We start from the raw sequence: 72,089 nt of genomic DNA on the forward strand, positions 1-72,089 counted from the left end.
AATAAAATCAGTTTTTGGAACTTGGGATGTCTGAATTTGGTGTTATGCTGTTTACTGTCACAATAACTTCCAACAGTAGTGCTGTTTTAGGTTATGCAATAAGTTCAGCCATTTGTTTAGTGGACATGAGGCTTAAACATCGATTCTGGCAGAGAGGAAATGAATTCACAAAAAGAAGAAAAACCTTTCAAGGCTTGAGAATAAAGAAAGGAAGGAACACAGCATCAATACACAAACATAGAAGTGAGTGGAAGTGACCCCCACCCCCCCCCACGTCACGCCGCACAGGAACAGATCAAAGCTGACTCCTCTCTGTGTGGAAATGTGCTGCTCTGCTCCAGTCAGACCTGTTTTTCCACCTGCTTGGGTCTTATTACCCGGAAGTCAGCTGCTGCCTTTATTACCGACTCCACAGGTGAGACATTAGCTGCTAGAAACTACAGCAGAAAAAAACAAAACAGCCAAACCGAGTTATTTATTACAAGTCCGGATTATTTCTGGGAACTTTTTTCTTTTCTTTCTTTTTTTTTTTAGCAGAAACACCGGAGAGGGTCGAGTTTGTTTGTCGGAGGACAGAAATATGAGGCTCCTAGTTTCGCTGCTTTTGTTCCTGAGCACCGCGACAGGTGAGTTGTTTTAAGCCGTTTCTATCAAAGTTAAAGTAAATAAGAAGTATTTGATCTATTAGAGTTAATTAACTCCATCGATTCTATCTGCGGTAGTTTGGTAAATGTAAGCAAGTGTGACATAAACCGCAATAAACAGGTGTGGCCTACCTTCAGCTTTCCCTAAACTGCTTCACTTTAGTATTTTTTTTATTTTAAAAGTTAAATCGAGATTTAGTTTCCCGATTCTGGTCATTTTATAATAACTTTGAGTGTTTTATGTTGAATAATTTTGGGAAAGTTTCCAACCAACGCCCTAAAAAAGGTGTCTGCGCGAAACCAAACACCCAGCCAGCTACTCAGCGTGAGATCACTTATTTATTTCTGTTCCAGAAATGTATTAATCACTTTATGACTGATTATATGTCAAATGAGCTCAGTCTTAGTTTGGGGTATTAATAGCTGAAAATAAAAATGAGTCAAAGATTGGATTTAAATGATAATTTTAAAGAAGAAGTTCTCAAAAATAAAAATAAAAAGTAGAAAAAAAAATTAAGAATCTGATCAATCAAAAATGAGTAAAATAAAAATGTTAAAAGTCAGAAAACAATAAAGAACATAATAATACATTTTAACTTTAAATAATTGTAAGAAAAACATTTTTATTTGAGTTTTAGGTTGTATTTGCCATTAGATGTCTTAAGTACAAAATTCACAGCCAAATTTAGGAAAAATATTGTTATTAAAGATGACTGACGAAATTATTATTTTCAAAATAAATTGGTAAGTTTATACATTTTTTTAATAAGATAATATATTTATAAAAAATATGAAATGACATTTAGAATAACAAAGAAAATGGTGTTAAAGTTAAATGAGAAGAATATGAAAATAATATATTAAAGGTGATGACAGAAGTTTAACTAACACTAAAATGACATAATAGATAAATATCTGATTATCTCATATATTGAATGATTTACACAGCTCAGAGTTTGGTCTCAAATGTTTAAATGTGTATAGCCTAAGCTCAATGAAAACTTATACTTAGAGAAATATTAATAGAACTTTGATAATACCATTTATGATGAAAATGATCAGCTGTATTGTCTGCATTAGGGCTAAGAACTAAGAATATTTTGCAGCTCGATTAATCTGTTGATTATTTTTAGCCAAAGGTTCCCTCAAGAAGAGGTTTTTACAAAAAAAGACTAGGGGAAACCAAAACTTTTCCACTTGAGGAGTTCTGGACAGACCAGATTGACAAAGTATTTTTTTTTTTATCTTTTTATGCAAAATGTTTCTATATATTTTTACAATGTTGATATAATTACTGCTCTAAGTGGGTCACTCTGTCAGCTAAAGACATATTTTAGTGTCTCTATATTCCAGCTAATGATTAATTGATTACTAAATTAGTTAACGACTGATTCAATAATCGATTAATCACGATTAATCCCATTAGTTGTTTCAGCCCTATTCTGCATCATAGCTTTCTATAAGGGAAAGCTGAGTGTTTAATAAAAAACAAGCAGATTTTTTTTATATCTTTTATTCTTTCCACCACCTCTTCCCAGATTTGGGGTTAAAACCTCACCTGGATTAGATTAGATTGACAGATATGGCAGGAGACATCATACAAATGTGAGACTTGAATTAACTCAAATCACAACATTGTAAGATCAAAAGAACATCAACAATGTTATAGGGAAAAAAAGTCAACAAAAAAACCCTAATCTAATCTGCATCCCAAAAAATAGAAACTGTGCTGAAAAGATAAAGCAAAAATGCTGGTCAATAGTTTCATAAACTGATTATTGGGGATAAATAGGATGGAATCTGACACCTATGAAGAGGAATGTTTTACATAATTTAAAAGCGTGCCTCAATTAAAGAAACAAAAAAAGTAGGATAAAGCCTTTTCTATTTGATCTCACTCTTCTACTCATATTTTAATCTCTTTCAATGTCATGATTTTTGTCCATTTTAGAATAAAATGCTCAGATATTCATTACACTGATGCTAAAATTTCTTCTCAGAGATCTGTTAACAGTAATGTAGATCATTCTGGAATCAAACTGATTTAATGTTCTCATCAAACTGCCCTGGTACTGAAATCCTGCCATTATTATTAAACCTGACTGGGTGGATTTATTGTTGCTACACTAACAAATATCCTGTTGATTCATATTTAATTAAGTATGTGTCAACTTTAAACACATGGTCTGGATTTCACACTTTTGAAGGATTAAATTCTAGTTATTAAATGGGTTTCCCCTTCCCTGGCTTCTCGTTTCGCTCTGCTTTTAGTTTAGTTGGAAACACATCTAGTCTACAGTGAAACTGACAATCTAAACAAGGAAGCTGCTGCTATCTGTCCCACATGGAGGCTCATCTCACTAAACCAAAACCAGCTTCTGTTATTTCAGGGTAGCCTTCCTTTGAGGAATGCCTCTGGGCTTCAAAGATGGCTGCCATTGAAATGCGATTGATGGCAAATCCTTAATTGAACTTCCACAATACTACTAGGGAAATGAGGAATGTTTTGTAGTTATTTTTGTCTTTAGAAGAGAACAGAAAGAGTTTTGCACCTGGTTAATGATTAAATGCCTACAGCAGCGCTCTGCTGCTGCTCAGGCTGTCATTTGCAGTAAAAGATAACAGTGACTGCTCAACATCTGCAAAGTAATAGTATTTGTGTTTTAAAAGGAGATTGAAGCTTCCAAACTGAGTCGGTTTCATTCATGTGATGGTTTCACCGAAATCCTCTTGCTCAGCAGAAAGGAATGAGTCATGCTTTCGTCCTCTCCCCGTGGACTCTGACAGTGCGGAGCGTGCCGCGAATGTTTGATTGTGGGCGTGGCCTTTAATCCTCTTCAGTTGTTTTCTAACATGTAACCTTTTAATGCAGCGATCTGTAAACTTTACAATTCAAAGAGCACTTTCTTTCCTCAGTGCAGCTCAGTTAACTCCTTTAGGGCCACAATTCAATAGTCTATTAGAAATAAGACAGCCCCTATTTTTGAAAAATACCCACTACAGGATTTTTTTCTTTTTAAAACAAGCATTTCTTTCAATTCTTTAGTTTGAAAATTAAAAATAAATAATTAAACTAAGATGGGTAAAAAAAAAAAAAAATTAACCTAATTAGAAAACTTGATTAGAACGTATATTATTGATGCATTTGACATCATTCTGTTGTGGAAGTTAAATGAGTCTTTCCAAGAAAATAGCCACAAAGTTGCTAAGATATATATTTACATTTATTTTTTTGTATTTAGATACTAAAGCATGATTTTTTTTCTTTTGTCAAAGCTATAAAAAGCCACATGCAGCTTCATACCCATGTCATAATGGGACCCTGACTGCATTTTAATGGCAGAGTAGAAATGTTTCAACATTGATTGTTTGCAGTTATTATACTGTAGTTATATAATATATACTGTAGTTTATAAGGAAAATAAACATTTTCAGTAACATAGAACATGGGCAAGAACATTGAGTAACTTGAACCTGCAAGATATTTCTAAGATGGCAAATCAATACTTGAATTTCACAATATATTTTTTTAATTGACATTTTAATTCAAATGTGTGTATACCTTTCTATAGTTACATTGTTCACTGTATAATCCTCAGCCCATAAACAACTGTTACAGGGTAGAGCCACAAACATATAAGCACATGCATGACCCTGTTCCTGGTCTAATCTGATGAGATGTACTTTATTTAATTAAAAAACTAATGAAAAATATGTTCTTACAACTGTCTTTGTCCAATTAATCCTAAAGCAGCTGACAGGAAGTCCTTGTTCTCCATTACTCATTTTCCCAGCAAAAGCTATTTCTTGATATTTAAAATCTCCCTTTTAGAAATTTGACAGAAAATGACCTACAATCTTTAAACCGCTCTAAAAAGTTGTATTCACTATTCTGTTTTGTGCCACTGAAAGCTGTTTTTCTTCATCCAGTCATGCACAGCTCTGATCTCAGTGACCTGTTTGTGGGATGTGTCTACAGCCCTGCTGCTGTTGGTGTTTAATGCCATTACTTGGTGTTTTTGTTCCTTTGAGATATTTATCTTTTATTGTTGGGACATTTTTGGTGACAACAGCAAAAAAAAAAAAAAAAGCAGACGGAAGATATAAGCCAGGAACATAATTCTAGATAACATGGATGCTGTATGACTTGGCTTAAAAACAAAGTACATCTCTGACTCATCATACTTTTGTCAGTGAACTCTGCTCAGTTTTTAGGTTCTTGCCAAATGTAATGTTTTTTTGATTTTTTTTATTCTTCCTCCTTTTTCTGTCTAGGTGTAAGCTGTTTTTCTGCAAGTACTACAACTAAATTAGTGAAAGTCAAGGAAAATGAGGGTAAGTTTTAAAACTATTAGTAATAAGACTGTGAATGAGGGTGAATGAGACTGGCTTTGGGATGGGAGTACAGAAACTCATGATTGACAAAATAAAATAAACAGACAGCGCCTGCTGAACCATCACACACAGTGATGGCAACTTTTGTATTATTGTTGCTGGTTGAATGAAAGTAATTATATTTCTATGGTAAATGTGGTCGTATAGAGCATTAGTGAATCTGAGGGCTTCATATGCTGATGGTGGTGAGCTATATAATAGCCATAGATGTCCTGCAGGACATAATGGACAGAGCGGGGCCTCAAACTGGTTACCCACCAGCTATAGGATAAACCCCTACCTCCCGAGTTCATATTAGCTAGCTGCTGTAGCTCCACACTAGGGATGCAAGTTATTGATTGTTGATAATCAAGAGTTGATTGATCCTTTTACTCGACTAGTTGAGGCGTCCATTTTAAAATAAATCTGACTTTTTTTCTCTCTGAAAGAGTATTTTTACCATTACTTAATATTTTTATTCTAACAATATGCTAATTCTAAAAAAAAAAGTAGTACTTAATAGTCTAACTATTGTGCCAGCTACCTTAAATACTGACTGAAAATTATGGTTTCTTATGTTATTGAACCAGACATATTTCTAATTTATGATAAAACAGGACTCTATTTGGTCAGATTAAAAAGATTTAAAAAACAGAATAAAAAAATAGTCAAAACACAAGATTTCCAATGTACAGAGATGGACAACGGTCATTATCAGAAAGGTTGGATTTTGATAAACTTATGTTGCAGGATACTGTTTGCCACTTTGTTTCATTATGGTGGATGATTATTTTAATGTAATCCAGCTATTTGGCGCTTTGATTTGTTTGCAGTGCTTTTAAACTTGGGGCTCTGGTTGCTCTAAGAGAAATACATTAACTTATAAAAACCTTCATCTACAGTGATAACGGCTAGCATGTCTTTTTCTATCATGTAACAAATGTTTTGCCTTCTGAGCACAGTTGAGAAAGCTGTTCCATCATAGTGAGTCAGTTATATGGACGACCTTTTATCATGCAGCACGGCTAAATTAGCGCTATGTATGTGAGTACTTAAAGGAATAGTACACCCAAAACATGATTAGCCTTCATTTTCTACTCACCCCCATGCTGAACAACACTCTGGAGTACTTTTTTGATATCTCAAATGCATCTGGAGATCTGGGAGGCTTTTTGCTGTCTGCTGACATTCAAATAATGGAGGTCTATGGTGACCGAGACAGAAAGGTCCATAAAAGTCCACAAAAAACGTGTCAATATTCCTCCATACTGCTCGTCCAATGTATTCCAAGTGTCCTGAGTGGGTAGCGTCCATAATTTACTCGAAACGAAGTCATTTAGAATTTTTTTAGAGCATAAACAGTAGTGTATAGGATTTCCTAAAAGCGCGTTCACGACGCTACGGAAGCCGGCAGACCAAACCAGATGAATGTACGCATTCAGCGTCTGCTCTGCCGATAATGCAAGCGTAGAAGAAGAAATGTGCTGTTTACCTGTGCAAAGAAAGAAACAACGAAAGAAAAATGTCTGAGGACTTCAGTGTTGAGGAAGAGCATGAGTTCTTTGCCGAGCTGAATGCGCACTTTCATCTGGTTTGGTCTGCCGCGGTTTCCGTAGCGTCGTGAACGCGCTTTTAGGAAATCCTATACACTACTGTTTATGCTCTAAAAACATTCTAAATGACTTTGTTTCGAGTAAATTATGGACACTACCCACTCAGGACACTTGGAATGTATTGGACGAGCAGTATGGAGGAATATTGACACGTTTTTTGTGGACTTTTATGGACCTTTCTGCCTCGGGCACCATAGACCTCCATTATTTGAAGTCAGCAAGAAGCCTCCCAGATCTACAGATGCATTTGAGATATCAAAAAAGTACTCCAGAGTGTTGTTCAGCATGGGGGTGAGTAGAAAATGAAGGCTAATCATGTTTTGGGTGTGCTATTCCTTTAAGGAGTTTATCCAGATTTTATATTTACAATCAGAACCACATAAAGGTAATTCTAGATCCTTTCCTCAATTAAACAGAGTAAATAATCTGGACTGCACTGTGGATACATTAATTTTTCTCTGGCATCACTTCTCTTGAAATTTCCAGTGAGGCACCACTTAAGAATGAACAATACCGCCATCTGCTGCATGGTGGTAACAATAGAATAGAATAGAATAGAATAGAATAGAATAGAATAGAATAGAAAATCCCTTTATTGCCCCACAATGGTGAAATTCTGGTGTTTACAGTAGCAAAAATATTTTAGAAAAAATGGTCACACAAATGTGGACCTTAGAAAAATGTATAAGAATAACATAACAGTGAACACTTAAAAGATAAACAATAAAATACTGTACTGTCAAGTGTTTTAACTATCTAAAACTGTGCACATGGAGAATAAATAACCAATATACAGCTATGGACATTTTTACAGTAATGGATATTTGAAAATAGCAGCAACATCAAAGATGTGCAAAATGACAGCAGCATGTTATTTAACTGACTAAGGTAGAAACTGTGCAAAATCAGCATGAATGTAACAACTTATTAAGGTTGTTGGGAACAGTGGTTTTTATAGAGTCTTACAGCTGCTGGGAGGAAAGGATCTGTGATAACGCACCCTGGTTACTTAGGGTGCAGCAGTCAGTCACTGAAGAAGTTTTCCAGTTCTGCAACAGCTTCATGCATGGGATGGGAGACATTATCCAACAGAGATGTTAATTTAGTTTGGACCCTTCTATTTCCCACCTCCTGCACAGAGTCCAGCGGGCATCCAATCACATTACCACACTTAAATAAATTCTTTCTTAAGGGATGGGATCAGTTAATTGGTGGATCAAATTTTGATCTAATACACCATTCATTGACAATCATAGGTAATTTTTATTCTTTCTTTGTTCTTTTACATTTCTTCTTCAAATGCTGGCATGTCTTTACACTCTGATTCCAGTCGCTGAATTTGTATATCTACCGATACTGATCTGATCCCAGAGCTTGTTGTTGTTTAGGGTTTTATTTTAAGAGGCTGTAATGAGCATCTCTTTACAGGAAAGTTTGATAAATATGAATGTAAACCTGTGTCTCTCCTGAAAGTCAAATCAAGGTAATAAAAGCAAAAAAAAATCTCATCCTGATGAGGAAAAAATTTAAATTCTATTTATTAAATCAGATGGATAACCATAAAAGGAGAATTTTACTGTTGTTAAGATAAAGCCGAGCTTTATCTTTACCACTTCTGATATAAGTCCTTCATATAAATCCAGATGTTTGAAATGCTTAAACCACACTGTGGTTGTGTAGCAGGAACTTTTAGGTGAAGTTATTAAAGCTCAGGCATGGTTTATTAGTGGGAAATGTCCATGCATTCAATTCAGTTTTTTTATATAGCTCCAATTCACAACACGTCATCTCAAGACCCTTTGCAGAGAGTTTTCTTTCTGTACCCTCTGGGAGTTGTTTTCAAATGTAGCTTTTTTTCGCTGTCTAGATGGGAGCTCCAATCCTGAACCAAGCCCTGGTTAAAACCAACTACTAATCTTTTCTTTTGAAACTTTTTTTCTTTTTTTCCCCAGTTTTATGTGGTTTGAATTCTCTCTTTATTTCAGGTGCGGACCTGACGTGTTCGTATTCAGCAGACTTTGGTTCAAACCCCAGGGTAGAGTGGAAATTCAGAGACAAACAAGGGTCAACAAAGTATGTTGTTTTTGATGGCAAACCAACAAGTAAGTGGAAATACTTCTGTTTCTGGGATTAAGAGGAAGTCTACCATGATCTATAAATCACATTTTGAAATATCTATCAGATAGATTTTTGATTGAAACATCTAAATTAACACTAACTGAATAACTGCTACAACAAATGTCTGAAATTGACTGAAACAAAAGGAAAATGACCCTTAATTGATAAGACACAGAACTTACAGAGCATCTTCTATCCATCCAGGCCAATTAAGTCGTCTGATGACTCTGATTCTTCTAAAGGCTGTCCTGTAATTGTTCATCTCCTTCACAGGCACATACGAGGGTCGTGTGACCATGTACGGTGGCAGTAACTTGAGATTCGCCAAAGTGACTCGTCACGATAGTGGTGAATATATCTGCGAGGTGTCCAGCCAACAGAGCCAGTTTGCACAGATCACCGTTACTCTGATCGCTCTGGGTAAGCACCACTGAAACATCTGCATTTCTGGTCAAACACACAAAAATAGTGTCACAAAATAATCTTTTTGCTCTTATGTGGTTTCTGTAGCAGTGTTTATTTCTCTCTATTCTAACTTAAGAGAACGAAAAAAATTTAATAAAATCACTTTTCACATTTATATTTCCACAACTAACGTCTACATTGGATTAGATTGGCTCATTGGTCTGTGGTTAAAAAGGCGTGATCACACCCTGGACACCTGCTGCACATGGTGTACTAACATTCAGAATCAGAAATACTTTAATAATCCCAGAGGGAAATTACTTTTGTTACACGCTCCAGTTACAGTTTTATATATATATAAATACACATCCAACTACACAAGATAATAAAGATAAAAATAAAAATAATCATGGCACCAACACGAGAGATGTCTTTTAAAACAAAGGAGAGGATTACTAAACTACTTAAAGAAGGCAAATCATGCCGGGGCACGTTTTGTCATCTAGGTCTTAGCAACCACAAAACAGGATTCAGTTGGAAGCAGTCGGCATTGGCTCAGTATTTTTTGAAATGTTTCAGCACCTAGTCAGGAGTATTGAGGGCAATCTCTGGTGGGAGGGCTAACGTTTCTAAGCATCTGGAGACCCATCCTCCAAATAAACAACTTCCTGGTCAGATGTAAATCATCACGCAATGTTAGTCAGTCAGCTGTGTGACCAACAAGGACATCAGAACATCCTGACAGAATAGTTTAAGCAATATATCTAAAGCAAAATGCAAAAAAAAAAAAAAAACTAATCGGATGAAAATGGAGGTGCCATTTATGATTGAAGTGTCAGAGCCTACCTGAAGAAAACTGGATTGACATCAAAAGATCTAAATCAACACCCAAGCAGAAGAAAACAGGTTTACAGTGGGCTAAGGAAGAGCACCATTGGACTGGGGATGACTGTGTTAAAGTCATATTTAGAGTTGAATTAGGAATCTGTACTGGGAAAAGGGATGATGATGCATCATCCCTTTTCCCAGTACAGATGGCTGCCTTTACACCTTCATACTTGCAGCTAATGATTTAAAGAAAAAGTCAGGCTAATGTGGTTGAATACCAGCAGTTTTTAATCTCTTATTTGTTAAATGATAAAGTGTTTGGTCTCTCCTAACACCATTTAGCCATCTAATTTATTTTGATAGTTAACATGCCAAAGCTTTGCTATCAGCACAGGTGGAGTAAAAGTATGTTAAAATGAATTCACATTTCTGGGGTCAATGACGCTGAGGTATCAGGGTAAAATTCATAGTTGTGTTTAAGCTGTAGTAAAACCTTCAAAGAACACAATGTTTTCACAACCAGCTGACATGGATGGAAATATTTACTGACTATTCAAAAAAAACCCAATGATATTAGTTTCTGAAATATAGATAAAATGCTCTACCTATGTTCTTTATTTATTCCTGTCCATGGTTAATATTGTGAATTAACCATTTAGACTCTTTAAGTATGGAGAGAATTTGATTGTTATTGCAAGCAAAGAATACATTTTGTATATCAAAATATGAAAGGAATGCAATAAATAAATTTAACTTTTGTTGTTTTGTCACTTTTATTTTTCCCTTTAATTCTGTCAAATTTGTACATTATAATTATTTTTTATTTTTCAGTTTGAGCTTTATGAAGTGAATTCTTTTCAAATGAGATTTCCTTATCACATTCTGTTCAATTTAAGCACAAAACAAACATTAGCTCTTAACACGCACATTGACCAATATGTCCATGTAGCTCAATAAAAGTGCATCTTTGCTCCTCACTACAGTGCACCAGGAAATAAAAATAAAATGTGATCTGCAAAAGGAAAACTCTTAACACCTAATTTCTGGACTTGACACTCTTCAAATTAAAAAAGTTAAGAGCTGAAATAAAGAACTGTAAATCTTATTCCAGTGCCACCATCTGTACCAAAGTGTGGAATCCCCTCATCGGTGACCACAGACAACGCCGCCACCCTTTCCTGCTTCGACCCTGACAGTTCCCCTGAGCCAGAGTACCGTTGGTACAAAGACAACACCCTTCTACCTGCTGACCCCAGCAAAAATGTTAACTTCAAAAACGCCACCTATAAGCTGGACCCTAAAACTGGAAAGCTGGTCTGCTATTACTTCAAACTATATATGCCTTTTTGTTTTCTTTTTTTTGTAACTCATCTTTGTGATAAAATTACATTTTTGGATGCAGGTGTTTCCTTCGGCAAAGAAGACGGACACTGGGAATTATTACTGTGAGGTCCTGAACGAGGTTGGTCCCGCACAGCGCTGCAAAGGTGGAAGAATGGAAGTCCGTAAGTTTTCCTTCGCTATTTCTTTTAGTTATTCACATTTAGTTATTCTGATTTAATTTTGGCAGTAACAATGGGGAAGTTATTTGCTTCTTTATTTTAAGAAGTTTAACTCCTCTTAACCATTAAAGCCTCTTTCCTACTGAAATTAAGGGGTTAACAAGTGTTTAATTAGATTAGGGGAAATGCATTATGGGTCAACCTGCTAACAGTCGGCATTTGGCTCCCTTCCTATTTGCAAAAAAAGAACAATCTGTACTATCCAGCTTTTTTCTCTTCAGTTTTTATGGTCATTACACTGTCACAAGTAAACAGCAACATAATTACCTCTCTGCATTTAACCCATCCCCTTGGGGAACAGTGGGCTGCCATTGTGCGGCACCCAGGGAGCAGTGTGGGGTTAAGGGTCTTGCTCCGGGACCCAGGTTGGCAGTCTGTGAGAGTGGGGTTCGAACTCAGAAACTCTGGATTCCAAGCCAATAAGTTTCGGCTTATTCTCTGACAGTCACCTAGTTACCATTCAAAGCTGTGCATCCTGTGAAATAGGTGGAATCCTCGAGTAAAAAAATAAAATATATGACTTCGCCTTTGATATTTTTCCCTCCCTAAAAATAGTAAGCATACTAAACTATAATGTGTCAAAGGTTAATAATATATTTTCTGAGAACATAAATGCATCTGTTTTATCACTCGTCTGTGCCTTATCTGTGCTGGAAATGGGATCTTACGCTACTTCCAGGAGCTAACTTATTCTGCTTTTTCTGTTTTTTTAGTTTCATTTTTTCCTTTGGTGTTAAGCTTATGGTACATAGTGCGTAACCTAAAGAAAGAAACAACAAAAATGCAGATGAACATGGTTTAATCATATTTTGCCGGACTACTCTGAAAATGATAATGATGACGGACAAGCAGTTTAAGGTTTTAGCAAGTTTTAGCATTCTTTGGAGATTTAGGGATAGCTAAATACTATCCCTAAATCTCCTACCTTTAGTACCTACCTTAACTACCTTTAGTATAACTACCTTTAGTATCATAATTGTATTATTTATGGCGACCTGGATGAATATCTTTTTGCACATGCACAAATGAGTTGATGGTACGGATCGTGCTTCCGCTTCGGGTAGTGACAGGTCTAACCCCCCAGCTGGAAGCTGCATGGCCTCTGTTCCAACATGGCTGGTACCTGGAGACGCCATCATGCTGGGTTAGCGTTGATGATGTCACCAGTGTGACAGAAATCATAAAAGTAAACAATGGAGAGCAACATGTAAGGGAACCAGGGCATAGTAAGTGAGCTTTAATGTTTCGTCCCTCTGAATCCGTCTCACCACAGCTGCACCACGTTTGTCGAATGCAAGCAGAAATCTTTTGGCTTGTTAGATCAGATGCGAGAGGCGTGGTGTTGTCATACCTACATTGCATTGCGCTCAATGTTATTGCGTAAATTAGTGGGTCGACCAGGCTCTGATGTTCCCACCGTATGCCGATTGGAGCCGATCCGTTTGAAGGAGAATTTAACCTGGGCTGCTTGCTGAAACGTTTGACGTGGGTCAGTGAGCCATTCCCTTTTTCCACTATAAGTGGATTGTTCTGGGTTAAACAGGTTTTTCGGCCAGTGGGAAAGGGGTATATGGGGCGCCAGCTGACGTTCAGGCCTGCAATTGTGTTTGCTTGCTAGTTGCCAGGTACGCTGATGCTAACATTTGGTTAAGAGGTGTTAATCTGCTAACCTTTGGTTAGCACTAGCTAACCTAAGGTTAGCTAGTGCTGTAGCCTGTGGTCACCATCTTTGGTGACCACAGGCTACGATTACTATTGGTGCAGAATCCTCATCAATTTTGGCATCATAACCAAAGGAAGGTTACGGTTAATAAAAAGTTTGACCTATAAATGTACCAAGAAGGCCACCGTATATAAAACCTTTTACATGAGAATGTTGACAAGAATATTGTATGATCCTTGCTTTATAACGGACCACATTTTATGGCAAACCACCATGTTGTCCAAAAGCAGCTCAACATTTGTCTGATCATCATGTCGGTGCTTGTTGTTCTAATGTTCTATGACTGGCAGAACCGCTCTAACATAGGAGTTTTTAGAGATACTCATTTGAATTTGCTTTTCTCAATAAACCAGCAACGTTGACATTCACATCATTTCCAGAAGGCATTATTTATACATTTTTCGGACCCAAACTTATGCAGCCATTATTTTTATACTATGCACTTTTCAATTAAATTTATGCTTTTTTCTGCACCACTCTAGATGTTCTGTGGAAGCATAATTTTTGAAAAATGAAGTGTTTTGATGGAAAAAAAATTATACCTATGACCTTTAAGCAAACTGTAGCCATCCAATCTTTTCTTCTCTAAATGTTTCTTTATAATTGGGATGTTTTCTTCAAGGTGACATGAACACTGGAGGGATTGTTGCCGGGGTAATCATTGGCCTGCTGCTCTTGGGTGTTCTAATTGGGGGTGTTTGGTATGCCAACAAGAAAGGATATCTGCCCAGTAAGTTTGCTGTGCTTCATATTCATATGCTTTTATTGTATAAAGTTATTCATAAGGATCTGTATAGTGAGGCACATATGTTTAACAGCTGTTAGTTTGGTTTCCATCTCGCACATTCTGTCAAAGATGGATTAACCTTTTTTGTGATGTCAGGTTTAGCCTGGGACATATTAATTAACTTTATTCCTCTCTCTCCCTCCATAACAGAGACAAGCCAAAGGTAAGAGAATTTTTTGGTTTTGAAAAAATGCATAGTTTAGTTAATCAGTTCAGTGTTTTAAAGTGATTTGATTTAATTATAGAACCAAAAAGATTCAGAACATTTAGGTCACTTCAGCTTCTGGTTGAAGTTCTGCTGCATTTTTTTCCTATAAATTAATCTACATTCTTTACCGTTACTAAAGAAAAAAAAAAATCTTTTACAGATTTTGTATGGCAACAGGAATTGAATATATATGGTTAATGAGCATGTTTGTTTTATAGAGATCTAAGTTTTTTCACATTCCATCAAACTAGGATTTTATTTAAAATTTAAAAGGTGTTGATCTTTTGTACTCAATCACAGGATACACTTATATTTATAAATAGTCTTAACCTGGTGTTGTTCAATCTGGATTTTATATCCACCCCTTCTTTGAAGGTTGTTTTTGTAGAGACAGTCGGTGAACAGGATCATGTAGGGCAGTAGTCTGAAGCTGCAAGCCTCAAGGGTCAGTGTCCTGCAGCTTTTAGGCTACATATCACTCAAATCCAATAGTTTTGTCCATGTTCGACTCCCCTTCCCATGAAGGCCAGGTCACACCACTTGTCTCTGGCTTATAAAGGCTCACACTACACGTCGGGGTTACCTGATGTCCCGATGGTTGCAGCCAACGCGCTGATGAGGAACACATTTAAACTATTTCTCCCATTCAACTGGGTCAAATCATGACATTTTCAAATTTTTCTTCAATGTAAAGAAAACAGAGCTGCAGTCTTTGTCACAGCTAATCATAAAAAAAAATTAAACATAAATATATGGAAACTACTAATTGCAGCTCATGGATTTTCCTCTGTCATTACAACCACCATTTAGTATCACTTGCTTTATTCATTTCCAGTAAAATAATATTATCAACTACAAATGTCAACTAAAATCTACGGAAGAGGATTAGGGCCACTGAAAAAAAAAAAGTTAACTGATTTTTAAATTTTATTTCAGTTTAACATGGGGGGAAAAAAACAGAATTCTGACTTTTTTCTCAAAATTCTGAGATTAAAGTCAGAATTCTGACTTTAATCTCAGAATTCTGAGTTTTTTCTCTGAATTCTGACTTTAATCTCAGAATTCTGACAATAAAAAAGTCAGAATTCTGAGAAAGAAGTCAGAATTCTGACTTTTTTCCAATACTATACTGAAATAAAATAAAATAAATCTGTTAACTTTTTTTTTTTTTCCAGTGGCCCTAATTCTCTTCCGTAAAAATCCCTTCAACTACATAGCAAATTAATTCACATAACTGCTAAAACATTGTAACATTGTTTCTAAAACCACCAATCTAATTTGAAATCAGACCGGACCACATTGGACTAGAAAGAATTGATTCTAAATCTTCAGAATGGGATTGATACTGAAAGTTGAATTGATACCCAGCCTCACTTCTAGGAACCGTCACGTGTGTTAATAACTGAGCCATTTAGACAGAAGTCTGATGGAGGTTACATTTAATTCTATTCATTAGCAGCCACAGGAAAAAACACTTTTGACAATAAAATTTGGAAATGAGCATAAAGACCTGTGTCAACGCAGCAGAACAATCAACAAAGCACATGTAAAGCTGTAGACTTTCCTGATTTTCGTTTATACTTCACTTATTATTAATCCTAATAAAACACCTTTGTTGTTTTAAACTTTAAAAAACCCAAAGAATTTAGAGCGTTTGAATAATTTTGGATGTTGTCATAAAGCAACTTTTTTGCTCATTTGGTGTGGAGGAGATGCTGATTGCTACAATTTAATCCCGTTCCACAAAGTTTCAGGTTCTGATAGATTTGCCAGAGCAATTGCTTTAATATGTTTTTTTGCTGCCCCTCCCCCCTGCAGAAAAGAGCAGCACAGTGCGGTCTACCAACCTCAATCGACGTACGCTGATGGTTTGGAAGATGACGTAAGAATTATGCAGCTTTTCTTTGCTCATTAAATATTTTCTTTAAGATCAAAGTGATTATTCTGAGTGAGTTTTGCTTTGTCTTTCAGGGGGATTTCAAACAGAAGTCGTCATTTGTGGTGTAGTGGGCAAACTTAAATTCACTTAAATTTTCTTCCTGAAGAACTTTTTTTTTTTTTCCTGAAGATTTTCTATGCAGGTTTTATGACCCAGTGTGATGCACCTCATTTATTGATTTCACTATCGCATATCTGCGATGTAAGGAGATATTTTGTATATTGATAGTCTAAGTTAAATGTGGCCTTTAGCTTTTTTTTTATTTGCCAACTTGTTTCTGCTCATGATTAAAACAAATGTGTGTTTTTTATTTTCTCTTGCCTTAATAACATCTTCCCTCCATTCATTGATATTTGTATGTAAGAACATTGCTAGTCCTCAGTAAAGAACTAAACCCTTTGGTCTACATGAACTCACAAAGCTAAACCAACACATGATCTATGCTTTTTATGTTATATTTACTGAGAATTGCCTTATTGGTGACTAGTGCAGCTCTCTTAGCTTAATGGCTTTACTAAGCCACTGTTTAAGCAGAACATAGTAGTGATGCTTTTAAGGTTTCTTCATGCTTGTAGACTTTTCTGGCACAGTATGTTGTGTTTAGGTTAGTTGGTGCTGTGTTGAAGGTCTGATTTTTAACAACTGTTTATGCATTTTATTTGAAAAGGGTCAGATTTTAAGTTAAGCTAAGTCAGCCGTACAGGTTTCACCTAATTCCGCACTCAGTTTTTGGCTCTGGAAACCTAAAACTTTGTGAATTTTTAATGCTCTGTTTTCAGCGCACATCATGGCCCAGAGTAAACAGTCAACCTGTACTGTATTTTTTTGTGATGTCACAGCTGTTGATTAGGTCTGTATTAAATAAAAAGTTGTTAAACTGTTTTCTTTAATTGGTGTAAATTGTTTATTTTAAAATAAGATGAAATTCTTCCTTTAATAAGGTAATGTGTTTTTCAGTGATCATTGTTGAAACCCATTGCGAAAATTCAAAATGTGAATTATAGATTGACCAATGCAAGCTTTTTTTAAGGCCGAATGCCAATTATTTTGACATCAGCCTAATGCTATGTTCATACCGAACGTGAGTTGAGCAACAGAAGCAGCCGGTTTAAATGGAACATCTATGGTTTCGGTGCATCAAAAGGTCCTGCAGCATGTCTCGTGCAGCACATCTTGACACAGCTGAATCAGCTCTTCAGGAGCTTCTGACCATCTGGGGAGAGTGATGTGCTTCATAAGCAGCAGATGCTGGAGTTGGAAAAATTTAACTTTTACTGCTCGACGTGCCACATCAACCAATTAGAGAAGCTGATCTGGGAGCTGAGAGATTTTCTAATTTTATTTTTCAAATTTCTCTTTTTAACATAGAGTTTTGTTCATCGCATCCTCTTCAAATGATATTTTACATATCAAATTGTCAATTTCAGCCGGCTCTTCATGTGATATTGGCCAATAGTGAGATATGGAGACCATTACATATCTGACTCAATAACCATCTTAATTAACTACATTAATTAATTTCAGACAAATTCTCACATGCTTGTATTATATTCCACTTTTTTTCTTTCAAATTTCAATTTACAAAATGTTTTTTTCTCTTTACAAAACATGTTCTTCCAACAATAATGGAACAAAATTCACTCCATAAATGGTCCCTAATAGTTCATTAAGCGGTAGCATGCCCATTGGCAGCAGGTTAGAAATAAAGATTGAAGTCTTTAATGCTTGAACTGGTTCTTTCATCCTTCAGTGGGAATGTTCTGTTGTTTAAGCAGCCAAGTTCTAAATGCAAAAAAATGAATATGATATTTTGAATGTTTGTCAAATGGGTATTAAAACTTTACATATTACTGGATTTTCCCTTATATTGATGTAATTTAAGAAACTGACTCGGGACTGTTATCATAATGCTCCTGATTTTAACAGCTGCTTTTATACAGTTGATCAGGAATTTTAATCTCTCATTTGGAGCAGTGTGCGGAGTCAGGTATTTCAGGTCCTATTTGTTAGTCAAGCTTTTTAGTTTTGTGCCCTCTGCTGCTACTCTTGAGTGTGGGGTCCCACATGGGTCAGTTTTAGGCCCCTTGCTCTTCTCATTCATTGTATTTTTTTTTTAAACATGGGGAGTTTCCACTGGTTTGCTGAGGACTCCCAGGTTTACAGAAAACAAAAACAGAAAAGTTGTCTAAACCTGAAAACACAGAAACTCTGACTTTTCTGGTATACAAAAAGAGTTTATTCAACCTCTGTTTCAGTGACCATGGTAACATTCTCCCCTGAGCTAAACTGGTCATTAGCAGGTCTTCTTCAGGAAGAACCGAGTATCCTCTGTCTCCGCTCTCCCTACAGCCAATCACGTTGTGTTATTTCCTGATTTAGTCAGATTTTTGTCACATTAGGTTTTAAAAACAAACATTTCATGTCCATTTGCTGAGGATCTTATTAAATAATGATCTGCTGTTGTTCACATACAATAAAATTTATAGGGAGAGGATTCTGTAACTCAGTTGACAGGGCATTAGATTACTTGTTTTGGGTTTGTTTAATATGAGAAAGATGCATATCATTTTATTTTTAGTTAGGTATATTAACAGTACATGAAGAACAGCTGCAATTATTTTCAGATTACACATAAATAGATTCATTGATTCTGCAGGGGATAAGGAATAACTTTAGGGTTAGGATAACCAATTACTTACTACACTAAACAATTCAGAATTAGGGTGAAAATATGCACATTTTGCAAAGCTGACATTGAGTTAATTAGGCATCTTTTTTTAAATTCATTTGAGAAATCAGTTAACTTTTCAACAGTGTTCCAGCACTGAATAAATTGTAAAGAAATATTTACTGCCGTTATTTAGATTGGACATAAAAAAAATGTAAATAGCTACATTATTAGATTTAGGAAATAATTAGCCTATATTGTCAATATGATAATTTTTTCTTTCTTGAAAAATTCTCATGTTATTTAAGATTTTTACAAGCAATTTCTCTTGCTGTACCGTTAAATAAAAAAAACAACCCAAAATCTTTGTTGCTATGACAACTGATAATGGCGGACTATTCTCATACACCGCACTGCGCATGCGGGAAGTAACGACAACCCCTTTGCATGTCGTAGACAGGAAGTGTGAGCAGCTTTTTCCACCATTCAGATAATCATCCCAGCGCTAAATAGATACGTGATAAAAACAACGCCAACTGGTTCATCCCTTTTGATTTAAAGGCTTTTAAGCGCCTGCCCTGCTGTGCTGCCTCCTTAACGGAAGGGGTCGCTGCTGCCCCTCCGCTCCCTCACCAGGCACCATTCATGAATTAAACAACATTATTATAGGGAGGGAGGGCATAACTGGTTCAAGTCTGTCGCATCTGATTTTTCGCTCAGCGGACCGGATGCGAGGGGCGAGGCAGCAGCCAGATGTGTTCACCGCTGCAGGAGTGACTTCTCATGGCTGAGCCCCCTGCTGATAGTTTTGGTTTCATGTCGAGCAGCAGGAGGAGGAGGAGGCAGCAACTCGCTCCAGCTCACAACTCAAACATGCTCCTCGCACTTTCTCGATATTTACGCGCTTCCGTCCAGATCGAGTCACTCTGGTTTAAATAGCTCGTAGCTTCCGTCTCTATTTTTTTTTTCTTTCTGACTGCTGATAAATGAAAAGGCATCAGCGGAGCTGAGGCGCCGATGGGGCAGTGAGTTATGGCAGCAAAGGAGGAACTGTACGCAAAAGTGACACCGCGGAGGCAGCGCCAGAACCGACCCAACACCATCAAAAATGGCTCCACTCTGGACGTGCTGCTGTCCATGGGCTTCCCCAGAACCAGGGCGTGAGTGAACAGCTGCTCTGTAACAACAAACACGAACAGACACACCGGTTGCGTTTCCGTCCCGTCCATCTCTACATGTTGACATACTGTATCTCAGCATCTCTGCTGCTGCTGCTGCTGCTGCTGCTGCTGCTGCTGGTCCTCTTTGCTTCTGGTGGCTCCATATTAGGGCCCTCCATCATAACGGCTTTAATGTGACAGCAAAAAAATACAATACATCTTCAAATTTAGAAAACTGAAAGCTGAAATATTTGGTTTATAATTTGGATGTCGACACATATTTATCTTGTTTATTACACTGGTATATATATATATATATATATATATATATATATATATATATATATATATATATATATATATATATATATATATATATATATATATATATATATATATATATATATATATACATATATATATATTTGTGTGAATAGAAAAATTATCAAATAAAATAAAGTATTTTAACAGTATAAAACTGTACACCTGGAGAATAAATAACCAATATACAGCTATGGATGTGCAAAATGACAGCAGCATGTTATTTAACTGAGTAAGATAGAAACTGCAAAATCAGCATGAATGCAACAACTTATTGAGGTTGTTGGGAAAATGTTTTTTAATTAATTTATTTTTTTCTATCTCTGATATTTTAAATAATGACACAGAAGTGTGGGACGTTACATCTAAAATTAATCATGATCCAATTTCTGATGATCAAAACAGAGCTAAATCCTGTAAAAAACATGAAAGCTTTCAAATGTAGGGACTTGGTTAAATCTAACACTTCTTAATTTATGTATAATTTAAAGAATCTTCCTATTCACATCCAGGGATTATTTCAAAGTAAAGATATAACATCTAAGGCAGTGACATGTTTAAAACATGGTTAAAACAAATATGAAGCAGCATTGTGTTTCTGTTGGGCTGAACACATGGAGTAAACTGAATTCAGAGGTAAAATACTGTTCAAAATGTATCCAGTTTAAAAACATATTAAAATAAAGAATTATAAATGAAGCTGACTGTATTTTGGGGGTAAAATCAGCTTTTTCTATCCATTGCCTTCCACTCATTGTGTAAAAATCTTTATTTATTGAATTACTTTGTTCAAAATGTCTGAAGAAAACATAAATAGCTTTAAGATTAACTGAGGACGTTAGCAGAATCTAGTTTTCACATAACCTGATTGTCAGCTTTAACACCAACAGCTGCCCTTTTAAATTCATTGATTTAGAAATTTGAGTAAAATACCACAGTACTACTCATAAATGTAGAATAAAACACTATAACATGAAGTAATTGCTTTAATTTCTGATTTGTTCATGAATTTACTACATCATGCACATTTAAAGTGCTAAAAGTTCCTGCACTGTAAAGTAATATTTTCTCCACTTTTTTACCAGAGCCAGACATCGACTGCATTATTCTGATCAGAATTTAATTCAGGGGCTCGCTTCATCACCTTCCAGGCACCTTTATCACTTCTCTTTTAAACTACCCACGCCTGATCAGCTGTGCGTTGCTTTCATAGCTACCGCTGCGGATATGTTAAGCTGTTAGGGGATATCTGACTAACTGTGTTCATATCTGACCTCATATAAAACTGTGCATGAGGCAAAAGGAGATCTCTACTGGATGTGAAACAAAAATGTAAATCATAACCCCTTGGCTTTAAAAAGCAAAAGAAGGAAACAAAATTGCAATTAAATCAGACCCTCGTTCTTTAGCAGCAGCCTCGTATTAAAGGGACACGAAGAAGTATTTTAGAACAATAATATTTGACATCTTAAACTTTGATTGAACACTTCCTATCTCTCTTCAAATAAAACTTGCGTCGGATTAACTGTTAGGTGTTTGAGAAGAAAATAGTGTTCTTGAAATGTGAATACTTTGGAAACAAGGAGGAAAAGTGATGAAAGTAGTGTTATGAAACCATGACATTTAGCATCATCTTTGGACTTTAATCTCAAATCTGTTAATCCATTAAACATGTTTAATTTGTGAAATGTTCTAATTTACAGTTCTTAGTTATTATTCAGTTCTTTGGGATCTACTTTCTTTTTCAGAATGGGGGTCCTCCTATGGGAGCCCCAGGGGCCCTAATTAGTGTCTTGGCTTGTTTATTCCTCAGGCTGGCTGTGGAATAAACCTGCATGGCTCGTTTTTAGTCGGACAGGCTCAGCACTCGTTGTCTCTTTTAGAGACGGTCTGTTCTCATGGTTATTTCCTGCTCCCCAATGCTTCTTTTCATTCATCCATCAAGCAGAGAAGTTGCCAGGAAACGAGAGTTATTGATTCCAGACAGTAGTCTGTAGCTCAGGTAATAATATTTAGACAACATAGTGATGTAAAGTAGGGCTGCAGTTAACGATTATTTTGCACATCCATTAATATTTTGATTATTTTTTTAAAAATACATTGATTAATAATTAGATAGCAACAAGTTCCTTAAAGAAGATTTTTACAGAATTTAAACCAAGTGAAACCAACATTTTTCTACTTGTGGATTACTGGATAGAGAATATTGACAGATGAAAAAGTTTTTTTTAATCTTAAATACAAAATATTGATTTTTTTTTCTTTTTTAATATTTTGGTATAGTTACTGCTTTAAGTGGGTCGCTCTGTCAGCTAAAGGGATATTTTTGAGTCTCTACACTCCAGTTAACAATTAATCTATTACTAAATTAGTTGACTATTATTTCAATAATCAATTAATCACGATTAATCTGATCAATTGTTTCATCCCAAATATAAAGAAAATATTATAGAAAATATACTAGTATAAAAAAGTAATGTAAATATTAATTAATGAATAGTGTTGCACTGATATCGATACCAATATTGAACAGAGCCCCGATCCAACACTAAAATGGTGGTATCGGTATCGGCGAGTACCAACAAATAGGGCACCGATACCATTTTGAGAGCCAAAGTTTATTAAACTATTGTCACCCATTCCAGGTAGACAATAAAAGGTTCTACTGGATTCAGCTTGACAAAGCCATGATGGCAATTATTTTACATCCAAATTTTATGCAGTTCTTCATATATAAACACACACATCAGTTTCAAACAGATGGTATCGGTATTGGCCGATACTGCACAGCCAGGTATCAGATATCAGTATCATTGCCAATGGCATCGGCACGACACTAGTAATGAACAATAATAATAATAAGTATTTTGAATCATTGTTTTGAACCAAATTATATATATATATATATATATATATATATATATATATATATATATATATATATATATATATATATATATATATATATATATGTATAAAAAACTTACAATAGAAAATTTTACACCAAAGCTACATTTAAGCTATTCTTACAGCCTGTCTTATAACCAAATAATAAGTAGTTATGGAAGCATCAAACGGTTTTCATTTCTCTGCTTCCTCTCACTGTCTGCATTGTCTTCCCTGTCACCAAAGCTCTTATTATTACATCCTTTTTACTGTAAGTACTGTCAGCGAGTCCCATATAAATTATTAACCTACCATGGTGAAACTGTCCCTTCCCACTCAAGGCCTTCTTTTTTTTACCAGTGCCCTAAAATGATCTCCCAAATTCTGCACAGAGCAATTACATTCTGATTAACTTTAAATAGAGGATACATTTTAGCTGTTTTTTTTTTTCTTGTCTATACAGCTTTATAACCTTAATAAATTGTAAAACATAAACAGGGAGCCATATTACAGCATGTTAGGACAAGATATCTGTGGTTTATTGCTCCTAAATCTGTTAAGCAGCAGACTCGTTATTGTAGTTTTGAAAAAAAAAAGAAAGAATTGGAGGTCCTTTTTCTGTTGCACACAGTAATACGTAGTAATACACTATGGGCCAGATTTATCAAGATCCAATTTTGCGTGCAGTAATTTGCGCTCGCAAACTGGAATTTTGCGCGAGGGGCTGAACCATGGTTTGCGGGTGATTTAACAAGAGTGATTGCGTAACTGGTGGCAGGTGCAAAACTGTTGGAGACGCCCTATTTAAATGATGGTTTTGCACGTTTTGTGGTTTGCGGCAAAGTAGTTTGTACAAACTAGTGCATTAAGAAATTTAAATCTTACAATGACCCCCAACAAAAAAAAAAAATATATATATATATAGATATCTCTATCTATCTATCTATCTATCTATCTATCTATCTATCTATCTATCTATCTATCTATCTATCTATCTATCTATCTATCTATCTATCTATCTATCTATCTATCTATCTATCTATCTATCTATCTATCTATCTATCTATCTATCTATCTATCTATCTATCTATCTATCTATCTATCTATCTATCTATCTATCTATCTATCTATCTATCTATCTATCTATCTATCTATCTATCTATCTATCTATCTATCTATCTATCTATCTATATATATATATATATATATATATATATATATATATATATATATATATATATATATATATATATAGGGAATAAAGGTTGCCAAAGTTTTTTCTCGTCCAGAGAAAAATGCACATACCAAATGGCTCACAAGAAGTGACTGTGGATGAGATTACTGCTCGTACGCATCCCCGCAGCATTGGCATGTTGCTCCACAGGCACAGGAGGGAAGTCTGGGTTCTCTGGTAGGGCGTCAGGGCGACATGGCATTTAGAACGTCAGACAGCACTTCTGAAAAACTAGATTGGGAGATCCAATGTTGCAAGGAGTTTAGTGATATCTGGTATTGCGTGGGTCCTCCTTGTGGCTGGCTCCAAATCCATTCGGAGTTCCCCCAACAGCTCCAAAATGGCAATGCTGGATAAACGATATGTTTTGATGATCGTTTCCTTGTTCATTCCAAAAATATTCACACGGAGTGAAAAAATGCGTTCTCTGCGTCTCCTTGCTTCATTTCGATGTCTTCTTCTTGCGTCAATAACCGCTGCCATGTGTGCGCAATTACGCATACAGACCATTTGCACCTTCTTTTGAAACATGTTAAATATAGAGTCAGATACCGTTAGCAAAATTGCTTTCAGGTTTAATAAATCACTTTGCGAGTGCTAAATTAATATATTTACATGTTCTCCTCCCACAAGACGCACTTTTGCGTGTAAACGCCCCATATTGCATATTCATTGCAGAAAAAGTACTAAATGGATAAGAGGCGCTATTTAGCACGTTTTAAAGACCAAATCCTTTTAGCACACTGTTGATAGATCAGTTTGTACATTTTTTAGCGTACGCAGTGAAATAGCTCACGTTTTTATACACGCAAACCTTTGATAGATCCGGCCCATAGAGCGCCTTGTAGTCCCAGGTAAAGAAGTGTTCACACACCGCAGAGTAAATTGTTATTTGGGGATATTGGAGTCCTACCCTAAGGTGCCGCTCTTTGCTGTGGCTCTTTCACAGTGAGCTCTTTGGGGTATTTTTCTTTTTACTTTGTCTTCTTCACTGCGGATTGTGGCAAGACAGCTATTGGTCCTAATGTAGAGTAGAGGCCAGTGGTGAAAATAAGTGGGTCTCTTTGTCACACTCTTAGACCCACAGGGAGACAGGAAGTCAATGGTTACTTACTGAAAGTTAAGAGGTCAGCAAAGCTGTGGCTGGCTTGACTGGTGTGGTTGCTTGTGTTTCCCATTTTGAAGAGTGGCTTAAACCATCGGGCCTTTGTATCGCATCAAATTTACCCCACAGATGCAAGCTCTTAAGCCTGGTTCACACAGCAGGGTTTCAAAGTTGTCGAATGACCTGACATATGAAGACACAACAGCTTGAGATGAAGCGGGTTCGGTTCTACCGTGTGTGGTGTACAGCCACAAATGGATTTCATTCAGGAAAATTCTGATGCAAGATGAGAAATCTCATGAGATCTCTTAAGATCAAAGGAGAGTTAAGAGTGAATAAACATGGCCGACAAGCAAAAAGCAAAGGAGATACTTGAGACAGTGATAGCAGAAACTGTACTCGTTACAATGCTCTCTGACTGGCTACACGTCCAGTTTATGTGGTTGCTCGCTTGGTTGTACATTGGGAACACTAAGCATGCTAAGATATGTGGTGAAAACAATCCAACATGTTTGATTTCCCTGACTTGCCCGACTTTTTTTTTTCAGAGTGTACCCGATTACTCTTCACACACACTAACGATTATTTCCCCCAATAATCGAGGTCTCTCTGAGGAGGGTGATCGGGGCAGAAATCATCACGATTATCTTGTTAACCTGGCATTAGATCAACAAACGTGTTGACTTATTACCTTCAAGCTGAATTCTTGCGGTATTTGTACTAAAACAAACATACAAGTCTTAACCTTGTCCCACCTTAACCGTTCAAGATAGACCAAAAAATGGACATCCAACAAAGTTAAAGTATCATGTCTTGAAGTGGTACACATAGCTGTGACGAAAGAAAGAGCTGCTAATCCCAAAGACAAACCAAAACAAAGATGGAGGAAGGATGTAGGGGGAGCTACTGCTATCAAACTGGTTTGTCAGAATCTTTCATCTTTGAACAGGAGTGTGAAGGCGTAAGATGATGTGGTTTCTAAAGGCATCTGCGGCTATTACCTTTGTCACCATTATTGGCTATAACCAAACTTCGGTAGGCGGGGGCTAGACGTAGCTTCACCCAATCTGCTGAAAGTTCTTCTAAATGTTCCTCCTTTCCATGAACTGATCTGATAAGAGCAGTCCCAGATTGATAATGTATAGAACTAAACATGTCTTGCAAGGTTCATTTTTTTATAAAAAGTGACTGAACCCCTATACCAACCTCCTGCTCCTCCAGTCTCCTATTTGATCACCTTTCGCAGGGTTGACAGTAAGAATACTATCCCGGGTTTGAAAGAGCTCCATACTGCTGTGTTGCATCCAGACTGTCTTCAGTTTTACGGACGTCATTATGCGATGGACACTCAATGAAAAACTAGAAAAATCAAAAGTTACACAGATGTGGAAACGGACGAAGCTCTCCGTAATAAAATCCTTAACATATGAAGGTGATCATATTAGCCACACATAGTACACGTAAATAAATAATGTGATTTTGTTAAACTCTCTCAGGTAGGCTGTATCTATGAGGCATTTTAAGCAAAGGGTTGTTGACAACTGTATAATTCCTATTGGCAGCTAGGGAGATCTGTAGCCGGCTAAGCTAACTGCACTGGCGCTAGGAAGCATCCTGCTTCCTGGTCCTAGCTCTTTCCTTATAGTACCTATCGTGGTGACCGTGGACGCTCTTTCGCTTGGGAAGAAGTAGCCTTACTGATTTGCGATGTTTGGAACACGCCCAAAAGAAGTCACCTTCACCGTTACATCAGGAGGTTAAAGGATTACTGAAACGTTCCTTTACTCTCTTCTTTACTTAAACATTTTTTACCGCACATCTTAGGGGTGCAAATATTTGCAATATTTGTAATTTTGTTAAAACTTTTGTTTCACAAATACATTTGAAGCTCTAATAAAATCCTTAAAATAGCCAATTTAGATAAATAATTATTGATGTACGGTATATGTGAACTAGTATCAGCATTGGCCAGTTTTTAACCGAATCAGTCTGATATGTAAAACTGGGCTAATTTTAACAGCCAATAATTATTTTCATATAGTTGCTGTTTTTATTTCCTGAGGGAGAGGGGGTTGATAAAAAGGTGGAGAAATATGCGAAATTATAAAAAGATATCGGTTATAAGCCATACCAGAAATATTTTTTAGATTGATGGATCCCTATACATAACATAATGTTTTAAATCATCATTTGAATTAAACATTACCTTTTACCTTTTATCAAAGACAATTAGAGATTTCTCTTTTTTTTACCTCCTTCTAAATCTTTTATAACTCCCTACCTGTCATATTTTGCCAGTCTGATCTTCAGCGTAGGTCGAAGATGAAAAAGAATGGAAACGGAAATAAGCGATCAATCACTGCTCTGGGGAACAAAAGCTTATTGTGTTCGGGTGTTTGTTTTCAGGCAGTGGGGAGCCACACACACACAGACACACACGTACCAAAAGAAAGCAACCTTCTGTTTTATTCAAGGGATGGTTTGTTTTGCTGAATCATCCAGGAATTGACCTGACTAATCAGCTCTGAGCTGGGTCAATGGTGGCCGCTCTCCTGATTTTGCAGAGGAGGAAATGCAGCCTGACCTTGGCTAAGGGTGTTCCTCTTCATTTTCTAGTACAGGTCTGGTTGAACACTAATAAAATAATAAGGTCTAGTGAAATATGACGGTCAGTTGATAGTAATTCCCAAAAGTCAGTAAATCCTCTCTTAAACTCCTAATCAGTTTGTTATCTTCTTTAGAAACACTTCTTGGTAACTCTTGATCAGAGTTTAATTCAAACTTTTTCACTGTCTTTTACTTCCTGGTAAACGTTGCCCTTTGTCCATCTTCGCACTTTTATACCACCTATTCAAAACCTGTTAATTATCATAGTTATGATGCCTCATTTTTTTACATTTTGAACTCAGTTCAGTTCTTTTGCAGTAAACGTATCAGAAAAAGCACATGTGCATTGACTAGAGCAATGGGTTGGGTTCAAATTAAGCTTATTTTATCCTGGAAGCTACATTTTTCAGACGTTAAAAGTCACCATTTTATATCTTTATTTTCTTCAGATGTAAAACCTGCCCTAATCTAAGCAGAACGATAAAGTGATGTAAAATACGCTCAGATCATGCCCACCACCTCATTTTGTTCAGCCAATCTGATAAAAGAGCTGATAATTGTGTCTTAGCAGGAAGCCAGTAAGAAAAACTGTTACGATAAGTCTAGTGGCAAAGTCCAGAGACACAATTAGAAGATTCTTTTTCTCTACCTTGAACTGTGAAAACTATGGCTGATTAGAAACAGGACAAGGATTTCATATCTGTTGACCTTTCACCTTCCTTCCTTGCCTGGTTCCCCAACTGTTGGTTTAAGGAAGTATGGATCCTATTTGAATGAATTTGCCCTGGATTGTCTGATGGAGAACAAAAACAGGTACTTCCTGCATATGAAAATACTTATACTATATCTTTTATTTGTTTTATGATCATTTAAGCTCGAGTTTCATGTTCCTGATATTATGAAAACAGTAATATAACTCAGTGAAGAGCTGAGAAGAAATATTCAGACAGTAACTCTCAACAAGGCTTCACATGTACGTTAAAAATTCACTTTGCAGAATGACTTAAAATGTTAAAATCCACCATAGATCATCTAAAAACGTGCAAAAGTGTGCAAACAAATGAACGCAAGGCTTCCTCTAGAAGTTTTTTAAATCTGTGGTGGAGAGCAGGGGATGGTGGGTCGTGTCAAAAAACAAAATAAAACTACCGGTATATTATTTAAATACGTCACTGTCATTAAGTTGTTGTTGAAATGCAACATTTGTTAACCTTAATTTACGAACTAACGTCTGAATTCTTATACATTGCCTGAATCCACACTGCATATATCTAATCTTAACAGACACTAATCAGAGGCACACAGATTATGACGGGAATAAGTGAAGGTAGCTGGGTTGTCATCAAGTAATTACTTTAGTGCAACAGCTTCAGAAAAAGAAAAAAGATTAGATAAAAACAAAGCTTCTACTTCCTAGCTCATTTTTATCCTGCTTTGTAGTCCAGGCCGGGATCCTTGGCAGCTTAGCTAATGTTTTATACGTTAGGTGCAAAAAAGAAAAACAGAACTGAGCAGGATTGTCACTAAAATCACCAAAAACACACAGAAAAGTAACTACATATTATAGTGACTGCAGTCACTATAAAAAAAATGTAAAATAAGCGAAAGGGGTCTGAAAAGTCAAAATATATGGATAAATTTGCTAAGACGGCACCATTGTTTTCCCTCACTCTAGAGAGCAGAGCCATGTAGCCACCAGTTAGCTTCATGCAGTAGCAGCTTCACAGCAAGGCATTCAGCAGCCAGTGCTTGGCTAGAGCTGTGTCACTACCTGATCTCTACCATTTTTTACTTGTTTCCCTCCCTAACAATAGTAAGCTTACTAAACTATAATGTTTCGGAGGTCAATAATGTATTTTATGAGAAAATAAATGTATTTAAATTCTTTCTGTTTTACCACCTGTCTATGCCAGAAATGGGATCCTGCGCTACTTCCAGGAGCTAACTTTTTCGGCTTACGATTTAAACATAAATCTAGTCTTTTTGAGTTACATTTTTTTCCCATTCCCATTAACATTATGGTATATAGTGCGTAATCTAAAGAAAGAAACAACTAAAATGCGCATAAATTTAATCATATTTTGCTAGGAAGGGTTAATAATGACATCAGACAAACAGTTTAATGGAGAAAATGTAAAAACCGGACAAGTCATAAAAAAATGGATTTAAATATTTGTTTTAGCATTCTTTAGTGATTTAAGGATAGAAATAAGTACTTTTAGTGCCATAATGTTATTAATGACATATTTATCACTAATAGGCCCCCCACCTTTACTTCTTGCAGAACTTTGTTTTGATTGGTCTGCAAGCCGGATCATACCATTATGTTAAAGCAGAGAGGGGTGCAGACGGATGCAGTTTGTTATAAATTAAAACTTTACCTTTTTGATGAATTAGCTTTTTTTCAATACCAAACACAAGAAGAGTGTTACTTGGTAATCTAGAACAGTTCTGCTTTTTTTTTTTAAACAGAACTATTATTTTTATGTATTTATGACCATTTTGACTATGGAGGAAGCCTGCAAATAAACCAGAATGTGCAAAGCTTTAAATATATTGCTGGAATGTTTTTTTTTTTTTTAGCTGCATATGCATCCATGTTATTTTCATATTTGGAAAAGGAACTCAATTATTTGTATTTTTTGTCATGTATTCCTAAAACTCATTAGGTCAGGTAAGTAATACGTAGAACAATATGCAGGATGTGTCTGGCTAATTATCCGATTACTTGATTAAGCAGAATAATAATCCTTTTACTAAAATAATTCTTTGCTACGGGAAGGGATACTGGAGGTAACATTCCCTAAACAATCGGTCCTTTTAGATTATTAACATCTTAACCCAGTTTTTCTCTTTTAAAACCTAGCGGTTTTAAAAGAACAACTGCGGTTCGATGAGTAACCTTGTGTTGCTTTCCGGTTTCTGAGCCAAATATATGGGAGTTTCTAAAACGCAGCGCTTGCAATTTGATGTAAGCATAAAGAGCTACAGCCCAAAACCACGGAGCCAATAAGAGAAGCAAACCAGAATATTCCTTTAAATCTTACTGCGTTTCTTATCCTTTAAAGGCTTCTTCCTTCATGGTTAAAAACAAATGGCCAGAAAGTAACGGCAGTTTTTTGGCATTGTTTTGGACCCGGTTGTGTCTCAGTCGAAGTCAGGAAGCTCCGCCTACCAAAGCATTTTTGACAAAAATTCTAAAAACAAGATATCAGCCCATAACTCAAGTTAAAGATCAATGAAACAATTCTCGGTTAGTAGTGTTTGACTAACTGACATTCCAGCTATGTCAATATTTGCAGATTTGATTTAATAGGACATTTAAGAACAAAGCAAATGTCAGTTTTATTGATTTTAATGAATATGTAGGTTTATTTCTTCTTACTAAGAGCTACATTTAAAGACAGGCAGTTCCAATATACTCAGTCTTTAGGTGTAGCTCACTCTGACATTAAATCAGTATTGCTAGGAAAGCTGTTTTAAACTGTATGACTTGAATCAAACATCTCTAGTATCTCTCCTTTTTAGCCCGTCCTTGCAGACAGAACCTCTTTAACTGAGTCGCCCCCTCTCACGCCGTTTTTTTTTTTTTTTTTTTTTTTTCAGCTCGGCCCACAAATTTTCTATGGGTCCGGACCGAAGTCTTGTGATTTCCTCTCCAAAACATTGACTCCGTTGTCCCGTAGAAACTTTGGACTAATTCAGTGTTGTGTTCCCATTCGAAGCTTCTGCTTCCTTGCTGATGTTTTGAGAATTTGCATCAGTATTTCCATACAGCATTCTTTCCTTGACATGCTGTCTTATTCTGTGAATCACCTTCCTTTCTGAGTAGAAAATACTCCCACAACACAGTACTTCCACCCCTGTACTTTACACCTGGGGCGGTGTTTTCAGGTCTGAAAGCCTCCCCCTTTTTTTATATTTTCGTTTCTTCGAACAAAAAAATATGTTCTGAGTTAATTTGTAAACTATAGTCAATTTTTATTCTGCTTTTGGAGTAATAACTTCCCTCTCTGGTGTTTGCCTTTCCACTCCTGTCTGCACGTCACTGGATAATGACTCGTATGTTCTGCTTTAAATGAGCACATTTCACACAGAAAGCACGTTTATTTCTGGACAAAAAGCAAACTAAAGAATGTGTTACTTGCATCTAACTAGAATCAGAAAAAGTTTTGTCTAGTTTAATGTCAAACAATATACAGTAAGGTGATCAAATCAAAAAGGTGTTGCAACAAAGTGAAAAGGTGTGAACACTAATGAAACACGCTTTTTGTTGTTTTGTTCCCATTTGAATATACAGGATGTGTGTCGCATTAAAAGTGAAGAAAGTTTGCAAACCTGCAACTTTTTAATTACCACCTTAATGTTAATAATCCCTGATATTTCTTTAAGTTTTCATATTCTGTTTTCTTCTTAGGTTTTTTACCCCCCCAGATAAAACGACTTGTTGTGCGACACGTTTCCCAACGACTCCCCGACATCAAAGCAGCATAGTGGTTTCTGAGCCGTATCACGTAGAGCTGCGATGACACTATATGCTCTAGACCCGTTTTTTTTCCCTCCACCCTGTCTTCCTATGAAATCTTTTTTTTGTGATTGTAGAAGGAAGTTAGATGGCATTGTTCCATATACCTAAAACCTTTGTTATTTGATAGCAGAATGCTCCCTGCATTGTGTGAAATCACCATCAAGAGGTCCAAACTGAATTGTGGTAGAACGATTTTACATTTAATGTGACAGGATTAACTCCAGTGCCTGCAAACTAAAACAAACTGTGAGCCTGTGTTCAAGACAGCCAAGAGGAAGTCGCTCATTTCCGGAAGTGGCTTGTGACCTTTCTGCTGAGCACTCTGTTCAGACGGTAGTTTGAGGGAGGCTGTAGAGGATTCAGACATACCGACTGACAGGGTTTCAAACTGACTGAACTCATTATTTCACTCACAAAATGAATCTTACATCCTGTAAAAAATGTCTTTTTTTTTGCTAACAGGACAAAACACTCGAGGTTTTCATAAACTAGTGGTTTAAAGCTTTTCGGCTGACGTGAAATCTCTCGATTTAATTTGCAGCCATGATTATTGTCTGAACCCAAGCACTTGCTGTTTTCTCTGCCCTGTGCGGCGCGTCATGGGAAGAGCGCCCGGTGATGCATCATGATGAAGTATTCACAGTGAATCATTCACTCTGTTTGCACTGTACTTATTTCACTGTTGGCACAGAGCGCTAAAAATAGCTTTCTAACACTGTGCCCTTTTTTTTCAAAGCCTGAAAAGTCGTCAAAATCTCTCAATTTCTCTGTGATCCTCTGGACCTTCCATCTCTATCATCAAGATAAAACAGACACCGGCAAATACTGTTTGAGCTGAACTGCAGTGATAGCTAAAACCTTTACATGTATTTTTGTCACAGATAACATTAGATCATTCGTAATTAGCTTGTACATTTCTACAAGTATTAATGCCTATTTATACAGTCATTATTTATTAATACTAGTCCTGCTTCCTCCTTTTAGAAGCTTTGGTTTGTTGCTCCTTTTAAGGAAAGCCAGTCATGTATTTGCAAAGAACATTATAAACCCTTTTATTCAACAACTTCTAAATGTAGTTGGTGTTTATGCTTTGAGGTCAATCAGATTCTAGGTACAAGATTAGATGGAGGTTTGGCGTGTCATGAGTGTTAGAAAATAACCATGAATTTGTCATCTGGAAAAGGTCTGCGAAAGGGAGGAGCTGAAAATTGAACCACTTTTAAATATTTTCTGAAAAAGTTGTACAGAATCTGTTGTGCTAATTAAAAATTTGGTTGGGTAATAGTAACTTTTGAGCTGGAAACAAACTTAAATGTTGCTCAGTTTGTGATTACATACTGTTGCGTGGATGCATTATAGGCTAACTTTGTGCTAGCGTCTTTTATCTATTTATAGCACAAACTCTGGTTTAAATCCCAACATTTTAGTACTGAATTTGAAAAAAAAATTGACAAGCCAGATTGAGGAATCCCTCAATTTATTCTGACAAGTGAATAAAAAAAATTAATAAATAAATAAGACATGCGAACAGGAAGGATCACACAGTGTTGTTACTTCAAGCTAAATTGAAAATTTTTCTACCAAAAAAAAACATTTGTTCATAATAAGATCAGTTTATTTACACCAAGTGTCCGTCCTGATAGTGTTGAGATCCTTTCTTTAGCCTAAATGCAATCTCAGCGATGGCCACTGTGAGCAGATATAAACAGACGTTGTGCCCTCTTCTGGCAGTTCATAGAACTGCGAGAAGGCTAGAGTAGCAACTACTAAATAGAGCCTGACTAATCCTGCAATGCCTTGAGGCAAAGCAATAGCTCTGTGTGGTTGAAGACCAACTCATAACAATTTAATCAACTAATCTACAGCTGTTTAAGAAAAAGTTCTTGTCAGTTCTCCCAAGAGCCTCCTATCAGAACATTAAGGTAAAAAGTTCTGTTCTTAACAAAAACAAACAGGAACACAGCATGATTAATTCCTCAATCTACTTATAATGCCATTTGTAGTTAGACTTTAGAGGCTAGAAATAGCATTGCTATCACTAGATTAAAATTAATAAGGACATATTCTGTGACATCTGAACGTTTCCGCAGCTTTAGCTCCTTCAGTGAACACTAAGAGTCAGACTATTCCCAGCTCTGTTCCAGTCACATCCATCTTGTAATCAAATATTTTCTACCTTTTTTTTAACACTTAATCTTGGACTTTTCTTCATTATTTCCATACTTCCCTGACAGTTGCTAACTTGCTTAGCCGCAGAAGGCTACTTCCTTGTTGTGTACCCAGACTCTAGCCAGGAATATTTCATAGGGTGTGTACCTCGGTGTATCACATCTTTAGGCTTTGCATGTTATAATTTTGAAATTTAGACTCGCTGAAATGCTATTTCTTGCATTTTGAGGTAGAATACAGCCAACTGATCATGGTAATTATGTGTGCTTGACTAGAGGTGGAAATTCTATAAGGATTAATTTGTTAATTCAGTCAGAACTTGGTAAAGGTGAAACTTGATTGGTACATTAACAACAAGATAAGCAATGACAACTGAAAAGCAGTCTACAAATACTACAACACAATCAACAGAGCAGAAGATGCAGCCAGGAGTGCTTTTTATTTCTGTCTATCTACTCTGTTAAGAATACAGCTGAAACTGAAACTAATTCTGAAACTTGATTGTCATATTTTTATATATCTTAGTAGGTATGCATGAAATTGGAATTTTGGCCGATATCCGATATGCCAATATTTTAAAACTCATGTAGCTGATAACCGATACCGATGTTAAAGCTGGACAAAAATAAGTAGTCATTGAAAATAGCAGTTTTGTTATCCATTTCTGACACTTTGAAAAATAATATACTCAAATATATTTTCATATGATGATATCAAATTGATTTTTAAAACGCGGTATCGATCTATTTTACTTTCAAAATCTCGTGAAATTTCATCGTTCTGTTACAAACTCTCATGATATTTTGCAAATTCTTGTGAGATTTTGTTAGTAAAATAGATCGATACCGCATCAATATATCAACTTATAAAAATATGGCAAAATTTCGTGAATTTTCGGGGATTTTGTAGCATAACGATGACATATAGCAATATTTCATTAGTAAAAGAGATTGATATGGTGTTTTTAAATGGCAATATATCAGCATATGAAGATATTGTGATATTTTAATGTATCAATATTTTTTCCCTCGTCTTTAGAAGTTTTTAAGTCTGTAAAAAAGAAGTTTTGAGGAAGAAGTAGTAGTATTTTTTTTTAGACTTTAGAAACTCAGAAGCTGATCAAATATCGGGTTAAATATCGGTGGGGTGGCCGATGTCCGATATTCAGTTTTAAGGCCGATACAGGCCGATACTGATAGGGGGCCGATTATATCGTGCATTCCCTATATCTTAGTACATTTTGTAAATGGAAGCCAATGGGTTACACAAGCAGGTGCGTTGCACCGAAGGGCAGTGCACCGATATCCACAAACAACGTCCATTTATTGATCTTTTGGAAATAAAGACTCCAATTATCTAGAACAACCGTTAAAAAATCCACAGCATCTGCTTGACATTTGCTACGGATTTAGTACCATTCCTACCCGGTGTCATTTATGTTAGCTCCTTTTTTTCCCCCATCATTCCACAGACAGTATTTTCCCAAAGAACAAAGAAAGGTCCCCCCAAAATAATCCTATAGTTATCAGGCATTCCATGAGTTTTTGTAAACTTTTCAAACTTACCTGCTTGCAAACAGCGCAGCGTGCTTGTTCCCACAAATGGTTCTTAGGGACATAAGATATTTCACCATATTCGGGGGAATTAGGTCGTACCAAAGCACAGCCCAAAAACAGGGCATAGCATTTCTAATATTTTAGGTAAAGGGCTTAAAATGCACGCCTGTACACATTGCTAGGTAAAAGCCTGCTAGTACCTCCTGCGCACATGCAGAATATCGTACCTCCATTGTTGTTTTAAATATATATAGACTTTATTTACTAACAAATGGAGCAAAAACAAGGCATGAAACAATGAATAATGAACACTTTGTGTGCAACCAGATTATTGACATATAAAAAAATAAAAATGTCATTGTGACTCTGTGCCTTTAAGGGCCAGTTTATACCTCTGGTGCATAGCCTCTGCAACCGTCAAATCTGTCTCTGTGCAGAGATTCTGCAACCGTCATTGCACACCTCTAAAAAATCCTGACTACACGTCAGACGGTCGCAAATCTGCAAGCCGCCAAAGTTCTCGTGAGTTCTCGAATAGGCTCCTCCTACCATTTTGGCGGGAAACTGCTGTAAGTCCCTAGAAATTCCAGACCGACGGTGCAGACAGATACAAGCAAAACTGGTTCGCGAGAAGACCCGAGCGACATTTGATGTGTGCGGTTGCAGAAGTCTAATCCGTCCTTAACTTAGCATCAGGTGTAGCATTGCCAGTCCTGTGTTGCCTATGCAGGAACGTGTAAGGTGGAATTTTAACATTTCTTTTGTGAAAATACTGATATTTTTATTAAATAAGTTATTAATTGCCTTATTCTATTTGCATGAACACATTTCCCTTTGCTTAATATTTCTGTGCTGAATAACATCCCTGACCATCACTTTTTTGATTAGATAAAAACAAAAATAGCTTTAAATACAATATTACTGTTTTCCTGCTGATAAGGCTTACCAACAACATGAAAATCAAATAGTTTCTATACTTAAAAATATATATATGTTTATTGTATGTTAGTGTGTTGGCCTTTACAGTTATTTAAAACTTAGTATAACCCAGTTGTATTTGATCAGGAGAAGCATATTGTTATTAGATAAAAGGTATAGTTAGACATGCCGTTGTGGGTGCATCTTATTTTTCCAGCCCTCCTTTGGGTGCAGTTGTGTGTCGGGCAGCAAACCGAGCTCCCAGCACTGCTGGTGTGATAAATATGTGGATCCGTCCGTCTTCAGTCCATTTATAAACAGGAAATGTTGCTGTGCTGGTTGAGTGGACTCAGGGAGGGGCCCCTGGGAGCATCTAGCTGCAAATGTTGAAGCATTTGTTTATATTTGCATGTGATTTAGTTTATCGTTTCAGCTATTCTTTTATGGCTAATTTGCCTGCATGAAACGCAATGATGTTTATGTGGAGAGTTGTCACATCCAGCTTGTCTGAAAAAAGGAAGAGATATAATAAACTCTGCAAAAAATGTTTACATGTGTGAAAGACCAAACCACAGCAAACATGTGAAAGCCAGTGGATTTATCTACAGGAAGCGTAGGTAAGCTTATCATATGCAAAAAAACTAAAAGGCTATTTTCAGAATTTTCTGAGACAGGAGTGCATGTAAAGAAAAAAAAAAACATAGAATTATCTGATAATGTCATACTTACTTTTTTGTTTGTTAACCTGACCACAGCTCTCTTCTGCATGGCCTGTAATCTTTATCATCTTCTTCTGGCTTTGAAAGGCAAATTTGGTTTATAAATAACCTCTCAGCTTTTGCTGAGAACCAGTCAGATGTTTGATGTAGGACAGTTTGTTCTCGTTTCAGCAGTTGTTGCTAGTTGAAAACTTCCGAAACACGAAAACTAAGTTTAATCAAAACAAATTCTAATGAGGGTTTCTGTCAGTTTCTTACTGGTCGATTCAGTATTTAATGAGTCCTAATTTTGGTACAAATGTTCAGATTAGGGATGCAATTTTTTGATTAATTAGTTAATCTGTTGATTGATGTTATAGTTCCACTAATGAGTAATTTGAAAAAAGTAAAAGTAGTACATTGTTATATTTTAACAATGTGTTGTTCCAGGTATATAAAATATTGTCTCAAAAAAAAAAAAAAAAAAATTCTTTACACATCCATCCATCCATCCATCCATCCATCCATCCATCCATCCATCCATCCATCCATCCATCCATCCATCCATCCATCCATCCATCCATCCATCCATCCATCCATCCATCCATGATGAGCATGTGGCGACAGTATTCACTAGCTTTGTATCATTACCTCTGTGGCATTCCCTCACACTGTGCATTCATGCAGTGACAGTAGAGAGGAAAAACTCCCCTTGAACAGGAAGAAACCTTAATCAGAACCAGGCTCAGTGTGAGCTGCCTTGTTCCGAGTCCCACTGCAGTTCAAGGAGAGAGAAACAGCTTACAAAAGGAACAAAGAAGCAGTGATACATAAATATTTTATATATATATAAAATATATCGGTAAACTACCTCCATATGTGGCTCTGTAGAAGAAAGAAATGATTAATCATACAAGTGCTGAGCCAATTTTTATGCAAAAGGGACGAAAGAAAGCACATCGATTTAGTCACAGTAAAAGTTGAGCCCATAGCAATGTCTAGAAGAGAAACAGTAGTAAACACTGAAAAACAGGTCCAACTCTCTATAATCGTAGGTGTTGGTGATAGGAGCCCAGCTGATATTTCTCTCCAGGATGGTGTCACAGCTAAACAGAACAGATGAAGCCTCTATGAGGAGAAAAAGCAGAAAGAACAAAAAGTTAAAAGGTGATCTAACAAATACTGCAAAATGTGATAGAGATGGAATAAATCAGAGAGAGGAAAGTGGTCTTTACGTCCTCCAACAGTCTAAGTCTATAGCAGCATAGCTATAAAGATAGCTCAGGATAACCTGAGCCCCTCTAACTATAAGCTTCATCAGGGAGGAAAGTTTTAAGCCTTGCCTTAAAAGTAGACAGGATGCCTGCCTCATGGTCTAAAACTGGTAGCTGGTTCCGTAGGGGAGAAGCCTGATAACTAATAGCCATTTTAAGTCACAAGACATGGAGATGGCTTAATCTGTCCATGAAATTAAGATTAGCATGTTTAATGATTTTTGATTCCAATGATTCCAAATGAATGATTAGCAGCACCCACGTGTTGGCGCTGACCTATGGAAGGAAAGGGACTCAGAATGCAGACGTAGATGCTATTTTTCCTGGTAGGATACATGTTTGTGATTGGGTAAGACGTTTGTTACTTAAAAGATCTCATAGCATGTTTTGCCTTGGCAAGAATTGATGTATAGGAACGTAAATATTGGGCCAGAGGGTTCGGCTGCATACAGAAGAGGTGAAATGAATGAGACTCAAAAAAGGGGTTAAAATTGTAAATTGTTGGCTTTGTAATTTGTTCTTTGTTTGTAAAGAAATTTGTAGAAAAAAAGAGAGGAAAGAAAAAAGCACTTTAATAGAAGTTTCCCTTCTGTTTTTCTTGGTACCAATGAATCCACAGTAACTAATGTTTCACAATCACAATGGTTACTTTCCATTCTTACCTGGATGCACCTTTCTAATCATACAAATAAGGTTTTACTTCAAAATAAGACAGATTTAATGGCAAAAATCAAGTAAGACAAGTTGATCTGTTCGTCTGAGGGTTTCGCTCACATTCACTCAGATATCAGCATTTTTACTACTGAGCAACATGTATCCTTTACGCTCCATTTTGTTGAAACCTTTATGAAGGCAAAAAAAACCAACTTGAAATGATATTTAGGCTCATTATTGCATCATTACCCTCGGAAAATCAGAGCATTCTGTTAACAGCAGATTTAAAGTCCTGTGTGGCTTCAAACATCGATGAGAGGCTGAGTGTACATCTGCGTGACACAACAGGATGCAGTGGCAGGCGGGCGTCGCTGTTGCTCTCCGACTTTGATCTTTTTACTTGATGCACTTTTTTCAGCAGCTGTCAAGAGATCAAAGTTTATGTCGACACTGATGGTCTGCAAGCAGTGAGCTCCTGGCGCTTTACGCAGCATCCTCTTCTTGCATGGTAGAAGAAACATCTCACTTGTCTGATCCTCCTGTAACGGTCACTAAAAGTGTGGTACCACACAGAATATTTTATTATTAAACCATAAAAACTGACAAGCCAACAGCAGGCTGAAGCTGTGTGGTTTTAACCTTAGTGTCTTTAAAAAAACCACAACGATCCGATCAAAATTCCAGCCGTGCTGCACGATGTTCTTGTATTTGCACAGCAAACATGCCGAAGATCCTTTGTAATGTTTCGTGTCATGAGGTTTTATTTGAACAAAGATAAGATGCATACAATCGGATGTTCCAGCTCAGATTGGATTTTATGAAGCCTCAGTCACATCTGCTTGTAATCCCATAATCCCTTCTGAAATAAAAAAGACGAGAGGATGTGTGTGGGGGGGTTTCCTCCTCCTCCTCACAATACCAGGTGGAATCTTCTTATAAGGCGATTGTTCCCTACGAATGGCTCCTCATGTTAAGTCCTCTCCTCTGATCCAGGGTTTAGGAACTGGGTCAGTTGGATGATATGTCGTGTATGAACGCAGCAGAGCGGTTCAGTTTGTTTCCTTCTCATTGGTGTAGAAGGGGAGCAATATTCCACAATCCCATCAACCAGGTCATGGCCTACTGCGGCGTGTCGGAGCGCTCTGCCTCGGGGTTCAGGGACTCCTCCGTATCTAGGACCTTCTCTGTGGGACAAATATAAAAATAGCTCTTTGAGTTTAAACACAAACGGGGCCACAACAAGCACCATCAGCGCCGTCTCACACAGAGAGGTTGCATTAATAAAAAAAGTCAAAAGGCTGTACATTTGTGTGGGAAACAACTGGTTTGGTATTAAGAGCTGCTCATGATGTTGTTGGAACAGTGAGGTTATCATTTAGGAGCAAACATGGTGGTAATATAACGGTTTGTGTTTCTGTTTGCTGATGCCATGAATGGGCCGTTTATTGGCCGTTGCCTTGTTCTCACACAATGCACAAAGCGCTGCTGAAAGGAGAAGGAGCAGCATGGCCCAGAGTTCAGCTGCGGTCTCCATCACTGCTGTTGGTTAATTGTTTATTTCATATCTGAATAATGGAGGCCCGAAAACGAACGATCTAAACATTAATCATAGAACAGAGCAGAGAAGGTCGAGGCGTCCTGCACCGTTCAGCTGGGCGGACGGTGCAGGACGCAGGACGGCACCGTGACCAAAAACTCAAAGTCGCTGCTTATTTGGGTGCATGGCTTTAAACCTGGGGGTAAAAGGTTTGTTGCTGCGGATTTTTTTGTCACCTTTTGTTCTTTCTTTTTAATCTTAGCTATTCAGCAAATCCATCTTCCACAGGAGAATCAACCTAGAGGTATAGTTTCACATATACTTTAACAAGTATTCACACTTATTAGATGATAATAACATTAAAAGAACGTCTAACCTTTCTGCCTCAGTGTAAAACAGTTTAAGCTCAGTCAAATTGGATAGGAGGACCTTTGAACACATTCTATGGAAGGCTAAAGGAGACAATATTTCATACTTAGATAAATCAATTCATCAAGAAATAAATAAATAAAAAAAGCATTAGTAAATAAAGAAATATAACTGAAATAAATAAATAAATACAGATTGAAAATGTATTATCATGTTTAAGGAGTCGTTAAAAAATTTTTCAGTACTTTAGCAAGTATACTAAAACACACCATCCAATAAAACAATTGATTTAAAACTTTTTTTTTTTTGCACAAATGCACGTAATTGTACAATAATATGAGCTGAAAGGTCATCCTTTAAAAAGTGTAAACTTGTAGGTGTATGTCCTCGTAGTCGTTAAAATATATAAAACTGATCAACCCATTAATTATTTTTATTTAAAAATGATTAAATTATTCGTGTCAACATTTAAAATGTAAATTAGTTGTATTAAATTAACAGTATGGAGGGAGAGCTGGTGAGCGTGAGTGGCCTTTAACAGTGATACATACGAATCCGGATGTTTGTCTGAACAGTTTATTTAACTTCACAGTGATGCACTACTCATTTTTTATTTTTGTTATTTAAGTGGGCTGCAAATAAAAGCCATTTGCAAGGTATACTTCTTTACTGTTTCCTTCTCCATAGCACTAAAACATCCCCCAACCAGAACTGAGAACATATGAGCTGATTTAGCTGTGGAATCAAAGCGACTGTAGGGAGAGCAAAGCTCTCAGAAGGACGGCTTATAAAAATAGCTCATGTTCGTGTTAATTGGATTCATGGTTCATCATTTGAGAAGAGGATGTAGCCCTTTTAAAGGACGACTATGTAGGCCTTTCCTGTCGGCGTGGCTGGAGAGGAGTTGTCAGTCAATAAAAGCTCAATGATGCAGGAATGGAACGGGTCAAAAAGCTGAACTGTATACGGCTCTTTGTGTTATAAGATTAGAAAAATGTTTTTTCATGCTTTAAGAGGGACTTAAAGCACACCGAGTTCTTTTCTTTACTTTATTAAGCCTTTCCTTCATCCGGTTCTAATAAAACCCTCTAGTCTGATTAAATAATGAGTGTAGAGGATCCCTAGTGGAACTCTGTATGAATGTCCTGGTTTTAGACTCTTTGCAGAGCACAGATGATCTCTGCAGTTTCAATAAGATAATGAATGCAAGCATGAAAAAAAAAGCTTCTTTTCTTAAAGCTCTGAGGCAAATTGTAAAGTAAAGGTGAACCTTGCACGTGAAAAAAAGGATTAAAAACCTGAACCCATCTGCTGGAGAATGGATTGCATGGAAAAATGGATTATTAAACAGGATATTGAGTTGGTTCGGCCTAGATATTCTCTAACCGATAAGTGGTCATCACTTAATCATAGAGCGAGCTGCATGAATCAAACCAACAGATGCAGTTTCCTGACAATGATATTCCATTAAAGCTTTCCCGACACAGAGCAAAGCTGATTGAAATCAGAATCATCTGCTTCGACTAGCCCTCTGGTTCCAGTATTGAAGCTGTCATGAACGATATGATGCGAGCTCTGCCGAACGCAGCTGGTCTGAAAGAGAGAGCATTGATTTTGTGACCGTCCTTTGATCTCCCCTCTCTCCCCCTCGGTCTCGTTGCAGATTGAAAGCTCTGGTTTCAACAGGAGGAAAAAACGTGCAGGCAGCGTGCGACTGGTGAGAACAACACGCACACACACATCACCCCTCATTCTCTCACACCCAGAACAGGAGAACAGATGTTTTAGAGTTAACATTTGTAGTCCTTCATTGAAGTAATGCTTTGGATCTCGTTACTGCCATCTGCTGGATGAAATCTCCCTTCTTGTCACTAACGTCACTGTTTCTGGTTGTTTCCAGGCTCTTCTCCCATCTTGACGACCCCTTCCTGGACGACCCCTTGCCCAGAGAGTATGTGTTGTACCTGCGGCCCAGCGGACCTCTGCTGCAGCAGCTCTCCCACTTTTGGAAGCAGTCCCGCCTCTCCTGCGGGAAGAACAAGGCCCACAACATCTTCCCTCACATCACCCTCTGCCAGTTCTTCATGGTAAATTCACCTTTCCTACCTTTACATATTAACTGCCACCAATGCTCCCTCTAATTTTTCATGTGACTTGCCATTCAATCCAGCCCCCTGAGTACACAGAGGACCATAGTGTGCAACATCAGATGTGCAAGTTTTTAATATATGTCTGATGTTACTCACAGTGGTCCCTTAATAATGTGACTTAGATTTGATCTATTTGTCACGTGTTCTTTTCACTTCTCCTACAGTTAATATATCCCACTTCAAGAGCTTTCTGGATGCTGTTTTGATTTGATTCATTAAACTAAATCTTTCACAATGCTATAAATGTAGCACAAATATCCAGAAGCTGTGAGATTTGCTTTAGCTCCTAACATCTCGATGCTTTAGTTTCAGTTACCATATCTGAGAATGTGCAGATTGACCCTGTTCCCGTTTTTGCCTCCTTATGTAGTTGAGTTAAAAATAAAAAATTAAAACAGGGTTTCCGCGGGTCATTAAAAATCATTAAAAGTCATTAAATCATTATTTTTTAAATTAAGGCCTTAATTGGCATTAAAGTTAATTAAATTTGATAATTGTGGCATTAAAATGCTTTAGAAAAGAAGCTTGAGGTGGAAAAAAGGCTAGAGAATGGGAAAAAATTAAATTTGAACCAAAGTGGCAGAAAAACGAAGAACTCGGGACATGGATGACGAAGGATTTTGCCGTGTATATATATATATATATATATATATATATATATATATATATATATATATATATATATATATATATATATATATATATGAGAGTCATGAGTACTTGTTAACGGCATTACAATTCTTTCTAAGAGCATTAAAAGAGGATTAAAAAGCATTAAATAAGAGTTACTCATTCATGTATAAACCCTGAAAAAGGCACACGGAGCATCTCACTGTGCTGTGATCAGGTGCATCTTAAACGGTGTGCGTATTGGATAGCAGGGCTGTTGCAAACCGAAGAGATGAGGCTTGAAAAGTTCAGTTTAGGCAACTGGACGTGAAGAAGATGTTTCGTCTCTCATCTAAGAAGCTTCCTCAGTTCTATCTAGTGGTGGGGAGCGCTGAGGTTACTATGCTCTAGGTAGAATAAAGAATTAGGGCGAAAAAAGGTGGCTCTGATTTCTCCTTCTGAAATGTTAATTTTTCAGTCGCATGCCTCATTGAAGTGTGAGTCAGGTGAGGGGAGGTAAATCTTCTGGGTATTGTTCCTAAAAGAGCTTTATTAATTAGGTGAAAGGTTTTATCTAAAGACCTCCTCTGCTGAGATGGTTTTTCCAAGTTAACAAAAATGGCTTCCTTAAGCCCTCTCTCAAACCATCTGTCTTCCTTGGCCAGAATATGGACGTTGTTGTCTTCAAATGAGAGTCCTTTAGACTTCAGATGTAGGCGAACAGCTGAGTCCTGTCCTGAGGAGTTGGCCCTCCTGTGTCGAGCCATGTGCCTGTGTAGCGCTTGCTTGGTGAGAGTTTTATGGTTCTGGAAGCCTAGATTGGTAAATAATAGTGTTGCACCGATATCAGTATCCGGCAGGGCACCTATACTCTACTAAAACTGTGGTATCGGTATCAGTGAATACCAACAAATAGGGCAGCGATACCATTTTGAGAGCCAAAAGTTTATTCAACTATTGTCACTCATTCCAGGTAGGCACTTAAAAAGTTCTACTGGATTCACTTTGAATTTGTCTTTTTCCTGCTTCACAAAGGTAGGCAGCAACTTTTAAACAGATGGTATCGATATCGGCCGATACTGCACAGCCAAAAAATGGCATTGGTGCAACACTAGTAAATATTTTATTTGATGGTAATATATGAAACTGGTATTGCAGAGTAGCCTGGTCATACCCTGAGCAGCTACATTTTGTTTATTCATTAAAGCCAGCTGGGGCATCCAGCAGGATGAGATGCTATAAGTTCTCATAAACATGAATGTATTCCCTGTTCATTAGTATAATTATTATTATATTTAATGTGGTATGGAAAGCAAAACCTGTGCTCTGTTTCTCAATATTATATTACAGAATTAAGGGGGGATGACAGTTTGCTCCGTGTACGTTGGACCCATTTGTTTCTTCTATTTTCGTTGTTACTTTTAAGTCGTAAAATGAATTAAACACAAATTTGAAATGAAAGAGAAATAATGTTATTAGTCCAATTCATTTACACTTAATTAACAGTGCTGGATTTTATTCTCTGCGCTGCATAGATTTTCTTATCTGCTGAAAACATGCGAGCAGTGCACTATTACGCAAGTGATAGACTCTTACCCTCATTTTTTTTATGTTTTGGTTTTCAAAACCTCAGTTTAGCCTCAGAACTCAAGTTCCTCATTATTGAAACAATTTATCTGTGTCTTCATTTGCTTGAACACACATTTCTGTTCCGTAGAAATGAGGTGTGGTGAAATAGACAGATTTTCTTGCTGTTGTAATAACAAAAACACATTCAAACTGGAGGTGGAATACTCCTTAAAACTCCTCTATGATCTATCTATGGTAGATCCGTCCTGCAAGCTGTAGAAAAAAGATAATTTTTCAGAATCACCAACGTTAGCAGGTGATAGTTAGACTGGTGGTTTACCATAAAATGTTGCTTCATTAGAAAATTAAGCTCTTCATAACAACCAGATCCTCTTTTTAACATTTTGATTTGAAGGTTTGTGTGTATGGTGACCTTTGTCATCACTAGGGTTTTAAAAATCCAGAGAACATCTGGAATGGTTCCAAATAAATATAAGTGTTTGAGTCCTGCTTCTTGGAGTGGAGTTTTTCTTTCACAGCTAGAGGTTACGTGGCTAAGCTTTGCTGAATCAGGTTTAGGTTAAAACCTTGAAAAGCAGCCATCTTGTATTAAACAATCTTTCCTTAAGATTAATTGCTAAAAATGTCTTTTTTACAAAAGATGCAGTCGTAATGCAGTCGTCTGTTTTAATGTTTTCCAACAACCAGTGCTGGGAGAGACTTAATGCTCTTAGCAGCTCTATTAAACAGCAGCTTCTGGCTCCTGTTGCTCTCAGAGGAATGTTAAAACTTGGCTCCATGAAGTCCATTAACTCACAAAAGCATTCTCCATCTGAACGAGTTTATCTAGAGTTAATATTTACAAACAGAACCATATTAAGTACATTCTATATTATTGTCTCAATTAAACTGTGGATTCTGGATCCATTCATGGGCCCAATCCCAAACCGCTCCCTAACCACTAACCCTTAACTTAACCCTTAAAGTCACATTCACAGCTGTGGAAGGCGCCTGGATTGTACACGGGGGGGGGGGGGGGGGGATGCGAATGGAAAAGCAGTCGTTCCTATGGCAACACAGTGAGGCTGCATAGCTGTAGACCTTCGGGGCAGGCTAACGTAACATCAAACATATGCAATTATCTTTAAAATAAATCTAACTAGTCACATAAAAATATTTCAAAGGGGACCTTCCATTTAGGAATTTATTACGTCCTTTTTAATTCTTTCTTTTTCTTTAAGTGTGATGAAGATCAGCAAACAAGCAGAACTTACATTTGAATAGACGTGTTTCCAACGGGATTAGTTTGGCGTTACACCCGCTGCCAAATTCCATCTTTTTGCAATTAAATAAAACTAAAACTAAATAAAATAACTAAATAAAACTAAATAGATATAAAACTTAAATAAAAGCTAAAGACGACTGAATAAATTTCCCAATGAGGTGTTGCACCTTACATTTATATTTATTTTTTATTTCTCTCTATCTTTGTTTTCTGTTGTTTCCTACCGTATTATTTCAGACTTGTATCTTCACCAACATCCTGAACTGGCAAACCTAAATCAGGCAATTTTTTTTATTTCTAATAAGCGCCACCTAAAATCGCTCAAAGGGCCAAAAATGTCCCCTGAGCTGCCCTTTGGACCCACCTGATCTACTTTCATAATCTGTAGGGCATAAATGCTCAACAGATGATAGACTTAAATGTTTTAGAAATCTTCCTATACAAATCTTGTCCATGTTTATTGTAAATATGATCTTTTTTTAGATAATCTAGATTAAATAAAAACTATAATAAACTTAAAATTCTATATTACAATGGGTTTTTTTTTTGGAGAAAAGGGCCCCCTGAGAACATTTTGGGTTTGTTATAATCAGAACAACAGCGATAGATTTATCTGAAGAACCCAAAGTCCAAGAATTTATATATTTTTAATTTATTCTTTCCGGATTTGACAGGAAGCCAGTGAATGAAAGCTAGAATATGTTTTATGTGTCTCTTTTCAACACACCTGATTTAGCTCCTCAGCAAGAGAACCAGGACTAGCAGCACTGCTTCAGTTTAGATTGTTAGAATGTCCTAGTCAAAGTTCAAACCTTGGATTAAATGAGTATCTCCATTCAGTCTCTAAGTCATTTCAGCATAGTTTGTCTCTGGAAAGACCAAACAAAATCCATACTTTCACAACTTTATGTTGCAGATAAGCCTGTAAAAAGTTGTCCTTCCTGTTCAGATTAATACTCACAGCGACTGACACCACATTCCAGTAAAACATATGAACTTTGTGCCCTTAAAACATTAAAGTTTAAAGCATTGCTGGCTGTTTTCTTTCTCCGTAATCAGCGCTTGTCATCTGCTCTCCTCAGTGTGCTGATGAGAAGGTGGAGGCTCTGACTGACGCCCTCCAGACCACTGTGGCCAAGTGGAAGGGTCGCATCCCTATGCCACTGCCCCTGGAGCTCTACGTCTCCTCAAGCTTCATCGGCCTTTTCGTGGAGGAGCAGATGGCCGAGGTTCTGAAGAGTTTTGCTGCAGACTTTGCAACAGAGGCAGCAGCTAAAGCAGGTTTGTTCCTTCAGTTTGGAATAATGCGTCGCTGTGTCTGTTGACCCCCACTGAGCACATGTGCTGCTTGTTTTTATAATAGATGCCCACGTTGAGCCGCATAAGAAGCAGCTTCATGTCACCATGGCATACCACTTTCATAGCAGCCACCTTCCAGTTCTGGAGAAATTGTCCAAAGGCATAGACGTGGCGGCAGGCTGCGATTGGCTGGCCGTGCTCCTTTCCAGGGATATTCGCTTTGCTAACCACGAGGTAGGAAGCCCCTCCCACTAAACCAGCAGCCCTTTGGAGTGAAATATGTTCATTATTGCTGCAAGTGAAAAACACCTTTTTGAAATAAAAGTTGGAAAAAATGAAACTTTGAAAAATGTTTTAACCAAAAATGGCTTTCCAATTTCATCATATTATATTTTTAAATGTATGTTTATACATTTTTTCCCCTCAAAAGTTACTTTATGTTTTAATTTATTTTTCATAAAATTTCTGTTATCAGATAGAGTTTTATGCATTAAATATTTTCACTTCAAGCCCAATGCAAACACAATATTTTTATCCAAAGTCACAGAGGGGAAACCAAGTGGATTGTTTTTAAACTTTTACGGAATGACTATGACCTGGATGACTGAGAATCTTCATCAGCACAAACACAATATTGTTGCTAACGTCCAGCAGACCAATAGAAATGCTCCTCACTCCAGAGAAAGGCCCGCCACCCGAACTGAAGAGAATGTAATCAGGAAAATAAGTCAATTATTATAACTCAGTTTAAAAGGGGGGGACAGTGAAAGTATAAAATCTATAAGAAATCCTTGAAAATTCTTTTTTGAAAAGCCATATCTTAATACAAGTAATCTGTAAATAATTTTTTGAAAAAATGTAATCTGAAAAATTTTAATTTAAAAGAATTAAATGAATGAAAAATACATTAAAGAAATGTATTTAAAAAACAAAATCTAAGAAAACAGTCAAGTTACTCTCAAAAGCCTTTTTTTAAAATCAAAGTTTCATTTCAAAGTTTAAATTCCCATTTAAAACGCGCGTTCTCTGCTTTCAACAATAATGGCGCATGATTCTTCTGCTTCTCTGAAGCAGCCTAGCACCAGCAGTGACCTTCCTTCTCCTCCTGCAGACGCTTCAGGTCATGTACCCGTACGTGCCTCAGAACGACGACGAGCTGGAGCTGCTGCAAGGGGACTTCATCTTCATGTCTCCAGTGGAGCAGAGCACTGCCAGTGAGGGCTGGGTGTTTGGGACCTCGCTGGGCACGGGGCTGTCCGGCCTGCTGCCTGAGAACTACATCAGCCATGCCGACGAGTCTGACACATGGGTCGTTCATGGGTAAGGATGAAAAAAAGCTCAGTTAATCCCCGCTGTAAACCAGCCGAGTGACTTCATGTGTCTGATTGACAGCTCTCACTCCTTCCTCAACTGTTCCTCTCCATCTACCTCTGGCCGGCCTGTGGGGGGGCTTTTATTTGACGGACAGCTGAATGACAGTCTGCTCGACACTCTTATGGATTCCTCCAGTTTCGCTGGACTCTGTCCTCCTTTACAGGTTTGTTTGAATAAAGCTGTCTTTATCTCCTCGCTGCCTGCTTTAGGAACAGAGCTGCCAACTTCAGTGAGGAGCTAAAGGAGGGAAAGTCTGCCTGAGAGGATAAACCCTCCTTTAACTTCTTCCTCGATATTACTCATTAAAACCACAGAGCAAATTTTATTAGGACTTTATGTAACAGACCAACACAATCAGTGTAATTGTGGATGCTAGTTTTTTTGCCACATTTCTCCATCAAACTGATTTTTTTTTCTTTCACCAAACTTTAGATTTGGCGCATTGAATCGACTTTCTTCATAGGCCACAGCATGTTTTTATTTATTCCTTTATTTATGAAGAAAAAAATGTCTCCGTGGATCCACCATCTCATTTCCATTCATTGGTGACAATAACATTAAAAGAGAAATGAGAAAAAGAGAAAGGATAAAATCCACTAAGTACTTTGGAGGATCATCGCCATGCGACTAAGGCTGGGCAATATGGCTTCAAAATCTAATTTACCAAATCTTGTTAATTAAATTTTTTTCTTACTATAGTTTCAAAATACAAAATACAAATGTATTGCTTTTGAAAAACAGCTTTCATTTCAATCATCTCATCTGCGAATTAATTTAAAGGGCAAAGAAATCCAGTGAAAGAATCATGTTAATCAAATGTAACTGACTGAACGTTTGCAGATAGTATCACACAGTGAGCTAGTTTATCAGATATGAGGAAACATTTGGGAACATACAGTGATGTCATTCGCAGCTACTATAAAACATGGAGAGGCTGAATTCCCTAATGAGAGCAGCTAAATGGTTTACTGGAGATCCAGTATGCTAGATTACATTAGATCATTTCAAATATTAGCCACTACTTCAGACATTTGGTCTTGTTGTTCTTCGAGTGGAGCGCTGTAGCTGTGAGGTGCTGAGAAGCTCACAGTGAGTGGCAGTGTTTACAACAGTGCAATTTTTAAAAGGTCCTGTAGGGGGATTGTGACTCGAAAATTATTTAGTGCTTTAAATACTGTAGGAAAGTACTTTTCAAAAAGAATCTGATGCATTAGTCTTAAAAGTATGCATAATATTTTTTAGTTGGATTTATCTGATTTATCAGTTTCAGAAAAGGATAATTCTGTGGATATTACAGTCAGATTTCTATACAAAACATTCAGCAAAATTCTCATGAAAGGCCATTAAAGACTTAAAAATGATTTTTCGTTTTTGTTTTTATTTATTCTTAGGCTCTAGTGGCCTTTATTTTGTTATTTTTGAAAGTATATAGACAGGAAAGTGTTTTTTCTTTCTTTTTTCCAGCTTTTTTTTGTCATTATTCTGTCACAAGTACAAGTAGGAGCAGTGTGGGGTTAAGGGTCTTTGCTCAGAGAGCCAGAGTGGCAGTCTGTGGGGGTGGGGCTCGAACTCAGAACTTGAGGATTTGAAGCTCTATGCCCACTAGGCTGACACTCCCCCTACAAGAGAGGGGACAGGCATTCGGCAAAAGTCATCGGGACCGGGACTCGAACCTGCGGCAGCCGGTATATGGGTCTTGCGCTCTAAAAATGATTTGCATTTTGACTGCTGCCTCACTCAGGACTTGACTTAGACTTAAGATTTCAAGAACTGTGACAGAGTTTTTCTGTCCCTTTTTAGTACTTTTGCAAATGAGGTGCAAACTCATGTGCAAAAATATCTACAGTCAAAGTGGCCACAAAGGAGGCGTTGGTACAAAGACAGACAGTGGAGAGATATTCTGTGCTCATGCGAATATATTTGGACCGTCAGAAATAACAATAAAGAAAAACATCTTTAATGGTGGGCACATATTAATGCTGCCGCTGCGAGGAGTTGGTGGAGATAAATTCAGCTGTACAGAGCATAATCTGCTGTGAATCTGACTATGCCTGTTCATTTGAATGTTGCTTTAGCAGCATTAGCAGTTAGCCATGTTTTGTTTACCATCCTTTCCGGGCTCTTACACAATAAGCAAGCAGCAACATTTACCTACTGCTTGCAGGTGAGTCTCTGATTGGTAGAATAGATACGATAATGGTGATATCAAGGCAGGCTAATGTTAGCAACCACAGGGTTGGCATCAGTCGGGGAGGACCAAGATCGTGCTTCTGGGCTTTTCCGGTTTAAACAAAAAGAAAAAGACCAGGCTACTTTTACACTCCGGACTGTCTGTCAGGTTAAGCCCAACAGCAAGACACATGTTTTAATATGAAAAACTCAAAATTCAAATTAGGAACTCCTTAAATTTCTTGAAAAGCATTATTGATGTCATAAACAGTACCACATTGTCATTGCATTTATGACAATACCACTTTTCCTAATATCTCCAAGTCAGTCAGGGTAAGAAACCAACAATATCTGAAAATCTGGGATCAGGATGATGCAATATTATATACCAATCAAACACAATGATTAACATTAATTAATCTGAAACTTCATAAAAAACAAAACAAAACAATAAAAATAGATTAAATTTTGCAAGAAGTTAAAAATGTGATCAGAATCAGAATGGAACGATGAAACATTTTATATAGAGGTGATTGAAGTAAAGTGGGCTGATTTTTGTGTTTTATTAAACATTTTGTCCTTCATGTTAGAATTATTCTCAGTCTGTCACAAAAACCTCATAGAAGTACATTACAGTTTGTCATGTGAACAAAATGTAAACACCAAAGAAAAGTGTGAGGAAAATAACGTCCTGAAGCCGTTTCCCCCTCAGGTGTCGAGGCCTTCTGCTCATTCCTCCTCGTCCAAGATGAGGCTGTTTGTGTGTCGGCATGGGGAGAGGATGGACGTGGTGTTCGGCAAACACTGGGTCACCCAGTGCTTCGATTCCAAAGGTGGAGACTTGATAGATGATTGTTCAAACGCTGGGTTTTTCTTCTCCTCTAAGACTTTACTTTGTGCTGCGCAGGCGGATACATCCGTTCCAATCTCAACATGCCGTGCAGCCTGCCCACCAGGAGCGGAGTCCATAGAGACTATGAAAAAGATTGTCCGATTACTGTGTTTGGCTCCACCCAGGCCCGTCTAGTCGGTCTGTGTGTTTTAATCACCAGTTTTTCACACATTCAAGGTTCTTTTGTGTTGAGTTTGTTTTGTAATGAATGGCTTTGGCTCTTTTTAGGTGAAGCTTTGTTAGAAAGCAACACAGCGATAGACTTTGTTTACTGCTCTCCTTCTCTTCGCTGCATCCAGACGGCCCAGAACATCCTCCTAGGTAGGAGCTCGTCCTGGTTCACCTTGTCAGTGAACCGACCTCAGACTAGCGTCTCATAGGGGCTACATGCTTCTCTTGGATTAAGTTCATGTGAGAGTTTCAGTATTTGGTCTAAAACCTTTATTCTTCAGGCTCTTACAAGGGACATTCAAGAATTAATGCCTCTGACCCACTTCCAGGTGTTTGATCTAGCTGAAAGTTTGCACGCACATTTATTTATATCTCTATAGATTAAATGTCAGATTACTGCTCTGGACTAACTGTGGTTTCTGATTTACAGGTTTTTGAACTGAGGTAAGTCTGAAATGGAGCCTGTTGAGTGTCGAGCAGTGATTCGGTTTTTGTATTTGAAAGGGAGCACACCATGGGAGACTTTTGATTTTATGCCCCATCATATGACCTTGTAAAATGTTTTACACTCAACAGGCTTCATTTCAGACTTTACAAACTTCAAATATCTGTAAATATGAAACCACAATTAGTTTATAGCAGTAATTTTCCACTTAATCTATAGAGATGTACGTAATTGCACATGGAAAATTTCAGCTAGATCAAACAACCGGAAGTGGATCAGGGGCATTACTTATTGAACGCCCCTTTTATTTTAGGAAGGGTGTCAAAATGGGTTTAAAAGCAAAGCAAACCTCTCTGCCTTACATCCGCCCCTTCTGGTCTGATCCATTTCAGGTCTGCAGCAGGAGGCCAAGACGAAAATCCGCGTGGAGCCCGGTTTGTTTGAATGGACCAAATGGGTTCCGGGAACTTGCCTCCCCGCCTGGATCCCACCGGTTGATCTGGGTGCCGCTAACCTGAGTGTTGACACAACGTACAGGTGCAAAGCGGCACAGATGTTGGCGCTGTTTGGTTTAGTTAAATCTTTGATATTGAATTTTTTTTTTCTTTTTGCAGACCTCATATTCCTGTAAGCAAACTGACAGTGTCGGAGTCCTACGATACGTACATCAGCAGGAGCTTCCAAGTGACCCGAGAAATCCTGGCAGAGTGCAAAAGTCTTGGTAAGCTTCTTAAAATGTTAATTTTTTTTTTTTTTGTAGGGATTTTATACTGTAGACCAAAACCAAGTACTTTATATACTATAATACTTACACTGGTCTTCACCTTCAATGCATGATAACTAAGGAGTGGCAGCATGGATGCAGGGCAGAGTAATGGAAAGATGGGTGGATTTAAAAGCAGGGCAATCATAAGGAAAACCTGTTAAATGCTGCAAATAACACAGAGGTTCGTTATGGGCAGAAATTAGTGCTATTCTGAGCTGAATTTGAATTGCCCAGAATGAGTCACAATTTAAAATGTATTGGTTTGAAAGTGAATTTCAACCTGGAGAGACTCGCACAGAAAAAAGCTGCAGTTAGAAAAATATTCAATTTATTTATTAGAGGTAATCCAATCATATTCAAAATGATTCTATCTAAGGAAAACTAGCCGATTTTGAGGACTCATTGACTCCCTCGCCCTGAGCAGGCATGTAGCAACAGTGGAGAGGAAAAATTCCCTTTTAATAGGAAGAAACTTCCAGAAGAACCAGGTTCTGTGTGAGCAACCATCTGCTGAGGCCGACTGGGGTTAAAGGAGATAGAAGCAGATAATGAGATAAATAAGTTCTTTGGCACACAGGCCCCGGCAGAAGGCTTTGATGCTGTGAATCAACATACACTTACACTGGTGGAGGAAAAAGCCAGAGGGCGAGTGGGACTGAGAATGAGGGAGAAGATGGAGGGGAGGTGGGTGAAAGTTCGCTTGCATGCAGGAAAGAGAAGCTGAAGCAGGAGCTAAATGATGCAGCTCTTAGAAAATGAGGAGAAGGTGTGGCCTTGAGTTGATTGGCTGGAGATGAACGAGGGACATTGCAGGTGGTTCAGGTGAAGCTGATAACACTCTTTTAGATTGAATTTTCACTTAAGCTTCATTTCAGTTTAAATAATTTCACTTTTATTTGTAAAATTCAATTTCAATTCTAAAATTCAGATTTGTTTCTTGCCACACATCTGTTTCCTTGAGAAAGACCAGAGTAATCGATCACTGATTGACATTGTACATATGGTGAAACTATGCGGCTGCATTTCGCAAACACGCTTGTTACTCAGTTTTGATGCGTTTTTGATTTTTTTTGTTGTAGTATATAACTTTTTAGTTTCAAAATTAATATTTTTCTCTAAAAGTTTTTTTTTGGTCATGTGACTAACTGACACACAGCTAATGTTAAATCAGACTGGACAAATAATTCAGACTTGTTATCCAGTTTTTAATAGAGTTATTTTTTTTATTAACCTTTAAAATGGAGAAAACCTTGATTTACTTTTTATTTTCCCATTTTAATAAAATCATTCAATTTATTGTCAGTCCCTATGTAAACCGCAGCTGCTAATAACCACATCTTGGCCTCAGCCAATGGCAAAAATCATATGCAGTAACCCTTTTTTAAACTGAGGAGGGCACCAAACTGGCAGTTTTAGACACAATTTCCTTTTTAAATTTTTAAAATAAACCCTAGTACATGTAGACAGCACTAAAAGACACCCAAGTATACTGTTTCTCAGCAGATAGAGGGGTAAATACTCCTTAAATAGATTTTTATTCAGTTTAACTATTTTAAATATAGTTCAGATTTTGTGAAATTCACTTTCAAACTGATTCATTTCATTTGGGATTATGCTTCTACCGATTTCCTCTGTACAATTCAGTTTCCAACCATAGTTTTTCTTGCAGTGGGACAAATGCCTCAAATTAAGATCAATATGTACTGATCAAGTCCAGAGCAAAATAAAGTTTTAATGTCCACTTTTTATTGTTAAGATCATTTTTGAGAAACTTTTTTATTTTAGACTGATGCACTATTTATTTAATGTATCTAAATTCAATAGAGGTTTGTTGTTTTAAGAGGAGAACATATGAAAAAGCTCAAAGGGTGTGGATAGCATTAACAGCGTGTCCATATGGTGCAGAACACTAACGGCATCTATGGAATGTGTCTCCTCCTCACCTCTTTCACACAGGAAACACAGTCCTTATTGTGGCCCATGCTTCCTCCCTGGAGGCCTGCACCCGCCAATTACAGGGCCTCAGCCCCCAAAACTCCAAGGACTTTATCCAAGTTGTCCGAAAGGTCAGTTCTACTTTATCTCAGATGCTTCTCTCCCATCCCTCCCTTCCAGTTCCTCATTCACAATTTGCACATCTGTCTTCTTCTGCTTGCAGATTCCTTACTTGGGTTTTTGTGCTTGTGAAGAAATGGGAGAGACAGGCGTGTGGCAGCTGGTCGACCCACCCATCTTGCCTCTGACACATGGACCCAACCACAGTTTCAACTGGAGGGAAATGCTAATGCAGGACTGAAGGATGTGCTGTTCCGCTCCCTATCTTTTGTCAGCCTGAACTGCTGAAACATTATTTATTTTCTTTCCTTTTTTTTTTTTTACGTTTGTAGACTTCCATCCAAACTACCGAAAGGACAAAGAAAAACACAACGTGGCTTCCAACGAAAGACATTATGCAAAAAAAAAAAAAAAAAAAAAAACTAACAAAGAAAAGTAAAATAAGCAGATAAATTGCAGCTGTCGTATTTAGACATGATGCTCAGGAAAGTAAAAGCAGCCGTCAGGTTGGATGGTATTTCGCTGACTCTCAATGTGGGCGCTTGGTTATCGAGGATATGGAGGTGCTAGTGAAGAAAACTGGGCGATGCTTGAACGATGAAATAAGATTTTAATTCGAAGCTCTGCGGCCCCCCTCCTCTGTTAGAGGGGAAGTGGGTGGTGAAGACTTCGTGCTGTGCTGCCTTTTCACACACTGTGACATGCATTAGCCCAGACACACTTGCTCCACTGATATTTTTCCATACGTTGTAGCGACATCCTTGTTGTAAAGAAGCACATTGGAAAAAGGAGCGACAATCAGACAGGGGAGCACTTCTCTTAGATCTTTATGGTTAGCTAATGTCAGTTTTTAAAATTCCTTTTATTTCTCTTCTGGTCCTGAAAGTTTCATATCATTTCCTTCCTCCGTCACACCTAGGAGTAACGGTGTAAAGCCACTGCCAACATAACTTATCTAGAGACAGCTGAGTTGATGCTACAAATAAAATCTTATTATTTTAATCCACAGCAATAACTGTATGGTTGCTGATATGCAGGTGCCTCTACTAAAGCTACTGCTAATTTGTCATGATCATCCCATAAAATCTGTACGGCTCGTTGATGCTTTTCAAATACTTGGTGCACTTCTTTTTATTTTTATTCAAATAATCACTGCTTATGCCCATTTTTTGCTGTATAATTTGAAATCTGTTCATATTCTACAAATAAATAAAATACAGTTCTGGACTCATTTTGGTCTTTATACTGTTAAAAATAGGCTCTGTGTATGCACCCTGAGGCTCTATCTTTCTGGTTCTTTTTCCTGAAAAGAGATCGCTCGGGATAAACTCTTTAGATAACACTTCATCCCTTATATGTATTAAATAACCACTAGATATGACGACAGATTTTGTTAGTACTTGTAATCTTACTCAGATCAGAGAAATTGCTTAGATGTACAGAAGGCAGCTGCTCACCTCTCAGGAAGTGGCCCCGTTTAATAGATAAAAAGGCATTTTATACATCTCCAGTCTGCCACATCATCTTATTTTACATCATACACTTTAGTAGATGATTAGACATCCATGGCTCCAGCCTTATCAAAATATCACACTTCGTTCTTAGCTGAAGACACAGCTCTCATCTAATTTCAAAATCTTTGCCACGTACAAAATGAAGATTATAAATCAGAGGAACTGTCTTAATTAGAATAATATATAATTTCTGACGCGCAACAGGCAGCCCACACCGGGGTGTAATAAACTAACATCTTAATGATAATTATCCTAACAATTTAAATGCATCCTGCCATAGCAAAGCCACTTTTTGGCTCTTCTCAGCTGAAGAAGAGCTATTAGTGGAAGGTAACAGGGATATGGGAAGGTAGCATGGAAGCAGCAGCATTTTGCTGTGGGAATGAGTGTTTTCAGCTGTTGACAGAAGCTGGTTGGGGGCAAGCCTGAAGGAAAATCCCGATGTAAAAATAACCAATTCTCTGATCCAGCAAAAAAGTTGATGTTTTGATATTAATTAAAGCAAGGGCTGAATGTCTGATTATTAATATTATTTTAACAAAATTCTAATAAAATAAGTGCAATAATCTGCAAGTGCAGTAAGACAGACTTTCAGAGACTTCTACCTTTGAGAATATATATCATGATTTGGAAAAGTCACTAAGTGTAATTTACTGCAATGGCACAACTTATTTTTGATGAATTTTCTCAGAATGTTAGATGGACAGTGCTGTGTAATTTCAAAGAAAATGTGTATAAAAATGTATGATTTTACTGTTGGTGTTGCAGGCCACTCCTTTTAGACTTCTGTATTTTTTTTAAAGAAACAAAAAAGAAAAAAAAAGTAAAAATGTATATTTAAATAACAATCTCAAAAGTGATACACTTTTCTAAAACTACAGAAAAGTCTGAGGCGTTCAAATAAAGTTGCATGCCATTGTATTTTATTTTACATAAATGTTGGTTTTACTGAAAATATACTATACTTAATGCTATTACTTTAACACAGGCAGTAATTATCTGATGGAGTAAAACTACATTTGCGGGAAAAAAAAACAAAAAAACAAAAAAAAAAAACCCAATGCAGCAGGAAGACATCTTTGAGCTCCACTAGCTGGTATGCTAAGCTAACAGGTAAGATACGCTAACTAGAAATTGTTTCCTTCATTGTTTCCTTCTAACTTGACTTTTTTCAGTTTGGTGCATAATTACAGCTGAACGTGTTTCAGCTCGGGGACTGATTAATTAACTAAAAGTTAACTTCTGGGTTAAATAGACAATATTTGAAGTAACCGTAGGTTGGATGCCTAACGACGTTAGCTTGTTAACCGTGGAAGGTCACACTCCGCGCGCCTTCAGCAACATTAGATGTTGTCATAAAAAGAAAAGTAAAACATAAAATCCATAACCAGAAGTCTCTACATTCAGTTTTTAGATATAATTAGAGCATTGTGTGTGTTTTATTTACTATTTAAATACTTTCCCATCATAACACCTGTCATGCTAACAATCTGTAATCTAACCGCCCTGTTTTAGTTTTATTATCTATATTAAAATAGAGTTTAAGATTTTCTATTTAAAGTCTTTTCTGAGGCGTTTTTAAAAGTAAATCAGGCTTTGCTAAACTGTTCATTATTTGCAAATAGACAGCCACATTATTGGTATTATTCAGTTAATGAAACGGTTGGTTGTTGTAAAGCAAAATGAGCAAGTTTTTATCTTTTTGAAATTACTCCAAATAACTATAATGGGAACATTCATCAAAAATATTGGTAAATATCGTTCTGTTGATAGGCCAATGCTTTGTAATCATGTTTTCTCTTTAATCTTTGTTATTTTTTTAAATGGCAGCTTAATATACACTATTAACCACATTGTCATTTGTAACAGATGAGGCTATTTTTTACTAAAAAAAATAAATAAAAAACAAACATATATATATATATATATATATATATATATATATATAATATATATATAATATATATATATATATATATATAATATATATATAATATATTTGGAACTGGATTGTTGTCTTTTCATATTGTCTTTTCATATATATTCAGCCGCTCTGCCCCCCGCCTCTGGAACTCTCTACCACCCCAACTTCGAAATACGGACTCAATTCTCCATTTTAAAATACAACTCAAAACCCATCTGTTCAAGATTGCTTATTCTCTTTAAAAATATCAATTTCACTGTCACAGCCTCTGTATTTTTAAATGTTTTTAAATGTTTTTATCATTATAATTTTTATTTTTTCTGACACTTTTTGTTTTGTACGGTGACCTTGAGTGTCCAGAAAGGCGCCTTTTTAAATAAAATGTATTATTATTATATATATATATATATATATATATATATATATATATATATATATGAAAAGACAACAATCCAGTTCCAAATTCAAACTTTGTGAAGAAGACTGAAGTTTTGCATTTACCATCAAAGTCCAAAACTCAAACAGACAATAGTTACTGTAGCATGACATGAAGACAGCTGTGCAAATATAAAAATAGGTTCAGTCAACCTCACTGTGGTAAAATCACATGTTGAAAAGGATTAGGCGACATGTTTGGCTTTTAAAGAATGTAACACACTAAAGTTTACTGATAAAATAGATCACATTTAATGGAGCATTTTTATTTACAGAGTGCATGGGAATGATCCAGATAAACAGTTTTTTTTTTTTATGCTTAAATGTTTAAATCCATTTGTTTGTCATCTGATGTACTGTATTTCTCTGTACTGACTTATTTTGCTTTTACATATTTTTAATCACTGGTATCAAATGTGCCAGATTCTTATTTTCAGCCATTTCCCCCCCTGTGTCTGATGCTGGTGAAGATGATCCTTTCCACTTGTAAAGTGGAAATTACTGGTGCATTTTGTTAAAGTGCTTTTGTTGTGGTAGATAAGAGAAACGTCATGGATTTAGGGCTGCAACTAAGGGTTATTTTGCTAATCGATTAATCTGTCAATGTATTTTTTTGATTACTCGATTAATAATCAGATAGCCAAATGTTTCTTAAAGAAGTGTTTTTACAAAATGAAACCAGATGAAAATGAAACTTTCACTTGAGGAGTTCTGGATACAGCAGATTGACAGACGAAAAAGTTTTTTTCTCTTAAATGGAAAATATTTACACATTTTCTTTACTATTTTTATATAATTACTTTGCTAAGTGGATTGCTCTGTCAGCTAAAGGTATGTTTTAGAGTTGTTATACTCCAGTTAACATTTAATCAATTACTAAATTAGTTGACTATTATTTCAATAATCAATTAATCGCGATTAATCCTATTAATTGTTTCATCCCTAATTGAATCCAAAGATTATCCTGACCTGCTGTTTGGGCAAAACAGTAATAGACTTCCTAGTTCATCTGCTACAGGAAGAGGAGGAAGCATCAAATGCATCAACTGACTGCTAGAGAGCATCTGATAAAAATAAAACTATCATGGTAATTTTGAACAACACAAGTTGAAATGGTGATATATATAAAAAATGAATGCCACAGCATTGTGCAGACTACAAACACAACAGGAGAGAATGCTTAACCATATTCGCCATACAGAATGATTTCTCTGCCGTACGCCAGGTTGAAATGTCATAGTTGACCTCATCTCGGCAACTACTGTAGGGTATCATAAAATCTTTCCAGTAGATACTACGACATGAGTGGGCGTTCATGTGCAATTTTTACAGCAGAAGTTTTAAACAGCAGCACAGCGCATATGTGCAAAACTCCAGGTAAACACTAGATGGCGCTGTGGACCAACGATAACCATGTCCAGCTCAGGTATAAACCAGCATATCTGAAGTGATGGTGCTTTATTGTATGTTTTTTTTTTTTTATAAATTTTAATCAAAAATTTTTTTTATCAGCTTGATTATTTTTCTTAAATTTGTGTTTATGTTTTCTGAAAGTTCAGAACAATGATAAAACAACCATAATTAGTTAAATAATAAAGTTAAAATTAAAAAGTCAGCTTTCAGGGTTAAGTTGTGGTAGATGTTAAAAGGAAACATATTTAATTAAAAATCATAATTCATTTTATAAAATTTAAAGGAATGTAAGATTGTTTCAGGATTGTTGTTTTTGCTGAGTCATACCTTATCTGCAAGTAGTGAAGACCAGTTATCAATCCTGCCTCAGGTCATATTTATAAAGGTTTATTTTGTTTTTCTTATAAGAAAGGTCATTATTTAAAGAAGCATTAACATTTGAATGTTGCTCATGCACCATTTAACTGGGAAGATACTGGATCCAGAAGGTCTGACGTGCTGTGCTCTGTGTCTGGAAGGTTAAAAAAGAAATTATAATCAATCAAAACTAGAAACACGTATATTTAGTTTTGCAAAAAAAAGCCCAAACGATCTGCTGGTTCTTTAAAGCGCCTCTTTTTGAGCTCACTTTAAATCAGATAAAGGTTCAGGACGGTCGTCTTGTAATCCCATCATGAAGCCTTCAGCACCGCCTCCTTCATTTAGGAGCCTTTCTGTTTTGATAAAGTTTTGATACTTTTCATTGTTGAATTAAAACAAAAAATGGTCAGAACTTTTTTTTTTCTGTGTCCTTAGAAAGGAAGGAATATCGTGGTCAAAACAACAGCGACCTTATCAGCATGTAAAATATTTCTCTCTAAGGACATTTCTTTGCTTTCTAATCAGTTTCAGAAATTTGCTCAGTAATAATATCAGTAAAGAAATACTTGGAATTTAAGTCTGTGAATTATTTCTGCCTCAAGTGGAAAAAGAAAAGTTCTCTATCTAACGAAAAAAAAAAAAAAAAAAATCCAAATTGCAGATGAACAGCACTGTGAGCGTTTTTGACCCATAATAACAGAGCAGGCTCTGTGTGAAAGGTGACTCTGGCATAATGTGACCCTTGCGCCTCCTTCAGGCACATTCATTCATGCAGCTGTTTATTTCTTTTTAGTTTGCATGTACGTGAAGGTTACTGTATTTGATGAGGAGTCAGAGATCAGACTTTACAATAAAACATTAGGGCCCTGTTTTATTTTAGGCGTATACATAATGTATTCATAACAAGCCCAGAACCTATGTCCAACGACAGCCAAACTTATTCATTACTCACGGCAATGTGCACTACGAAGCATCAGTTAAAGCTGCACCGTCTCACCAGAACACGTCAAATACTTTGATATGCGTTGGACATAAGTTCTTGATTGGTTACGCATAAGTTATACAGAAGTTACTCGTAGGTTTTCGATAAGCTAGACACCATGAGTAACTTACACTTAACGTATGTCAACGATCAGATAACTAACCTGTAACTTATGACCCACATATGAGCATACGCTGGCATACGTTGAGAACTTCTTGTCGATGTGTGCCGGAGTGCTTCAGAGTACTCATAACTTATACAAAATGTACACACAACTTATCCAACGTATGGCAGCGTTTTTGCTAAAACGTCCAGCAGTGACAGGGGCTTTAGACTGCCTTTTTTAGGTGCACCATTATGGTGGTTTTTTCTTTGAACCTATGCAAGACAGAATGCACTAATAACACATTAACTGGCTTCAGTTGCTCAGGTTTGTCAAACACTCCTAACATGACTTTTATTTTGTGATCAGAGATCTTTGTTTTCTCTGAAATAGAGCTGAATGCTCAAAATTTGATTTTCTGAAGCAATTTTAGATTTTATTTAGATGTTACCTTCCACTGACGCCAAGCACTTTGCTTCAGGGTTTCTTTGTTTTCAGGACCTTGAAAGCTTGTTTAGTTTTCTTTCGAGTGGGGCTTAAATCTGCACCCTATCTGCATCTCTCTCTTCCTTCTGTGTTTTGGCCCTTTTTAAGTGTAGTACTGCCACCTGAAGGTCTGGAGTGAGACAGCGGATGTTTTACTGCTCTTAAATGTGACGTGACTAAAGTAATAAAAAAAATTGAATTTTCTAGAATTTTGTTTATATTCCAAATGAAAGTAATTTCCCAACCCTAATATAAAATCTTTTTTATATGAATGTGAATATCGTTTTGTTTTCAAGTGAGTTGATCTGATTGGACTGAAGTGGATTCTAAAAGGATAGCTTAGTTTATTTCATTATTTTATTCAAAAAATCACTTCATTTATTCATGGGAAATAAACCGAAACCTTACAACTTTATACTTTAAGCTAATTTGTTCTGACTCCCCCTTGGTGAGCTTAAAAACAACAGAACAAACCCATCTGTGTTCAGTGATTTTCAGAAACTAAATTGATTTTCAGGAAAATATTTATTTTTATAATTTTCCAGCTTTATATTTTAATGTTTACAGGTTTTTCAAATAGGGCTTAAAGGATAAATTAGTTTAATAATAATAAAAAAATTGTCAATTAAGTTTTTAAATTTTACGTTATATTTATTAAAAAAAGTTTATAAACATTTTGAATTTCAGATAAAAAAAAAAAGTATTTTGTCAATTCAGAAGGCCTCAAGTGGAAAAGTTTGAAAAGTTTCACCTGGTTTAATTTCATAAAAAATATTTTTTAAGGAATCTGTCTCATTCTGTGTATTAATCAATTAATTGAAAAAATAATCGACAGATGAATCGATTAGCAAAATAATCTTTAGTTGCAGCCCTAATTTCTATCTTACCTTGAAAAACAAAACAAAACAAAACACTAGCCACTCCTTAAATAACTGCTCTCAGATATACATCAAAGTTTAGAGCATTAAAGGGGTGTTATTATCAGACTGTATCAGAGTTGGATAAGATCAGTTTCATTTTTAAATAGCGGCCCTAAATGAAAGGAATGGTCCCAATAGATCGGTAAACCATTAATGTTATTCTGATCAATAATCAGGTTGAGGACTCACCGACACAGCTGCACATTTTAAACAGGCTGAAGTCACCTGGTGCCTCCTATACACATTATTATAGTGATTATTGAGCAGCTTTTTAGATTTTATTGAGCTTCCTTTCTAAATGAAGGAGCACCTTTTTAAAAATAGCACAGAAAAACTTCTGCTTAGTGATAGGCTGATATTTTTTTTGGCTGATATTAACAGTTTTTTTTCTTGACACGGCATTGGCCAGTGCCTGCCAGTGCTGCTGTTCCCTCCCTCTGCTTTCTAATTTTTATGTTTAGTTTGTTACTAAATGTCCCTTTGTTTGTTTAGTTTCACATTTTTTTTGTCTTTGTGTAATTTTTATAACTTAAATAAAGGGATGAAAAGCAATATTGGGTCTTTAGAATCTGTTTAAAAGCACATTTTGGAGATAGACTGTTGTTCTCAGCTTCTGCTTTAATAATTTAAATAATATCGATGTCTCTTTTTCTTATAACTCAATACATCACCAAAAGATTAATCCATCAGAGGTTTACTGGAGATTTGTGCATTTAATGCTGATTATAGGGTTATTAATTTTAATTTTCTTATATTTGTGTGTTTGCTAAACATACTGACAACATATCAAACTGGCAAAGTTTCTTTTTTAGTTTTTTATCTGATCTAATCGAATTATCTTCTGAAATTCTGCGGATCACAGCATAAAGCTATTCTGTGAAGCATAAAAGAATAGCTCTAGTGATGCATTTAGAGCTGTTCTAAAGAAAGAGAGGAAGAGTTTGTGACTCCTTTACGTCTTTGAGCTGTTTGGGAGCGAGGAAGGGGAGGCACAGGGAGGGAGGGGTGGAGTAAGGTTGGAGTCCCACACAAGGGGAATGACTGGAAAGGAGCTGCTTCATACAGTCCTCCTTTGAGCTCCCTGTGATCTGTGTCAGTCTGCATGCACCTGTGTGTTTCAGCTCTCCCCTGGTTTCTCTCACTCCTACAGGTTGTTTATCCGTGTTGTCAGGTCAGTGGCACGGCCAGCGGGCAGCAGAGGGGAGACAGAGCTGGAGCTTGTGAGGCTTGCAGTAACAAAACTCAGAGCAGAGGGATTGTGTTTGGAGAGTTTTTTTTTTTTTTTTTCTCTTCCCCTCCATCTTGAGATGCAATGAATCCCAGGGAGCACGCCTTGTTGGAGCCGAGGACTGGCAACAGCCTGACTCTCAGGGAATAAAAGGTGAGATACAGCTCAACTTACTCCAAGTTGTTTGGCTGCAGCCTGAACACACTGAAAAGTTGTGCCAGTTCGCAGGCTGAACTCTGCAGACCTGAAGTTCTGGTGCAGTTCTTTTTGTTTCTTCTTCATGTGTCAGTTGTGCACATGCATGCATGCGTGTTGTGTTTTCACAAGGTGCTGCCTGCTCTGGAGTAGACTCAGCTGCTCTGCTTCTCTCGGGTATGTCTTGTTGCGCTGTGACAATTTGTTCAGACATCTCGTATGTCCAGAAATAAACACACTTACTGGCACACACACACGTATTGCCACACACAGGAAACAACAAGACGACATGTCGTCTTCAGTGTAGGTCAGACACCCGATCAGGGAGTTTAGGAGCTGAACTAATAAAAAAAAATCTACCTAAAGCTAATAAAAAAAAAATAAAGTATTATATAAACCAGATTATGTACTCTGTTGATTGCAACAACTTGTTGCTATGTAGACCTGAATGTGGTGACTTAAACTCAGGCTGAGCTCCAGCAGCAGATGGAAGATGAAGATAAATTACAGCATTTAGTGAAACCAAAGCCCTGGTGTGGTAGATGTCCGTGATTTCGAAGGAACTAATCTAAAACACAAGGCAGAGCGAGGCGGCAGATGATGAGAGGCACACTAGAATCCCACAAAGAAAGTCCAGAGAAGCGGGTCTTTATATGCACCCAGGGAGGTAATGAATAACCGCAGGCAGGTGTGGCGGTTGGTAAAATGACCAGGAGCCAACGGACATGATGGACTTTTGTTTGCATTTTGTCAAGCTGATATATTTGGAGTGTTTTGGTTTAATTATTTCCTCATATGTCAAATATTGTTTACCAAACACTACCTAGAGCTTTGTTAGATATGGCCAAAGTTTGCATGTTGGTAGTAAGTAAATACGGTGTGACTTGTTTTATTATTTGTTAAACCATTAATGTGGAAATGTTTTTACAGCTTTGATGAAAAGAGCAAACAAGAGATTAAAAACTGTTTAACATGCCGTGTCCTGCTTGTTAAAAAATTAAGAAGAAAAAAGGAAAATGTCAGACGCTCGTTTGGTTAAAAGCTTAAATGTTTAAAAACTGGATGAAGCTGATTTTTCATCCCTGATAAATATTTTCAAAAATGATTTACATTTAAAAAACTTAATTTTTGATTACAAAAAGACACATTCATCACATCTACACAATCACTCTGCTTCACATATGTCAAATCTAAGGCCCATGGGCTGCCTCCGGCCCACCAAGAACATTAATTCATCCCTTGAGAGTCTAAAAAGGCACATCGTTTCAGACAGTGGAGACTTGGATTATGTGACGCCAGTTTAAGTCATTCAGAGTTTGGAAATGATCAAATAGGTTCCCAGAAGCTGCTTTTTAAAAGAATGAATCTTAGTTGGTTTAAATGTAATAAATGTTCATACATCCAGATGTGTTTTGTTATACTGATCACATGCTGTCATCAGCTCACAGTGATTGGCTGCAGAGTTATAGTGTCTTCATCAAATGTAACAAAAAAGTATTTGCTTTTTTTTTTAATAGTTTTTAACTTGGAGACTGATATTTGATTGATTAATTAAAATGCCTGTCACAAAAAATAGTCGATCACATGATAAATTAAAATGATTTTAATAATTTTTGTTGGCATTAGGGATTTAAGCTATCTAAAAATCCCTGTGTTTGATGATTTGAATCAAATTAGACTCTGAAACAATTTAAACCTTCCTAATAAAACCTGTGGTTAAAACATCTAGACAGCAGGAAGAGGAGCTTAGCTGCTCAACTATTTATTCTAAACTTCTGCAGTTTATTTGGCAGAATTTAGCTATTTTTACTTTTATTTCTAACTGGTGACATCATTGGTAGTGGTGTTGATGTACACACTGTTTTTCTAATACTATGTATTTTCTCTGTAAAGGACTTTATAAAGTCATTGAAGGCCTTTTTTTTCTATGAGGCGGATGCTAACTGTGATACAGTTCTCTGTTTTTGGTGTAATCCATCAATCAGTGCTTGGAGGGACTTTGTTCTTGTAGCAGATCTTTTAAACCGCTGGTTCTGGTTGCTCTCAGAGAAATATTCAAACTTGGCTTTGTGTATTAACTCAAAAAAACCGTCCCCATCTTCCATGCTAACTGCTAGCATGTCTTTTTCTATTATATTATAAACGTTTTGTGTAACGCCCTCGACTTTGCTATCATCACATCCTCACCTTTTGAGCAAAACAGAGAAGTCAGTGCTGCTCCTCCATGCAGCTCGGCCAAATAGGCGCTATGTAGGGCGAGAGCTGAAGGAGTTTATCCAGTGTTTATATTTACAATCAGAACCACATAAAGTTAATTAATTCTGGATCCTTGTTGCCATTAAATCATGGAAATAATCCCAGATCACACCCTGGATCTGTACTGTATATGATTTTGCTCCAGCATGCATCAACTCTGGCATTGCTTCTACTGAAAATATCTGTGAAGCTCTGCTTAAGAAGGAACAGCAGCGCCGTCTGGAGGACGGCAGTAATATTAACAACACTAAAGACATTCCTTCTAAGCAAAAGTGGTCAGTTTTTTTGTCTCTCCAATCTCTCTACTATAGAGACTGGATGACAAAGGGTTTCACTCCAGTGTATTTATCTCCACTAACTCATCTCCCGTTTAATAAAAGGGAGATGAGAGACTCTTGACTGAAGATGAGGAATAACAGAGATTTATTATTGTTTATTGCAATCATTTCTGGGGCCAGCAAAATATATTATAGTGAGGGGCCAGTAGGTCATGTTTATTGTGTAACTTGAAATAACTTGGAGTAATGTTGTAAAAACACAGCAGTGTGTTTATGTAACAGAAATCATGAAATTACGAGCTTCATTCATTCAGCTACAAAAAAGGGCCGTAAAGAATTTATGACGTCCACGTGGATCGCTCTGATCTAATTTTGATGCACTTTCCTCTGTGGAAACTGAATAGATTATAGATATTATTTCATTTTAAAAAAGGACTTGCGGATGACTTATCAGATGCCATGTTTTATTTCAGTGCTTGTGCAGTAAGAAATTTGTTAAAACATTTTCAGATAGTTCCTCTCTTTAAAAAACAGCACTAAGATGACATTTCTATGTTTAACAACTTCTGCTCTGAAGTGTTTAAAATGAGATTCCCATGATTGTCACGGTTCGTAGCATTAGACAGCTTATTTCTTAAAACAGAACATGCGCTTGTGTTGATGAGGTTAACCGAGACCTTAACATTAACGGACGCGCAGAGCAGCTTAACTTATTCTTCTCTGTCTGCATTTATTGCCTTTTAAAAAGTACAAGCTGTCCCAGGATATCCTGCAGGAAAACTGATAAAAATAGCTTTTTCTATTTGATTTTTGTTCTCAGGGTTTCTCCTGTAGGCACTCCTCTTAGGAACACTGATATAATAGTTCTCACATTTCTCTAATCTGCAAATCTGTTCATTTGTTTTAGATTAAAAGTCAACGTGTTGTTTAGGATCAGCAAAATTTATCAGCTGCATCAAATGAGTTATTGACAAACTTCTAAGATGGTGGTTGTTGGTTGTTGGGACAAGAACAGTGTGTTTCAGGCTTTGCATGCTTCACATTCTTAGCTGCTGACCTCTGTGGAAAATAACAACAGCCGGGCTTGAAGGTCACACTGCCATAGTGGCTGGGACTGGATCGGTTCTGGTACCAGGCTTGATGGTTTTTTCTTTGGTTTTAATCTAATAATTAATGATCCCTGTTGCGAAATGCCTTAATGGATAATATTTATTTTTTTTAATGAAAGTTCTGTATGAGATCTGGTTATTATAAGATATTTCTCATTAATATTTGACAGGATGAAGGGAAGTATTCGCTCGAGGTAAAAGGATGTGATAGAGACTCTGCCTCCTGGTTGAAACCGGCATGAAATGTCTCAATGTCTAAATGCTGGGATCACACATCATTTCACCAAATGGTTTAGAGTATTCCCTAAACAAACCAGGAAGACTTTAGAGGCAATAAAAACCTCTGTTTGGCTCATTGCATCCAAAGTAAAACATGTATTAGCAGAAATAAACCTGCTCTGTTTAAAAAGGCGACTGTGACTTGAAGTCCTGTCCACATGGCTAAGGCCCCTCCAAGCGCCAGGCTTGAGATTAGAAAATGTTTATACATCAATACAGAGAACAGCTGGTGGACCTCCAGGAGCATAGTGTTCTTTTCAGGTTCTCCACAGTAAAAAAACAGGCATCATAGCCGGAGAAATCTGAAAGCTACTGTTAGGTACGTATTTGCAGCACCTTGAAAAACTATTTCCGCTAGAATTGCAATTTTTTGATTAATGAATTTATCTAAATTTGATTGATTATTGATTGAAAATGTATTAATTAATTGATAGGCGGCCATTTTCATAAAAGCCTGAATTTTGTCTTGGTATCAACCTTATTTGTTCCTTAAAGGGGAACGCCATTTTTTTTTACATTTGGCCCTCGATTTTACTTTATTACATCATGTTCTACTCACCCATATGAGTTTTGTGTCATTTGGAGCTGTTCTGAAGATATTCCGTTAGGTTATATCCAAGTAATGTCTTCCTATGAGCGATCGACTTGAAGGCACAAACTAAACTGTTCATAATTTATTCTTTATGGTACGCCAGCATAGGCGAATCACTGTCCCCCAGACATCCGCGGTTAAATTTTTTATATTTTTATCTTTTAAAACGAAGTATGACAATGGCTCCAAATGACACAAAACTTATATGGGTGAGTAGAACATGATGTAATAACTTAAAATCAAGGGCCCAATGTAAAAAAAACTGGCGTTCCCCTTTAACATAAAGGGCAAAATATTTTAGACAATATGTTGAATTAAGAAAATACATTCTTATATTTCATGACGATAAGTTAATGTGCCATAATTACTGAGAATAAACAAAAAATGTTTTCCTATACATAATTAAATGAGACATTTATAAGACATGACAGAAAAGAAATCTGTTAGGTTACTAAGGTTACTACAAGAGATTAATAAAACATGTGAAACACTTATGATTTCCAGTCTTGATGTAAAACTATCATTAACTGACAGGGTATGTCGCTTCAGCATGCTGTAAAACTTGTTTTCACTGTTTCAATGAAGTGAATGCTGACTGCGATGAAGCGCTCGGTTTTTAGTCTAATCAAACAATCAGTATGGGGAGATAACAGAACAAGATTGCTGTTAGCAGAGTCTCAAAGCAGGGGGTTCTGGTTCTAGTTGAACCCAGAAAACTTGGCTTAATCAAGTTTATTAACTCACAAAAGTCTTCCCCATCTACCATGCTAACTGCTAGCATGCTTTTTTCCGTTACTCAAAACATTACACGCCCTCCACTTTTCTATCATCACATCCTCACCTTTTCAAACACAGCAGAAGTCAGTGCTGCTCCTCCATCCAGCACTGCTAAATGGGCGCTATGTAGGTGACGCCTTAATGAGTTTATCCTGTGTTTATAGTTACAAAAAAAAACAGCTAAAGTTAATCCTGCATCATTGTTGCCATTAAACAGTGTAAATAACTCTGTATTGATGTATATTTCTGTTCTTGCATGACTTAGCTTTGGTATTACTTTTCCTGAACATACCTGAGGCTCTGCTAAAAAATGACCAGCACTGCCCTCTAGTGGATCGTGGTGACATTACCACACTAAAAGAAATTTCCTCCTCCAAAGTGCACTTTAAGTGAACATTTATTACTGGTGGATTCTTTTTAAAGCCCAACTTACATTCTTAAAATACATTAAAGTGGAAGGAGGATCATTTATTAATGAAAAACTTAAAAGTCGTCTGTGTTCATTTTGTCAATGGTTCATAGATGCAGTATCATCTAGTCTTTTCGACACATATTTAACATCTTTGCTC

General features: G+C 36.8%; 2 protein-coding genes across 2 annotated transcripts; both read left to right on the top strand.

The window, feature by feature from the left end:
• Positions 1-349: 349 nt before the first annotated feature.
• f11r.1 (F11 receptor, tandem duplicate 1) lies at positions 350-17,091 on the top strand. The gene is made up of 11 exons (XM_038307179.1): positions 350-415; positions 535-626; positions 4,920-4,979; positions 8,617-8,733; positions 9,023-9,169; positions 11,094-11,296; positions 11,385-11,487; positions 13,890-13,997; positions 14,205-14,217; positions 16,081-16,144; positions 16,234-17,091. Exons 2-11 carry the CDS (start codon positions 581-583, stop codon positions 16,267-16,269), a joined length of 897 nt encoding a protein of 298 aa, XP_038163107.1. The 5' UTR covers positions 350-415; positions 535-580; the 3' UTR covers positions 16,270-17,091.
• A 2,263-nt stretch (positions 17,092-19,354) lies between these two features.
• Positions 19,355-57,896, top strand: ubash3ba (ubiquitin associated and SH3 domain containing Ba). The gene is made up of 14 exons (XM_038307175.1): positions 19,355-20,029; positions 43,549-43,602; positions 43,786-43,972; positions 48,581-48,779; positions 48,862-49,031; positions 49,909-50,117; positions 50,190-50,334; positions 53,053-53,173; positions 53,248-53,370; positions 53,461-53,553; positions 54,241-54,385; positions 54,463-54,569; positions 56,571-56,680; positions 56,773-57,896. Exons 1-14 carry the CDS (start codon positions 19,902-19,904, stop codon positions 56,908-56,910), a joined length of 1,929 nt encoding a protein of 642 aa, XP_038163103.1. The 5' UTR covers positions 19,355-19,901; the 3' UTR covers positions 56,911-57,896.
• The last annotated feature ends 14,193 nt before the right edge of the window (positions 57,897-72,089 follow it).

This window comes from Cyprinodon tularosa, unplaced genomic scaffold (genome assembly GCF_016077235.1).
Source record: "Cyprinodon tularosa strain WSP-4 unplaced genomic scaffold, ASM1607723v1 ctg600, whole genome shotgun sequence".
In the NCBI taxonomy this organism is placed as follows: domain Eukaryota; kingdom Metazoa; phylum Chordata; class Actinopteri; order Cyprinodontiformes; family Cyprinodontidae; genus Cyprinodon; species Cyprinodon tularosa.

Bases quoted from the DNA above. Each gene is read 5' to 3' on its own strand.
- f11r.1 (XM_038307179.1), top strand. From the start codon at position 581: ATGAGGCTCCTAGTTTCGCTGCTTTTGTTCCTGAGCACCGCGACAG. The intron at 627-4,919 runs GTGAGTTGTTTT...TTTTCTGTCTAG, and splicing joins GTTCCTGAGCACCGCGACAG to GTGTAAGCTGTTTTTCTGCA. The intron at 4,980-8,616 runs GTAAGTTTTAAA...TCTTTATTTCAG, and splicing joins GAAAGTCAAGGAAAATGAGG to GTGCGGACCTGACGTGTTCG.
- ubash3ba (XM_038307175.1), top strand. From the start codon at position 19,902: ATGGCAGCAAAGGAGGAACTGTACGCAAAAGTGACACCGCGGAGGCAG. The intron at 43,603-43,785 runs GTGAGAACAACA...GGTTGTTTCCAG, and splicing joins GTGCAGGCAGCGTGCGACTG to GCTCTTCTCCCATCTTGACG. The intron at 50,335-53,052 runs GTTTGTTTGAAT...TTTCCCCCTCAG, and splicing joins GACTCTGTCCTCCTTTACAG to GTGTCGAGGCCTTCTGCTCA.